The 71,126-nt window shown below is 48.4% G+C and overlaps 1 protein-coding gene and 1 non-coding gene across 4 annotated transcripts; both read left to right on the forward strand.

Annotated features, from left to right (window-relative positions):
- The first annotated feature begins 2,542 nt into the window (after positions 1-2,542).
- On the forward strand, positions 2,543-30,343 carry TMEM114 (transmembrane protein 114). Of its 3 annotated transcripts, XM_027527612.1 has the most exons (4): positions 2,553-3,117; positions 3,431-3,511; positions 15,194-15,331; positions 17,141-18,126. In XM_027527612.1, the coding sequence occupies exons 1-4, from the start codon at positions 2,898-2,900 to the stop codon at positions 17,371-17,373; spliced, it is 672 nt and encodes a 223-aa protein (XP_027383413.1). In that variant the 5' UTR covers positions 2,553-2,897; the 3' UTR covers positions 17,374-18,126. The 3 variants fall into 3 exon arrangements, with proteins under 3 accessions (XP_027383416.1, XP_027383415.1, XP_027383413.1); XM_027527615.1 differs by lacking the exons at positions 15,194-15,331; positions 17,141-18,126 and adding an exon at positions 29,517-30,343 and having other exon boundaries at positions 2,543-3,117; XM_027527614.1 differs by lacking the exon at positions 15,194-15,331 and having other exon boundaries at positions 2,549-3,117.
- A 29,529-nt stretch (positions 30,344-59,872) lies between these two features.
- On the forward strand, positions 59,873-59,945 carry TRNAD-GUC. Its single transcript has one exon. It is a non-coding gene; the product is annotated as a tRNA-Asp (tRNA).
- The last annotated feature ends 11,181 nt before the right edge of the window (positions 59,946-71,126 follow it).

Below are 71,126 nucleotides of genomic sequence, written 5' to 3' on the forward strand. Positions count from 1 at the left end.
TCTCCAGGCAAGAATACTACAGAGTGGGTTGTCATTTCCTCCTCCAGGGCATCTTCCTGACTCCGAGATCGAACCTGCATCTCTTAAGTCTCCTGCATTGGCAGGTGGATTCTTTACCTCTAGTGCCCCTGGGAAGGCCTCAGATGTACCTAACGGGGCACCTTTATTTGCTGCATCTGGCAGCCAGGAGGCCTCTTAACTCAAATGATGACGATGGGACTGATTCACCCTCCCTTGGTTTCAGGAGCAGGGGGGTGACTGATCCAGGCTTGGCCAGGCGGTGCCTTCTACTCCTGTCATTCCTAGAGACTGGGTCAGAGATGGGAATCCTGGAAATCTGATTTGCACCACTGAGAAAGACATTTGTTTTTTTTATTGGGATTGCTAAGTGATGAAAAAAGTAGCTCCTGGGGTTCCAACCAATGAGAATCTGAGTAAGAACGAAGCCAGGAGAGGACAAACAACGGAGAGATGTAGAGGAATGGAGAGAGAAGAATTAAACCTTAAAGACGTTATTAGGGGGTCCTGGGACCCACCTCATTGAATTGTACCTTCAGTTAGGCTCCCAAATGTCAATGGAACAGTTGAGGACTGTTTGGATGATGGTGTAATTGAAGATAACGATAGTAACATGATAGAGTGGAAGGCGAACTCTTTAGTGGGGATGGTTATTTTGCGTGCGTTCATGCTCAATCATGGCCAACTCTGCGACTCCATGGACTGTAGCCCACCAGGTTCCTCTGTCCGTGGGATTTTCCAAGCAAGAATACTGGAGCAGATTGCCACTTCCTTCTCCAGGGGATGCTCCCGACCCAGGGCTCAAACCTGCGTCTCATGCCTCTCCTTCATTGGCAGGTGGATTCTTTACCACTGTGCCACCTGGGATAACTAAGGGGATGGTAACAGGAGATATCAGTCTTACTCAGATGGTGGTTGAAGGGGTCCTAGAGCAGAATGGGGTGGTAAAATCAAGGGGAGCATGTGTTCTTGCTGCTGATGGCTCTGTTCAGGGTGCTGCTGCTGCTGATGGAGATGAGGACGCTAGTGATGAAGAGAAGGATGGTGTTGGTAAGACAGAATTAAACAAGGGAAAGAGTAGTTGTCAGCCTTAGTCTATCACCACATCCTATCAAGTCAACCCCTCTCAGTTAAAAAGATAATCTATTCACTTCTCTACCTACTCCTGGCTGCCACCACCGTGGCCTGACCATCCAAACATCTCTTGTGCTTCTGTTGTTAAGTTGCTCCTAACTGGCTTCCTTGTTTCCTGTGCTGTCTCCCGACAGTCTCTGCTCCACAATAAAATCGGGAGGAAGAGTGAGATTTTAAAAAATGTAAATTACAACATTTCACTTACTCTTTTCAAAACTGACCAGGAGCCTAGACTAGAAACCAGACTTTTATTGATGGACAGTTGATTTACAATGTGGTCTTTTAAAATTTTTATTTATTTCTAATCAGAGTCTAGTCACTTTACAATATTGCATTGGTTCCTACCATACATCAACATGGATTAACCACAGGGACACATATGTCCCCTCCCTCATGAACCTCCCTCCCACCTCCCACCCCATCCCACCCCTCGAGGTTGTCACAGAGCACAGGATTTGAGCTCCCTGCATCACAGAGCAAATTTCCACTGGCTTTCTAATTTTGCATTTGGAAATGTATTAATATATGTTTCCATGCTACTCTCTCAATTCGTCCCACCCTCTCCTTCCCCAGCTGTGTCCAAGTCTGTTCTCTGTGTCTCCACTAAGAGTTAGTCACTCAGTCTGTCCAACTCTTTGCCACCCCCATGGACACTGCTGCCTTGCAAACAGGTTCATCAGAACCATCTTTCTAGAGTCCATATGTATGCATTAATGTACGATATTTGTTTTTCTCCCTGACTTACTTCACTCTGTATTATAGGCTCTAGGTTCATCCACCTCATTAGAACTGACTCAAATGCATTCCTTTTCATGACTAAGTAATATTCCATTATACATATATATACCAAACTTCTTTATCCATTCACCTGTTGCTTCCACGTACAATGTTTTCTTAATTTCTGCTCTACAGCGAAATGATTCAGTTACACACACACACACACACACACACACATTCTTCTTTAACTATTTTTCATTGTGGTTTATCATAGGATACTGAATATAGTTCCCCTTACTATGCAGTTGGACCTTTTGGTTATCCGTTAAAGAATTTTTATATTAAAAAACTGATCTTTTTTCTCTGTAGCGAGACTAGAAAAATCTACTGAAAGGGAAGATTTTGGAGAAAGGGTGGTTGAAGCTGGAGGGAGAGGCTATTGAGGATGACCTGGAAACAGGACAGGTGCCAGCTGTCCTTCCTAATCCCCCCGCCCCTACCCCACCCCCTCACCCCCTCTGTGGGAAGACCGCCCTCTGCCCCGCACCACCCTGCCCTTTTCTCTGTGCGGGGCGCCTGGGCGCTGTGCACAGAGGAGGAGCACGCGTCCACTGAGCCCAGAGCTGCGGGAAGGGCGTCGGAGGGCAGACTCCCTGAGTTGGGGGTGGGCGGTGGGGTCGCGGGGCAGGGCTGGGAGGAACGCAGAGGCCCGGCAGAGCGGGGAACAGCTGGGATGCGTGGGGAGTGCAGGAGCGGATAGGTGGGAGGAGGGTCTGCGAGCAGTTGAGGAGCGGGAGCGAAAGGGTGCGCTGGGCTGCAAGTGTTAATCGAGGTGGGGTTTTAGATCGTGATGGGGTCTGAGCGGGGAGGCGGTGCAGGTCCCAGCCTGCAGGTGAGGGGCTGAGGGGCGGAGCCAGTGGCGGAGGGAGGGATCGAGGTCCCGAGGACCAGTTCTGGCTCCTAGAACCCGGGCGCGCGAGCTTCTGGCGCTGGGAACTGTGGGCGGCGGCCGGGGTCGCGGCTCGGCGATGCGGGTGCACCTGGGCGCGCTGGCCGGCGCGGCGGCGCTGACCGGGGCGCTCAGCTTCGTGCTCCTGGCGGTGGCCATCGGCACCGACTTCTGGTACATCATCGACACCGAGCGCCTGGAGCGGGGCGGCCCAGGGGCGCGGGGCCCGGTGGGAGCCAACAACCGCAGCCAGCTCGAGCCTCTGAGCTCGCACTCCGGCCTCTGGCGGACCTGCCGGGGTAAGGGGGCACCCGGGGAGCCCGGGCTGTGGCCGGACCTGTTGCTTGGCGCGCACTCGGCTTTCAAGCCCCGGAGCCCGCGAAACGCGAGGTCCGGGGTCGGACGGGAGGTGGCCCAGGGTCCTGGGGCTGCCATCACCCCTATAAAGAGGTGCCCGGCTCAGCCCACCGCTGCTCCGCGACCCTACACCCCCCGGGTGGGACATCCAGGAGGGACGTGGGGACGAAGGCGCGGGCTGGGTCTGAACCCCCGGGGACCCCCCCCCCCGCCCCCCGCAGCCCCTACGCCCACCGATTCCTCTGCCCCACCCAGTCCAGAGCCCGTGCGCGCCGCTGATGAACCCCTTCTGGCAGGAGAACGTGACCGTCAGCGACTCGAGCCGGCAACTTCTCAGTGAGTCCGGGGAGGGTGAGATGGGGGGCGGAACCCGGGGCTGGACGCCAGTTTGGGAGCTTTTATTCAAACTGGGGGTGGGGGCCCTGCAGAGGAGAGGGCCACCGAGGTGGCCTCTGACACGGGCAGGAGCAGGGGAAGGGGTATAGGAGAAGGAGGTGGGACCCTCTGGCTCCACGGGTGAAGTGTGGTTGGGGATTCATTCGACAAACGTTGGCTGCAGGCTTTCGGTGCGCGGGGCAGCGGGGTGCTGAGCTCCAAGCCCCAGGCCAAGCCCTCGGGGCGCAGAGGCTAGCTGGCGACACCGAGGGGGAAGTGCGCAGTTCCATTTCAGAGTGGCAAGCAGCACGGGGGAGGGTGACTCGGAGCCCGAGGAGACACCTTAACCAGCCTGGGGAGCTGACTGGCACACCCCATGGTCAGCCGTCGCTGCATCCTCGCTGTTGAGGACAAGCGCTTGGCAGCACCAAGGATGCAGTAAATATTGGCTGAACGATCCAAGAGAGGAAAACCAGGAGGCAAAGGACAGCTCCCCATCCCCAGGGGCCTTGTGTCTGTTGTTCCTGGCTGACTTCCCAGTGCCTGGCACGGTGCTCCGAAGTCAGAAAAGCCGGCAGGATTTGAGGATAGAATTTGGGAAAGCAAAGGGGCTGAATAAACACTGGAGGGAAGAGGGAAAATCAGAGCCATAGTTCAGTTCACCAGCGGCCAGACCTGGAGCTGAACTCCATTTCAGCCTTCATTTAATCCTCACAGCCTTCCTGCAAAGTTCTTGTCGTCTCCATCTTAATCTTTACTTTTCCAAAGAGGAAACACTCCTAGAGAGAGAGGTGCCATACAAAGGAAATGATGAGGAAATGAGAGCTGAGTTCCATAGACCTTGACAAGTATGGGCAGCTTTTGATAGTCTTACTGAGGGTTGGGGATGGGACTCTTAGAATAAAGACAAGTCCCTGGCATGGCCCACTAGGGCTGCCAGGGCCCCTCTTCAGCTCCACTCTCCCCTTTGCTCTTTCCTCTCCGGCTGTGTTGGCACCAGTTCCTGGAAGGTGGCACATTTCCTCCCGCCACAGGGACTTTGCACACGCCATTGCCTCCACTCGGAGTCTCCCTGCTCCCATCCTGCCAGCTTGACTTAGTCAGTTCCTACTCACAGTACAGGGTGTGTGACATTTTTAGAGTTAAAAGCTGACCCCCTCACTAAACAAGCTCCATGCCAGCAGGGACCATGTCTCTCTTGCCACAGCTGGAATTTAGCACAGAATATTTAGTATTTAGCACAGAGCCTGGGCTTCCCAGGTGGTGCTAGCAGTAAAGAACCTGCTTGCCAATGCAGGAGATGCAGGTTTGATCCCTGGGTGGGGAAGATCCCCTGGAGGAGGGCATGACAACCCACTCCAGTACTCTTGGCTGGAGAATCTCATGGACAGAGGAGCTGGGTGGGCTACAGTCCATAGGGTTGCAGAGTCGGACATGACTGAAGTGATTTAGCACACACAGCATTGGCACAGAGTAGCCCATGAGCCAAGGTTGGCTGAGCAGGTATGAGAGTGAATGTAAACTATTTTTTAGAGGTGGAACTCAATCCATGTTTGTTGAATGAATAAATAAGTACATGAGTGAACCAGACTCTTCTCTGAAGTCCACTGGTGTGCTGGAAAATGCTTAATAATTGGCTCTCTGGGGGAGGGGAGCATCTTGATTTGTGGCATTTGCCAACCTCTGTGGAATAAATATTCCCACTGCAGTCAATTTCAAGCTGTCAACATGACGTCCACTGGTTCCGCATATTCCTGAAAACTTAACAGTTGACTGATTCAGTGGACGTGAATTGGAGCAAACTCTGGGAGATAGTGGAGGACAGAGGAGCCTGGTGTGCTCCAGACCCTGGGGTCACAAAGAGTAGGACAAGACTTAGCGATAGAACAACTCTGATATAATCCAACTCCAGCACCCCACAGGCTGCCCTTGTAGCCCAGTTGGTAAAGAACGTGCCTGTAATGCGGGAGACCCAGGTTCGCTTCCTGGGTCGGGAAGATGCCCTGGAGAAGGAAATGGCGGCCCACTCCAGTATTCTTGCCTGGAGAATTCCATGGACAGAAGAGCCTGGCAGGCTACGGTCCACGCAGTCACAAGAGTCAGACATGACTTAGCGACTAAACCACCACCTGCACACTACTGTGTGAAGTCCCACTGAAGGGAATATCCGCTAGGTGCTTGGAAAGTGAGGTGGGTGGGCATGGAGGAAAGGAAGGGATCTCACGAACTCTGTCCTCAGCTCCAAGTTGCACCAGGAGGACCTCTGGGTATTCTCAGAGCATTTCAAGCATCATCAGGAATTCCCATTCCAAAACTCCTGTTACGTGTTAGCTAGCAGGCTTCTGAATGGATCGCTCTGGTCCACAGAGAAGGCTGGAGAATGTAACCAGGAGATGCTGTATCAGTTACTACAGCCTTAAAACAAAGTTGGGTGTCCCTTTGCATGTGAAAATTGTGCCTATGCAACTTATTTATTTATTTAAAACTTAAAAATGTATTTATTTGGCTGCGCCTGGTCTTAGTCGCGACACCCAGGATCTTGGGTCTTTGTTGTGGCATGAGGGATCTTTTTAGTTGTGGCTTGTGGGATCTAGTTCCATGGGATCTAACCCTGGATCTAACCAGGGATTGAACACCGGCCCCCTGCATTGAGAGTGCAGAGTCTTAGCCTCTGGACCAGCAGGGAAGCCCCAGCTTATTTATGTTTATTTGTTTAATCAAGTAAACAAGAGGGCTTTCCCATGGTGGTGGGGGGGAGAGAATAATCTAGAATTTTTGCCCATAAACTGAGGGCTGGAAGTCAAAGCCCAGCTTAGACCTTTCCCAGGACCCCTCTGTGATCCCGGGGTTGGTGTCTTAACCTCTCTGAGCCTCAGCTTCCATATTTATCCAAACAAGATAACAAAACCCGAAAGGGGTGTGGGGTCAGGATTCCACGAACTAGCTGATTGAAAAGATGGACCTGACCTGGCACCCGGCTTAGTGCCTGTTGTTGTGTGATCTCCCTGTTGCATCAAAGAATGACTTGATGTAAACGTGCTAGACACGCACTAAGTGGTCAGTAAACACTAGTCCTCTGTACCGTTCCTTCCCGCCTCTTTTAGACGCAGTCACATCTGTGGCCCTTTGCTGGGCTGCATGCTGGCCTTCAGCCTACTTATCACATCAGTGGGTACACTGGATGGCTAACCAGTCAGCACTGGTCTGGCCTCTTCGTGAAGCTTGATAATGCAGCAGCCCTGCGTGGTCCAGGGTTTTGAGAAACAGGCAAAACCCACGTCCACAGTCTGCGCCTCTGTTCACCCTCTGCCCCAGGTCTAAGCCCCGGCTTCACCGCCAGCCAGGCATGTTGTTGCTGTTTGGTCGCTCAGTCATGTTGACTGTTTGTGACTTCATGGCCTGCACCACGCCAGGCTTCCCTGTCCTTCGGTATCTCCCAGAGTTTGCTCAAACTCATGTCCATTGACTTGGGGATGCCATCTAACCATCTCATTCTCTGTCACCCCTTCTCCTCCTGCCCTCAATCTCTCCCAGCGTCAGGGTCTTTTCCAATGAGTCAGCTCTTCACATCAGGTGGTCAAAGCAGTGGAGCTTCAGCTTCAGCGTCAGTCCTTCCAATGAATAATCAGGGTTGATTTCCTTTAGAATCGCCTGGTTTCATCTCCTTGCTGTCCAAGGGACTCTCAGGAGTCCTCTCCAGCACCACAATTTGAAAGCATCAATTTTTCGGTGCTCAGCCTGCTTTATGGTCCAACTCTCACATCGGTACATGATGGCTTTGGGCAAATTCCTCTACCTCTCTGAGTCTCAGTTCCCTCATAGGCAAATTGAAAATAACTCTCATCTCTCCTCATAAGAACAGTCGAGGGTGAAACGAGAGAGTGTATTTCCAGAGCCTCACGCAGTGTCTGGCCCTGTAAGTGTACCCTGAGTGTTAGCTGCTCTTAGTACTATTGTATCATCAGAGAGGAGGCTGGCCCTTCAGACCTTGTGCTCACTGAAAATCACCCCCAGAGACAGCTTTTTCCCAGAATCTCTTTATCCCCAGAAAGAGTTTTGAATGTTGGCCAAGTTCTTTTAAAAGGAGCCCGTGTTCCTTTCTGGACCTGCAGAAGAGTCACAGAGGACAGAGGCCAAGTGACAAGCTGCATGCTCTGTGAGGCAGCCTTCCAGACAGAGTCCCTCCTGAGGGTGGATGGGAAGAACAATTGATTTTTCCTCCAAGAAAACCCATGCGGGCAGCTTGCTTCTGTACCCAGTAAAACTCCACCTTGCTTGGATATTTTATCTTCTTGATTAGCCCTGGGGATGTCAAGGGTTTGGTTCCCTGGCTAGGGACTGGGATTTTTTTTTTTTTTTGGCAGAGAGGCAGTCTTCAAATTCAGCACAGTTTATTATTATTACTTTTATATTTTAAAAATATTTTCTTGGTCCCGCTGCATGGCATGTGGGATATTAGTTCCCTGACCAGGGATTGAACCTTCGCCCTTTGCATTGGAGGCTCAGTGTCTCAACCACTGGACTGCCAGGAAAGTCCCAGCACAGTTTAGATAAAAGAGCCACAGTTTAGAGCCACCCAGGCTAGCTGTATCAGCCTTTTGAAAGTGATGGAAACTCAAATCATACTGTGCGTGCATGCTAAGTCGCTTCAGTTGTGTCTGACTCTTTGTGATCCTATGTATTGTACCCCACCAGGCTCCTCTGTCCATGGGATTCTCCAGGCAAGAATACTGGAGGGGGTTGCCATGCCCTCCTCCAGGGATCTTCCCCACCCAGGGATCGAACTCGCATCTCCTGCAGCTCCTGTGTTGCAGGCAGATTCTTTATCTCTGAGCCACCGGGAAAGCCCCCAAATCATACTAGTTAAAACAAAACACGGAATTCCTGGTCCATGGAGCTGAAAAGCTCAAGCCCCCCAGGACCTAAAGAGTTAAGCACAATTTCTTTCTTCTTCTCTCTGGGCTTTGCCTCTAGATTCTGCTTTCAACTAAATCCTCTCCAGTCTCAGCAACCAAAATAGGAGACTGTTGCCCAATCATTCTGCAACTCCTGGTAGGTCTCTCTTTGGCTCAGATCGGATCACATGCCTAGGACTGAGCCAATCAGTATGGCCGAGGGCAAGGAGTGTGCTGATTGGTCAGGCTGAGTCATGTGCCTCTCTCAACAAGATGGGGCGGGGTCCACCTCATCATAGATAAGGTCCCCCTGACCAGTTCTGTAACTTCTGGCTAGTCATCTGCTTCAATAAATGGGCTGTTTTATAAACAACAAGGTTCTGCTGTATAGCACAGGGAACTATATTCCATATCCTGTGATAAACTATAATGGAAAAGAATATGAAAAAGAACATATATATATGATAACTGAGTCACTTTCCTGTACAGCAGTAATTAATGTTACATGGTAACCCACTCCAGTACTCTTGCTTGGAGAATTCCATGGACTGAGGAGCCTGGTGGGCTACAGTCCATGGACTCGCAAAGAGTCGGACACAACTGAGTGACTTCACTTTTCACTTACAATGAAAAATAAATTTAAAAAATAAATGGGCTGCTTTGAGATGAAATGAGGTCATATAAGCAAAACTTCCAGCATAGTTGTTTTAGTCGCTAGGAGATGGTAAAGCATCCAGCTTAGGTTACCCAAAACAGGAGGGGAGTTGTGGTCTCCTTCTCCTGCGTTAAGTCATGTTACCTCCCTGAGCCTCAGGCTTCTCATCTGTAAAATGGGGCGTTGTTGTTCAGTTGCAAAGTCGTGTTAGACTCTTGTGACCCCCTGGACTGCAGCACGCCAGGCTTCCCTGTTCCTTCACTATCTCCCAGAGTTTGCTCAAGCTCATGTCCATTGAGTCCATGATGCCATCCAACCAGCTCATCCTCTGTCCTCCCCTTTTCCTCCTGCCCTAAAATGGGGCTAATTATTGCAAACTCCTTTTTTTTTTTTTTTTTTACTTAATGCGGGGGATAAAACATGGTGAGATTGTGGGGTGCTTGCCACCTACAGCTTACTGTCTAGTGCAGGAGGCAGATAATAAACACCTGGTGAGCAGTGAATAAATAAACATAAAATGGTTTCAAATAGTAGTAGCTGTAACAAAGGAAATAAAACAGGGGCATGGAGTAAAGGGAGGTGGGGCCCCTTTCTGTGGAGTGGTTGAAGAGCAGTAAAAATAACAGTCAGTGCTTACAGAGCAGGTGCTGTGTGCCAGACCCTGTCCTGAGGTCTTCACGTGTCTCCATCCATTTAAACTCCACAACAGTCCCATGAGGCAGTTACTGTGATTTATCCTCCTCACTTTTCAAATGAGGAAACCAAGGCACAGAGAGGTTGGGTAAGTGACCAAAGTTTGGACAGTAACTGGTTGATCTGGGATTTGAATACAGGCAGTTTCTACTCTTTTAGAATGATGCTACACCGAGGATAATTTCAGTATAATGTGAGTGTTCTGAGACCGGAAGAAAAATTCCTAGCCTGTTTTTTTTGGGTTCGGAGCCCCGTTCTTCTCCACTGCCCGCAGTAGGAGCTCACTTAAGTACTAAGATTACCATGTAGAATTAATAATACTAATAATGTTGACAGGTCATTTTTTTCGTCAAGAGCAAATAGGTACCCAGGTGCAAGAGATTTTTTTGATTCAGAAATGCTTTGTTGCAAAGGAAAAGCAAACCCAGAGAAAAGCCAAGATGTTCATGCCAAGAATAACTGCGTGAATGATTCATTATCGCACTGTTCAAAGAATAGCTTGATGGGCAGAGCAGGCTTCCGGAATGCTTGTGAGGTCAGAAAGCCCCACGAAGGTAACGAAGTAATAGTCTTTCTGTTACAGAGAGCAGAGAGGTGCGTGTGTGCTCAGTCATGTCCGACTCTTTGTGACCTAAGGACTATAGCCCACCAGGCTGCTCTATCCATGGGATTCTCCAGGCAAGATTACTGGAGTGGGTTGCCATGCCCTTCTCCAGGGAATTTTCCGAACCCAAGGATCTAGCCTGCATCTCCTGCATTGCAGGCAGATTTTCTTTTTTTAAACCACTGAGCCATCAGAGAAGCTAAAAGAGCAGAGCGGTATCATTCTCCAACAACATCAGAGTGCTAGCAAAAGAAGAAAGTCTCAGGAACCATTTCCCAAAGGGGAAAACATCGCTATCTTTAGTTTCAAACCTTGTCAGTATGACTTGGAGACTCCACGAGATCCTCAGAGACATTCAATCCTATTATACCTGGTAAGGAAGTGGATTTTTATATTTTTTGTGAATTTTCGAATCTGTTGTCACCAGAACGTGGCTCCTTGTAGGACCGGGACTGCACCTTCATCGTCTTCCTGATCGCCAACACGATTACTAGTATTATTTTAAATACTTGTATTTATTTATGGCTCTTCTGGGTCTTCAGTGCTGCCTCAGGGCTTTGCTCTAGTTTCGGCACGAGGGCTTCTCGTTGCGGAGGCTTCTCTTGTTGTGGAGCACAGGCTCTAGGGTTCTCGGGCTTCAGTAGTTGAGGCTCCCGGGCTGTAGCTGGTCCATGGCACGTGGGATCTTCCTGGTCCAGGGATCATGTCTGTGTCTCCTGCATTGGCAGGTAGACTCTACCATTGAGTCACCAGGAAAGCCCATGATTAATTCTAGATGGTAATCTTAGCTCTCCTGGGTTGTGCTCCTACTGTAAACCCTGTATTGGATTGGGTTCATTGATTCTTTTGTTTTTGCCACGCAGCACGTGGAATCTTATTTCCTAGGCCAGGGATCAAACTCAGGCTCCTGCGTTGGAAGTGCAGGGTCTTAGCCACTGGACTGCCGGGGAAGTCCCAACGCTGTAGTGGATTGAAGGGTATCACCCTCCAGAAAAATGTGACCATGTCCTCACAGATCCTAGTACCTGGGAATGGGACCTCATTTGGAAAAAAATATCTTAGGCAATTTAGTTAAGGCTCTCAAGATCACTGTGGACTAACTTACGTCCTATGACAAGTGTCCTTGTAAGAAAAGGAGATTGCAGAGGAGAGACAAGAAGGTCATAGGAAGATGGAGGTGGACATCAGAGGGATGCTGCCACCAGCCAAGGAATGCCAAGCCTTGCCAGCAACCACCAGAGGTTGGAAGAGGCAGGAAGGAGTCTTCCCTGGAGCCTCTGCAGGGACCAAGTTCCTGCTGACCCTTTGATGTGAGAGAATAAATTCCTCCTGCTTTTAAGACATCTGCTGTTGTCGCTCAGTTGCTAAGTCAAGTCTGACTCTTTTTGACCCCATGGACTGTAGCACGCCAGGCTCCTCTGTCCTTCACTATCTCCCGGAGTTTGCTCAAACTCATAGCCAGTGAGTCGGTGATGCTATCTAACCATCTCATCTCCTGCTGCCCCCTTCTCCTTTTGCCTTCAAGCTTTCCCAGCATCAGGGTCTGTTCCAACGAATCAGCTCTTTGCATCAGGTGGCCAAAGCATTGGATCTTCAGCTTCAGCTTCAATCCTTCCAATGAATATTCAGGGTTGATTTCCCTTAGGATTGACTGGTTGGATCTCCTTGCTGTCCAAGGGACTCTCAAGAGTTTTCTCCAGTACCCCAGTTTGAAAGCATCAATTCTTCAGTGCTCAGTTTTCTTTATGGTCCAACTCTCACATCCATACCTGACCCCTAGTTTGTAGTAATTTATGATGTCAGCTTTAGGAAATTAAAACAGCCATCTCAGCTATAAAAGTGGCCACCTTGTTTTTTTCCACATCATCACTCTCATGTCCTTTGTGACACTCGGTCTGTAATCATCCCCTTTATTTTCCTGAGAGTCTGTCTCCTTCCTGGACTGTGATCTCCGGGAGGCCAGAGACCTTGTCCCCTGCTGATGCCCAGGCTCTATGGGGCCCTTAGACATTCGTTTCTGAATGAGATGTACCTGGAGTTGGGGACCTTTCCAAGTAGAACAGAACTCAGAATCAATATTTATGTCCCCAGACAGCAGTCATGAAAATAAAAAACTAACAAAAGACCAAGGCACATTAAAAAAAAAAGTACTAAACCAAATTTCAGCAGGAAATGTTACAACTCTCCCAGGGGGAGCACTGTTCTCGTCCAGATATTTAATTGAACATGTACAGGAACTCAGCCGGCAGCGTGTCTGGGGAGCTCACACGTGGGGCTGCAGGGACGAACCAACTCTGGGAAACCTCATTAATTTCTAAATGAGAAATGATTTCAGGCCTCAGCCAGTGTCTGGAGGCAATGCTGTGCAACCGACAGATCTTAACAGAACCCGGTTTTCACACCAGCTGTTGTGCTTCCTTGCCCAAGATCTTTCCTTGAGAAAGAAAGGAAGGAAAAGAGGGAGGGAGCAAAGGAGGAAAGACCCCAGGTCCCCGTCCCCTGGAATCACGTTTTGTCCTGTGACAGCCCCAGGAAGGAGATGAGCCTTGTCTCCTTGACTTGCCAAGGCTGCTGGCATTTAGGGGCTTGCAGACCAAGGGGTGTGATCACAGGGGAAGGCAGACCGGATGATTACCTTCATCATCTTTATGGTTGGTGGGGTCATGGTTGATTTAATCCGGGCTCTATGGGCCTCTCCATTTCCTCCACACACATTGTCCTTATGGTAACACAGCGAACCGGATCTCATGACCTCCAGGTCAGAGACGTGAAAACGAGCTTCTGAGGAATGAAGCGACTCACAAAAGACAGGGAGTTTGGGGACAGAAGGGGGAGGGGATGGATGCTGGTGGCACTTTTCTGAGTGGTTCTTTCTCTGGCTTCCCCCTCCTCTCTCCTGCTCAACCAGCCTGCAGTGGCTGGGAAGGGAGTGGGGCCATGGCTGGGGTGAACTCCTGCATCTTCTCTGGCGGTGTTCCCTGCTGGTCCAACCCTCAAATCCGTACATGACTACTGGAAAAACCATAGCCTTGACTAGACGGGCCTTTGTCAGCAAAGTGATGTCTCTGCTTTTTAATACGCTGTCTAGGTTGGTCATAGCTTTTCCTCCAAGGAGCTAGTGTCTTAAGTTCATGGCTGCAGTCACCGTCTGCAGTGATTTTGGAGCCCAAGAAAAGAAGTCTGGACGTGAACTTGGAAGCCTTCTTTCAGCCCACTACACCCCTCTGCTGGCCACTCGCAATATAGCGACCAGAGCGACCTGTAGAAAGTGAAGTTAAAGCCCGTGTCCCTCGTGCCTCAAGACAGTCTGGTGGCCTCCGTCTTAATTAGGGCTGCGCTTAGTCACTCAGTCCTGTCCGGCTTGCTGTGGCCCCATGGACTGCAGCCCGCCAGGCTTCTCTGTCCGTGGGGATTTTCCAGGCAAGAATACTGGAGTGGGTGGCCACGCTCTCCTCCAGGGGATCTTCCCAACCCAGGGATCGAACCCAGGTCTTGAACCTAGGTCTCCCGTGTTGCAGGCAGATTCTTTACCATCTGAGCCACCAGGGAAGCCCTCTCATTCAGAGAGAAATGAAAAATCTTCCTGATGGCTCCGGAGCCCCGAGCCCCACGCGAGCTGCTGTGAACGATCTCCCCTCCCCACGTCCTCACTCTCCCTCCCCGCAGCCACCCTCGCTGGCTCTCCCAGAGGAAGCCCCACCGGGCACAACCCCTCCCATCTCTGACTCCCCCCTGCTCCATCCTTCCCTGTCGTCCCTCAGTTCTTGCCCCTCCTGCACGGCTGCCTCCCTCACCTCCTTCAGGTCTTTGCTCTGATGTCACTTCCTCAGTAAAGCCACTGCCCTGCCCGCTTCTCAGCGTTGTTCACGCCCTTCCCCGTGCATTTGTCACCATTTCTCAACTTCATCACTTACTTGTTCACTGCTGACCCCGCATGGCAGGAGCCTTGGTGAATTTGCCTATGCATCTGCCAATCTAGGCACAGAGCCTGGCACCCAGCATGTACTCGATACACATGTGCTGAGTGAATAAGCGAACGAACAAGGACAATACTTACTTATAGGGTGCATGGGATTTAAACGAGATGGTACTTACGCAGCACAAAGCCTGGCATAACTGAGCTTCGATAACCGTGGCTATTAATCATATCAATGGCTTCCCAGATGGTGCTAGTGGTAAAGAACCCGCCTGTCAGTACAGGAGACATAAGAGATGCAGGTTCGATCCTTGGGTCAGGAGATGCCATGGAGGAGGGCACGGCAACCCACTCCAGTATTTTTGCCTGGAGAATCCCATGGACAGAGGAGCCTGGCGGGCTACAGTTCATAGGGTCAGACATGACTGAAGTGACTTAGTACAGCACATTAATCATATTATTATCATGGCTATTTTTTATAATTTTGTTTATTTATTTAGGCTGTGCTGGGTTTGTTGCTGCTCGGACTTTTCTCTAGTGGTGGTTCCAGGGCTTCTCTTGTTTCAGAGCACGGGCTTCAGTAGTTGCAGCTCCTGGGCTCCAGAGCACAGGCTCAATAGTTGTAGTGCATGGGCTTAGTTGCTCTGTGGCATGTGGGATCTTCCCAGATCAGGGATCAAACCTGGGTCTCCCGTGTTAGCAGGCAGATTCTTTACCCCTGAGCCACCAGGAAGCCCAGATCATCATCATTATCGGGCAGTAGTAGTGGCAACTTCCCCCCTCCCCCCAGCGTTTGGGTGCAGGTCACAGGAAGTGCTCAGTAGGTGTTTGTTGATTGACTGAAGGATGTTAGTAACTGCCTCCTTCTGTCTCCCCTAAGCCATGCATGGGACATTTGTGATTCTGCTGCCGCTCAGCCTGATCCTTATGGTTTTCGGGGGCATGACGGGCTTTCTGAGCTTCCTCCTGCGAGCCTCCTGCCTCCTTCTGCTCACGGGGACCCTCTTCCTCTTTGGAGGTAGGTGCCCGCCTGGCATGGAGCCCCAGGTACCGAGAGGGTCTGTGCATGGTCCCCCAGAAGGAAGGAGGGTGGAGGAGACTGCATTGCCTCTGGGGCTCGGTTTGCCCCGCTGTGATCTCCTAGCTGGAAGGGGTGAACAGATTTCCTGCCCAGGGTCCCTGGGTCTGTGGTCCCAGGAGAGAAGCCTGAGGGTGAGAGCAGGTTCTGAGAATCATCTTCATTGTTTCATAAAAGAAGCCGAGTCCCGAGAGCTTCAGGGTCAGGGTCACGGGCTGGCGGGAGACCCTCGCTGTCTCATGCACACCTGCCATCCTGACACATTGCTTTGCTTTGATTGATTAAAATCAGGCAAGTCAGGCAATAGCTGGGTTTCAAAGATGGGATCTAGCACTTGCTGCTGCTGCTGCTGAGTTGCTTCAGTTGTGTCCGACTCTGTGAGACCCCACCAGGCTCCCCCATCCCTGGGATTCTCCAGGCAAGAACACTGGAGTGGGTCGCCATTTCCTTCTCCAATGCATGAAAGTGAACAGTGAAAGTGAAGTTGCTCAGTCGTGTCCGACCCTTAGCGACCCCATGGACTGCAGCCCACCAGGCTCCCCCCGTCCATGGGATTCTCCAGGCAGGAGTACTGGGGTGGGGTGCCACTGCCTTCTCCGGTAGTTTTATAGCCTCCTGCTTATTTACTTATTTACTGGCCGCGCTGCATGGCTTTTGGGGTCTTAGTTCCCCGACGAAGGATTGAATCTGAGCCCTTGGCAGTGAAGGTGTGGAGTCCTAACCACTGGGCCACTGGGGAATTTTCCTGGGTCATTTGAAATGGCCCTTAAAAAAGAACAAGAACAGGGACTTCCCTGGTGGTCCAGCGGCTAAGACTTCATGCTCTCCACGCAGGGGACCCGCCCTCTTTCCCTGCTCAGGGAACTAGACCCCACATGCTGCAGCTAAACTCCCTGCACAGTCACAGAAGCAACACAAAACAAGAGCAGGGATGACACTCGGAGTCCATGGAGGGAACGGCAAAGTGGCGCCTGGAGGTGCGAACACCATCCACTGTAATATTGTTAAGAATATCGGCATTAACAGTTTGCCCAGTGATGAATTCTCCAAACGGCGCCTCCCCAGGAGAAGTCTCCATCCCTGATTTGCCATGAGACCAGGCAATGAGCACTTGACACGAGGCAGATGCCAACATGGAGCTGAGATGTAGACTGAGGTTAATGTGTTTACATAGCCACCCAGGACCGTCAACTGGACAGCGGGCCCTAATCACACAGGGACAGGGACCAGCCGTGTGCAGGGTGCTGTTCTGGGTGCTGGGGAATCCAGGGCGGACCCCTTGGGACTCACACTGCGGCAGACGGACATTAACTGGTTCACAAATAGTTGCAAAATTCCAGTTCTGACCTGGGTAGTGATGGAGCGCTGTGAGACGCTGTGAAACCATGGGAGGGGGTGGTTTGGCCAGCTCTGCAGTGGGAGGGAGGGCATCCAGGAATCGACACGAGCTGAGATAGATGGGGGCTTCCCAGGGGGCTCAGTGGTAAAGAATCCGCCTGCCAATTTGGGGGAGATGCAGGTTCTATCCCTGGGTCGGGAAGACCCCTGGAGGAGGACATGGCAACCCATTCCAGGATTCTTGCCTGGAGAATCCCCTGGACAGAGGGGACACGAGCGCGTGCGTGAAAGATGGATGGGGAAGAGCTACCAGGGGCAGGAGGGGGTGGGACAGAGGACGGGCAGCAGAGGGAAGGAGGGGTGGTGCTGGGTGTGTGTGGGGGTCCACCAGCTCTCCTCTGTCCACTGCAGCCCTGGTGACCCTCGCCGGCATCAGCGTCTACATCGCCTACTCAGCCGCTGCCTTCCAGGAGGCGCTGTGTCTTCTGCAGGAGAAGACACTGCTGGACCAGGTGGACATCCGCTTCGGCTGGTCCCTGGCCCTGGGCTGGGTCAGCTGCGTTGCCGAGCTGCTCACCGGGGCCACCTTCCTGGTGGCAGCCCGTGTGCTCAGCCTGAGACGGCGGCAGGACCAGGCCATCTGAACGCGGGCGGGCTCCAGCTCGAGGGTGGCAGGAGCGGCTTAGACTGGAGGTGCTGGTGCTCAGGGACACCATCCTGGTGGGCTGCGGCTTCCCCTTGGTCTGAGGCCACCACCAGAGAGCCACTGTGGGCTGAACTCGGGGCCTGGCGGTCATGTTAGCGCTGCCTGGCGTGGGGGATGCTGTGTCCAGGCACCTGTGTGTCTGTGGCCTGGAGGAGCCCGAACCCATGAGACCACAAAAAGCGCCCCCTGCGTCACTGCAGCCTCTGTGCACTTCCTCTGGCTTCACTGCATCCTCACACCTGCCCTTTGGATGAGCCTCTCTGTTAAGGAAATGGAGGACCAGAGAGGTTAGGTAAGTGTTGGAAAAAGACACAGCAAGATAGAGGCATATTCTCCGACATCGAAGCTTCTCCGGGTGGTTCCGGCTGACTGGCTGCGACCTGGATCCTGCGTGTGGAGGCGGCTGCATCTCAGACATTGGGCTTCAGGCTTCCCCGTGACCTGGGGCCAGGCAGGAGGTCCCGTGGGGAACCAGGGGGAAGACCGCAGAGACGTGGGCTCCTCGACAGCCAGGTGGTGGATGTGTCCTGCCTCACCTGCCCCAGCCAGGCTCATGCTCACCTAGTCCCATCCTGAGCCTTCAGCAGAACAGGCTTCGTTGGTACGATGATTCTCCTGCCTGCAATTCGGGAGACCTGGGTTCCACCCCTGAGTCAGGAAGATCCCCTGGAGGAGGGCATGGCAACCTGCTCCAGTGTTCTAGCCTGGAGAATCCCATGGCCAGAGGAGCCTGGCGGGCTGCAGTCCGTGGGTTTGCAGAGTCGGACACGACTGAAGTGATTAAACACACACGCACACACTGTGTACACACACGGTCTCCTCTGGAGCAGTGGGGGTTGTGAGCTGCTTCTGCAAACACTGGAGGTCTGCTGTCACAGGCCAGGTCGTGGGGACATATGACAGCTCTTCTGTGAAAAAACAACACCCCATCGCAGTTCTGTGACTGGAGGTGGAAGGTGTTTCCTTGGTGTGGCCCCAGTGGGTCTGCCTGGGGACTTCTGCCCACCTCCGTGGCCCCATTGGCACTGAACACTCTTCAGAGAAGACTCGGTTCCTTTGGGGTGAAAATCACTGTAGTTTGGCTTTTTCTCGTGTGGCAGGGAGGTTCAGTCTAGAATAGGGAGTTGGGAGGTCCCCGAGGAGTTGGTCAATGGCTAGGGCGATCTCTGGGGACTAATCATAACTCTTCCTCCCTGCTCCAGAAAATTCCATCCCTCTCTCCTCCTGATATTCTGGCCAGTGGGGATGGGGGTCCCCAGAGTGGCTGTGTGTCTGAACTCCCCTGGGGCAGTGCTGCTCACATGTCAGTCCACCGGGAGTCCAGACCCACTTACCATGCCCTCCTTCAGGGGGTCTTCCTGACTCAGGGGGTCTCTGAGTCGGTGGGTCTGGGTGGGGCTCATTTCTAAGCAGTTTCCAGGTGCTGCAGACACTCCTGGGCTGGGACCACCCTTTGTATCACACTGAACTGGGGAGTTTGTTAAGTGTCAGGGCTGGCTGTCGCCTTGCTGCCCATTAGAATCACAAGGCCTGATGCCGGGGCTGAACATCTGCTCTGATGGTCTCCAGGGGGGCAGCCTAGGCGCTGATAATTGTTAAGACCTCTTCTGATGACTCAACATCAGCTAAGCTTGAGAACCTGCTCCTGTAAGATTCTGAGTCATGAGATGTGTGGAGGGCCGGGGAGCTGCAGGTTTAAGAAACTCCCCAGGAGGGACTTCCCTGGTAGTCCAGTGATTAAGACTCTGTGCTTCCAATGCAGGGGGTGCAGGTTTGATCCCTGGTCTCGGAACTAAAATCCCACCCGCTGCATCGCGTGGCTAAAAACAAAATAAAATACCTGTTAAAGAAACTCCTCAGGAAGGGCTGATGGTTCAGATTTGGGGACCACTGGTGTGGATGTAAGATGCGAACATTAAGATCAACTGCATAATGTCATCATCCTCACCATGACATCACTCTACCATGACATCACTCTACCATGACATCACTACTTTTGCCACAACGTCACTGCCTTCACTATGATGTCCTCCCCTCACCTTCGTGAAGAAGGGCATCCTGAGTAGGGCATGGTCATCGTCACGGCTGACACCCACTGAGTCATTGCTTACTCTGCCCCTGCATCGTCCAGTGAACCCATCCATCAGTCGTTCGACAAACCTCTGAGGGCCGGCCGTTTATGCTAGGAACCAGGGGCAGTGACCCCACCAGAGCGAGCCCTTGCTCCCTGAGTTGCCACGTGGTTGAGGACAGAGGCAGGTGAAATATATGGCTGATGGTGATGACTATGGAGATGCGCAAAGTGCGTACAGGTCAGAACTGAGGTACACATGGACTAAGCTAGGAGAGAGTGACGGTCACTCAGTCGTGTCCGACTCGTCGTGACCGCATGGACTATACAGTCCATGGAACTCTCCAGGCCAGAATACTGGAGTGGGTCACCTTTCCCTCCTCCAGGGGATCCTCCCAATCCAGGAATCGAACTGGTGTCTCCTGCGTTGCAGGTGGATTATTTGCCAGCTGAACTTCCGGGGAAGCCCAAGCTAAGGAGAGAAAGGGGTACAATTGGGACTGAAATTCACATCTACCTGATTCCAGCTCACTTCTGGGTTCAAATCATTGCTGCTGCTTCCCTTTCTGTCTAATCTGGAAAAGTGCAAATAAAGTGGATTGGTCACAACACCTCGTGGCAGTGGGTGAGTGCTTTCCCCAAAGTCAGTTTCTAGTCTGGGGAGAAAGATGAAAAAGTTTTCACAAAGCGAGAGCAAACTGTGATGGTAAGAGGGCGGTCTCTGCTGCCACCTTCTGGTCACATGGGGGAACTGCACCAGAGTCTGGTTTTGATGTTCAAATCAGACCAAGGCCATTTGTTCTCAGCCTTTCAGTGGGTTAAACACTCAGGGCAGGGGTTCTTCACTGGGGGAGATTCGCCGCTCCCTCTCCACTTGGGGCGTTTGGGGTTATCTGGAGACATTTCTGGTTGTCGTTACTGGGGACGGGTGCTACTGGCCTCCGGTTGGTGGAGGTCAGGGCCGCTGATCAACTTCCACAGGGCATGGGATGCCCCCCCTGCCCCCCAAAAAGAAAGATCTAGTCCCACCTGTCAAAGCACCAAGTGTGAGAAACCCGGCTGTGGAAACGAAAAGAAATAATTACAAAGAGAGAGCACCTGTGTTTTCAAAGAACTGACCGCTGCTGCTGCTAAGTCACTTCAGTCGTGTCCGACTCTGTGCGACCCCATAGACGGCAGCCCACCAGGCTCCCCGTCCCCGGGATTCACCAGGCAAGAACACTGGAGTGGGTTGCCATTTCCTTCTCCAATGCATGAAAGTGAAAAGTCAAAGTGAAGTCTCTCAGTCGTGTCTGACTCTTAGCGACCCCATGGACTGCAGCCCACCAGGCTCTTCCGTCCATGGGATTTTCCAGGCAGGAGTACTGGAGTGGGGTGCCATTGACACAATTGTAAAGAATTTCATTCATTCAGTAAATACTTACCAAACACCTGTTATATGCTGAAAACCGTGCTGAGGTCTGAGAACACATCCGTGGGCATGGATGACAAGATCCCTGGCGTTACATGGAAACCGACGGCGCACGTTCGAACCAGTATGAGAAACTCGCATGGTGAAGAAAACAGGGACATGAGATGGAAGGTGCTGGGAGGGGCTGCTCTCGGAAGGACAGTCAGGAAGGGCCTCTGGGAGGAGGTGGCATTCATGCAAAGACTCAGATGAGGAGCCCTTCATATGTGAAACAGCCGACCAGGCAGGTGTCAGCACGTGCAAAGGCCCTGAGGTGGGAAACAGGCTTAGGTGTTTGAGGGAGGGAAGGAAGGCGTGTTGGGGGATGGCGGTAGGAGGTGAAAAGGTGAGGAGGAGGCATAGGAACAGGGCTAGGGGTTCCCTCTGGTCCATGGTAAGGAGGTTCTTCATGGTTGAGCTGTGTTTGGGATTCAGTCCTATCACACCCCATTCCATTTTATTCCGTCCCTATTTTGAATATATTTTCAATGTTTTGGCCACACAGTGCAGCATGCAAGGTCTTAGTTCCCTGACCAGGGATCAAGCCTGTGCCCCCTGCAGGGGAAGTGCAGAGTCTTAACCGCTGGACCACCAGGGAAGTCCCTCCATTGCTGTCTGGGCGGCAGAGGTGCGTCGGCTCTAACCCAGTGGTTCTCACTACAGGCTTCACATTAGCATCATTCAGGGGCTTTAAAATAAAACCAAACTTCTAACAACTGAGCCCAAAGGAATCCAAACTTCGAAAGTGGGCCCAGGCACTGGTATTTAAAAAAAAGAGTTCCCCAGGTGACTGTGCTGAGCAGGGGTGGGGTGAGAACCCCTACAGAAGCTCCTTTGGTCTTGGGGGTGGAGAGCAGATGGAGGAGGGGCTTCTCCCATCATCTGGGGGGATGAGGGTGTTTGGACCAGGGGGACTTGGACTCAGGGGTTTGGACTCAGGGTGGGCTTTGGGGGTTGAGGGGAGTGGGCTTTTACTCTCAGAAAAGTAAATAGGACAAGAAGGGGAGGAAACACTTGCCTCCCCTTTGCAGAGGGAGCTCTGCCTGGACCTGTGTCCTTCGGTCCAGACCTGGCTGGACCCTCTGATGTGGATGGTCCATGGAACTGACCCACTCCCTACTCAGGATGGCTCTGCCTGGTGAGAAAGTTCATTCATTCATTCGTCCGCTCATTCGTTGACTCACTGTCCACCCTCCATCCAGCCATTCACAGATATGTTCATCATTTATCAATATGTAGTGATTCACTCATATTCTTCATTCACTTCTTCACTCACTTATGAAGTGAAAGTGTTAGTTGCTCAGCTGTGTTCAAGTCTGTAGCCCGGGCTATGGACTGTAGCCCGCCAGGCTCCTCCGTCCATGGGATTCTCCAGGCAAGAATACTGGAGTGGGTTGCCATGCCCTCCTCCAGGGGATCTTCCCGACCCAGGGATCGAACCTGCACCTCTCATATCTCCTGCGTTGGCAGGCAGGTTCTTTACCACTAGTGCCACCCGGGAAGCCTGCGCTTTCCCAAATATTTACAACTGGGGACCCCCCAACCCCCACTCCTGGAGCATCTGGAGGATAGGGGAAGGGAGAGGGAGAGAGGACAGAATGACAGAGGGACACGTACGCACAGACACAAGAGGCTCAGAGAAACATAGCAACACCTTTATAGAGATAAAGACAGAGGTAGTGGCAGAGAGGGGCCTTCCTAGGTGGTGCAGCGGTAAAGAGCCTGCCTGCCGATGCAGGAGGCGTAAGAGAGGAAGCTTCATCCCCGGGTTGGAAGATCCCCTGGAGAAGGCAATGGCAACCCACTCCAGTATTCTTGCCTGGGGAATCCCAAGGACAGAGGAGCCTGGAGGGCTGCAGTCCATGGGGTCGCAGAGTCAGACACAACTGAACATGCAGGCGTGGAGAGAGAGACAGAGAGGAGTGGACTGAAGGCAGAGACAGACAGAGAATGAAGGAGCCAAGTCCAGAGAGAAAGAAGAGGGAAAGACAGGAAGAGGCTGAGGGAGGTTCAGGAAGCCCAGCTGAGACTGGGGAGCTGTGAAATGTCAGGTCTGAGAAAGGCCAGGAACAGCCGATGCACCTCTTCCAGCTCAGGGGCGTGGTTTTGGGGAAGTCCCTGGCTCCCTCTGGGCCTCAGTCTTCTTGTCTGTAAAATGGGCACACGGATCATCCTCCTCAAGCCCATTTCATCCAGTTCAATCCCACAAGTTTCTCCTGAGAGCCGTTTCATGCCAAGTCCTCAGCCAGGCACTGGGAACACACCAGTCAGCCAAACAGGTTGTCACAAGGTCCTGCGAAACCCTAGGTGTGGATGTGACTTTTGGGTCGAGGAAGTCCCGCCTAGGGGAATGGCGTCCCCTGTTCTACTGGCTCTCTGGCGGCCGTTACCCCGTCACCCTCTCTCATAAGCAGGGGTCCAGCCAGGGGACAAGAGACTCTGTAAGTGGGGCTGAGGCTGGTGGGGAGAAAGCATGATTCAGGCAGCGAGAGGCTTCGGGCTGTGCCTGGGCCGCCGTGCTCCTGGGAACGCGCTCTTTTGCTTCCTGGACAGATGACTTGGGAAAGTCCCTTCTCGTGTTCGGGTCTCGATTTCTCACCTCCCCGGCAGGTCTGAGCTTTTCTCGGGAGGACTGGCTGGTGGAGAGGGAGCACATCACCTCCCGGCTGCTTAGATGTCCCCGATTGTCCGTAGGAGGCGTCCCTGCTGGGCCCAATCACGGGTCATCTGCTCTGGCCTCTTCTGGAAGCTTCCTGGGAGCACCATTGAAGGTGGGTCACCCAGCAGACGTGACTGACTTACACCTGGGAGCATTTGAGAGTTTCCTAAATTCCTGGCTCCCATCTGACCCCTGCCACTGTCCTGCAAGGGGCAGGGGGGTGCGTCCTCTGTGGTTCCCACCATCAGATGCACACGAGCAGAGGCTCAGCGAGGCCAAGGACGCTCCAAGGTCATGGGCCGGGACCGAGACCCAAAACTGCTGCTCTGATCACTCAACTGAGCCACGGGCTTCTGCCTCCGCCTCCACCCTCCTTGGGGTCTGAGGATCCCCCTGCCCCAGGGCACCTGATGCAGCTGTCCCTGGAGATCCTGCCCTTTCAACAGCAACCAGGTTAAGTTGCCTGTATTCCAACCACAGCTTGGGGAGCGGACCTCTCCCCGTCAGGAGGATATGGGGATTTTCTCAGAACATTGGCATTTGTTCCGTGTTCCTTTCTATTTCCTCAATTAGAAATGCTTAATTTAATGGAATACTCAGAGCCCCAGAGGAGGAACAAGCCTGGGATGACTAATACAATATTTATGCGCTGGGAGAGCTGAGTTCCCGCGTCCCCTGCCTCCCCGCTCCTTTGTGGGGCTCGCTCCTTCCTGCGCCTCCCTGGGTGGTTGAGTCCTTGCCTGGAAGCAGCAGCCTGGGGGAGCCCGAGTGGCGAGCTGAGGCCTCACCTGTGATGCCTGGAGCCAGCTGTCGGTTTTCCTCCTCACCGAGGACATGGTCCTGATTCTGCACCACGGAACCACAGCTGGCGTCAGTCCTAGACGGCCTGATGTCCACACCTGACCTTCACCTTTCACCCGTGAGGCCCTGAGAGGGGACGTGTGTGTTCAGGTAGTCGCCTTCTTGCAAAGGGACTGCTGTGGGTTCAAGGGCTTTCCAAGTGGCTCGGTAGTAAAGAGCCTGCCCACCAATGCAGGAGATGCAGGTTTGATCCCTGGGTCGGGAAGATCCCCTGGAGGAGAAAATGGCAACCCACTCCAGTTTTCTTGCTTGGGCAATCCCATGGACCGAGGAACCTGGTGGGCTATGGTCCATGAGGTCAAAAAAGAGTGGGAGGTGAACAGGCACGTGTGTGCATACACACAGGTGGGCTCAGGGGTATACTCCAAAACTCGTAACTCGGTACCTGTGAACACGACCTCATCTGGAAAGAGAATCTTCGGAGGTGTAATTAGTTAAGACGAGGTCACACTGTACCAGGGTAAATCCAGTAACTGGTGTCTTTATAAGAAGCCATGTGTGCGTGTGCTGAGTCACTTCAGTCATCTCCGACTCTATGCGACCCTGTGGACTGTAGCCCACCAGGTCCATGGGATTCTCCAGGCAAGTATACTGGAGTGGGTTGCCATTTCCTCCTCCAGCGGATCTTCCCAACCTGGGGGTCAAACCCAAGTCTGTTTTGTCTCCTGCACTGGCAGGCATAAGAAGCCAGAGGAAGCCACCGACACACAGAGAGGGGACCCGGCTTACAGAGCTATGCTGCCGTAAGCCAAGGCATACCTGGAGCCTCCGGAGACAGGAAGAAGGATCCTGCCCTGGAGTCTTCAGATGGAGCGTGGCCCTCCTGACCTTTGATCTTATTATTTTTTTTTTTCATAAAAAAATTTTTTTTTGGCCATGCTACTCAGCTTGCGGGATCTTAGTTCCCCGATCAGGGACTGAGGCTGGGCCCTGGCAGTGAAAGTTGGGCAGCCAGAGAAGTCCCCTGGTACCTTGGTCTTAGACTTCTGGCCTCTAGAATTGTGAGAGAATAAGTTTCTATTGTTTTTAGGTGCCCAGTTTCGGGTCCTTTGTCATGGTGGTCTTGGGAAATGAATACAGGCCCTATAACCAGGGTTGTTCTGGAAAATCAGAATAGGGACTTCCCTAGTGGTCAGTGGCTAAGACTCTGCACTTCCAATGCAAGGGGGCTGGGGCTCCATCTCGGGTTGGGGACTAGATCCCACGTGCTGCAACCAGAGATTTACACGCTGCAGCTAAGGCCTGGTGTAGCCAAATCTGTACTTTAAAAAACACATCAGAATAGTAACCGCAGCTACATAGTAAGTGCTTGTCACGTGCTGAGCGTACTCTCTCTTCTTCTGTCTGAAGACACCTGTGAGGCACGTGCTGTTTTTCTCTCCTCCATGACGAGCAGACTGAGGCTAAAGTGAAGTCACTCAGTAGTGTCCGACTCTTTGTGACCCCATGGACTGTAGCCCACCAGGCTCCTCTGTCCATGGGATTCTCCAGGCAAGAATACTGGAGTGGGTAGCCATTTCCTTCTCCAGGGGATCTTCCTGACCCAGGGATCGAACCCAGGTCTTCCGCGTTGCAGCAGATTCTTTACCATCTGAGCCACTAGGGAAGTTAGACTGAGGCTTCCAGAGGGGAAATGATGGCCCAAGCACACACCTCTGGTGAGAGGTGGGTCTGGGACACGGGTTGAGGCTGGCTGACCAGCTGCCTGTTTCTTTGTTGCTTCATAACACATCACCCCAAAAGCAGCATCTAAAACCAGCAGCCATCATTTTTTTTTCCTCTCTTGTGGTCTTTGAGCAGAGGCTACGCTCTAGTCTCAGGCTTACTTGCCCTTTGGCCTGTGGGATCTTCCTGGACCAAGGATCAAACCTGTGTTCCCTGCATCAGCAGGTGAATTCTTAACTGCTGGGCTCCCAGGGAAGTTTCTACTTTTTTTTTAATTAATTTTTTTTCATTTACTTTATTATCATTTTTTGGCTGCACTACACCACTTGTGCAATCTTAGTGCCCTGACTGGGAATTGAACCTGGGCCCTCAGCAGTGGAAACACGAAGTGCTAACCACTGGACCACCAGGGAAGCCTAATTTGCTTTCTTAATCTCACTGCTTCACTATTTCCGCTCGCAAGATCTCAGGCATGTCTACTTCCCCCCCGCGCCCTGCTCCAGTCCCCAGCAAAGCCCAGTGACTGATCTGAGTCCTTAGCAAGACTAGAGGGAGAGGCAGAGCCCAGATTGTGGAAGCCACAGAGAGGAGCCCAGAGGTCAAGGGGGCAGTTTTTAAGAAATTGTGGTCCAATATCCACAGAGTAAAGTTTAAACATTTTAAAACACACAATTCAGGGGCGTTTAGCACCTTTACAGTGTTAAACAAGCATCACCATCTCGTTCTAGAACACTATCCTCACTCTAGAAGGAAATGCTGTACTAAATGGGGGTTTTTCTGGAGGAGGTGATGCTTTTATTTTCTATATTTCAGTTGAGTCGTGGGGCACATGGGAATTCTGTTCCCCCACCAGGGATTGAACCCGTGCTCCCTGCATTGGAAATGTAGAGTCTTCACCCTTGAATCTCCGGGGAAGTCCCAGAGGCGACACTTCCAGGCTTGAGAAGGATCTCTCTGCTCATTGCGTGGGTGATGGGCCAGAGTGGGTGGTGGTGAAGCTGCAGGGATCAAGGCCAGCAGAGAGGCTGGTCGGTGCAGGGAGCGTGGGGGCTCAGGTAGGGTGGAGGTGATGGGAAGGCAAGAAGAATTCAGAGCTGGCGTTTAGGTGATGGGGTTACGGAAGTGGGTGGGTGCCTGACGTGCCCAGGTGATAGCAGTTTCCCAGGTGGGAGAGTAATGCGAGTGGAACTGGCGTTTCCAGAGCTGGAAAATGCTGGAAGGCTGGCCGACTGGTGGTGCTGGAGGAGGGGTGCAAACTGTGACTCCGCTCTGGAGGACACGAGACCCCGGGGGATGTCCAAGCGGACCCACCCAGGTGGCAGCTGGGAATCCTTTTTTTTTTTTTTTTTTTAAATTATGCTTTGCTTTGAAAGGGCTTCCCAGGTGGTGTAGTATAAGGAATCCACCCTCCAGGACTTCCTTGGCTGGTGCAGTAGCTAAGACACTGAGCTCCCAAAGCTAGGGGGCCCAGGTTCAACCCCTGGTCAGGAAACTAGATCCCACATGCCACAAGGAAGAGTTTGCATGACACAGCTAAAGATCCCGTGTGCCACAAGTAGGACCTGGAGCAGCCAAATAAATAATAAATGTTTTTTTAAAAAAGAGCCCACCTGCCAATGCAGGAGATGCAAGAGATGCAGATTCCATCCTTGAGTCAGGAAGATCCCCTAGTAACCCACTCCAGCATTCTTGCCTGGAGATTCCCATGGACAGAGAAGCCTGGCGGGCTACAGTCCATGGGGTCGCAGAGAGTCAGACACGACAGCACACGTACGTGCACATTGCTTTCCAGGTTATTATTATTTTTGGCTGTCTTGTGCTGCCTGTGGAATCTTTGTTCCCCGACCAGGGACTACCGTGCTCCCTGCACTGGGAGTGCAGAGTCCCAACCACTGGATTGCCAGGGAATTCCTGGGAATACTTCTCAGCACAGAGGGTCAGATTGGCTGGGACTTCCCAGCCTCAGCCCTAGTGAAGTCTGAGGTCAGATCACTGTGTGTTGTGGGGGCCACCCTGTGCACTGATGGGGTGCCCAATCTCTGGACTCTACCCAGTTCAGTTCAGTTGCTCAGTCGTGTCCGACTCTTTGCGACCCCATGAATCGTAGCACACCAGGCTTCCATGTCCATCACCAACTCCCGGAGTTTACTCAAACTCATGTCCATTGAGTCGGTGATGCTATCTAAACATCTCATCCTCTGTGGTCCCCTTCTCCTCCTACCTTCAATCTTTCCCAGCATCAGGGTCTTTTCAAAAAGTTCTTCACATCAGGTGCCCAAAGTATTGGAGTTTCAGCTTCAACATCAGTCCTTCCAATGAATATTCAGTACTGATTTCGTTTAGGATGGACTGGTTGGATCTCCTTGCAGTCCAAGGGACTCTCAAGAGTCTTCTCCAACACCACAGTTCAAAAGTATCAATTCTTTGGCACTCAGCTTTCTTTATAGTCCAACTCTCACATCCATACATGACTACTGGAAAAACCATACCTTTGACTAGATGGACTTTTGTTGGCAAAGTAATGTCTCTGCTTTTAAATATGCTGTCTAGGACTCTACCCAGGAGATGTCAATTACATCCCTTTCTCAGGCATGAAGATCACAAATGTCTCCAGACATTGCCAGATGTCCCCTGGGGGTGGGGGGCACAGTTGCTCCGGATGAGAACTACTCGGTCCAGTGCTTTGGAGAATCTGTATCTAGAGGGTGATGTAAACCTCTGGACTCCTTGAGATGCTCAGAGGGTCAGTGTGGTGTGAGAGCGGAGAGGCCTGCTTTGTCTGTGCCCCAGCTCCAATGGGGCACAACCAGCAGAGACCACCAGACTCATCAAGAAGGAGGGACTGGGGGGAGGAAGGAGGGACAAGCCCAGAAGAAGGCAGATCAGGGTGTGGTCTGCTTCCCCCATCTCCCTCCCTTCACCTGCCATGAGCATCACCTTTCTGCCTGGACTCTGTGGCCGGGGAGGGACCGCAGAGTGCGATGGGCCAACGGCTTAAGCCTCTCATGTCTGCACTTCCTCAGCCCTAAGACAGGCAGGGCTCCCAGCGGCACCTGCCTTCGAGAGAGTTGTGGCGATTACATGCGTCTCCGCCGCACAGAGCTTCGGACCGGGCTTCTCATTTGAAAGTGTAAATCGGGGTTGCTGTTCTTAGTATTCTACTCATTTCCAGACCTCGGACTTTGCCTTAGTTCACGGGTTTAATTAACTCCATGATTCATACATTCAGCAAATATGTCCAGGAGCCTTACTCCATGCTCCCCCTGGGAGAGGAGCAGTGAGCAGGAGGCAGGCAGACCCTGGCCTGTTGAAAGCCTGGGCTTGGGGCGGGGTGGGGAGACAGATATTAATCAAATGTCACACATGTAATTACAGATGGAGACAAGCGCTGTGATGAAGGGCAAGAGAAGCTGGGATGCAGACTCCTTCTTGGTTTAGCTGCCTTCTCGGTTCAGCTGTGGGCAGCTTCCTCAGGCAACTCAGCAACAGCTGTTTGCAGGGCCTGACCCTCCACCAAGGGAGCAAGTCAAGGATGGAAACCCTCTCCAATGCATCTTTCATCATCCTGGAGAAAGGATTCCTGTGAAGCAGTCTTAGGGCCTGCTATTTCTACTGAAGGGGGCTTCAGTCTTTTCAAGCTCAGCTTTGGATTGAAACACCAAGTTCTCAAAATGTGGATGAGAATGTAGAGAAACAGGGGCAGCGTTAAAGCTGTTCCTTAAGCCTCCTGGCTTTTCTGGAGAAAACCACCTGCTTGTTCGGGTTGATTTTAGCATAGATGGTGGGGACAGGGGACACACCCACATACACCCATCTTCCATAAAGCGTCATCCTGGTAGGGGGGATACCACCTGGCATGATGGAAAATACTCCTGGTTAAAGGCTGGGAGGTTTGGACCCTGGTTCAGGCTCGACCTCCAGACCAGAAGGATGACCTGGAGTTCAGGCCATTCCCCTCCTGGACGCTAAACCTCCAATCACTTCTGCTCTAGAGTCCAGGCCTCAGGGTCGAGACCCGGGTGAGGAGAGGGAGGCTGGTGGAGGTGCTGAGTCAGATCCTGTCTTCATTTACAGATGTAGCTATTCTGTTCGCCATGGGTGTTTGGAGGCTTTAAAAAAGCAGTGCATCCAATGTTCATTGCAGCATAGCCAAGACATGGAAGCAACCTAGATGTCCATTGACAGAAGAAAGGATAAAGAAGATATGGTATATACATACAATGGAATATCATTCAGCCATTAAAAAGAATGAAATAATGTCAATTGCAGCAACATAGATATTGTCACAGTAGTGAAGTAAATCAGAGAAGGAGAAATATCATATGACACCCCTTAAAAGTGGACTCTCAAAAGAAATGATACAAATGAATTTACGAAACAGAAAGAGGCTCATAAACAGAGAAGGAACTTACGGAGGAAGTTCGGATGGGGGGAAGGGGTAGTTAGGGAGTTTGGGATGGACGTGTACTCACTGTTACGTTTAAAATGGACAGCCAACAAGGACGCGCTGTATAGCACAGGGAAGTGTGCTCACCGTTCTGTGCTCGTCTGGATGGAAGGGAGCGTGGGGGAGAATGGATACGTGTATGTACGGCTGAGTCCCTTTGCTGTCTACCTGAAACTGTCACAGCGTTGTGAATTGCCTATAGTCCAATACAAAAGAAAAAGTTTAAAGTTGTTTTAAAAAGAGCAGGACACGGCTGTGTTATTTATCCAGGTGAGCGAGTCGTGGAGGTGGTCTTAGATTTTGCACCCAGGGCCAGTGGCTCACTGCCTCACTCTAGTTCTGATTCTCATGGGCCCCTGCTGGACCTACCCTTTTTACTTTGAGGGTATTTGGGTTGAAATGTTCTTCCTATTTGTAGAGCATCTTATGGCTTCCAAAGCTCGCTCACTTCTGAGATCTCTTTTGAGATTTTGGGAGTCCCAAAAAATACCCAAGATGGGGGGTGTTGTTCACCCATTTCACAGATGAAGAAACTAAGATGAAGAAACTTTTCCAGAGAAAAAAGATAGTGTGTTCAGGGTCACAAACTAGGGTCCAGGGTCAGATCCAAGTTCAAGGGGGTTTTTCTGCTCCATTCCCTGGACAGCTTGACAGGTACAGTTGAATGGGTCTTGTCAGATGACTTTAAGAATTTATTATTACTTTTTTCTTCACAACAATAGTATGTGTTCATTATAGAACATTTGAAAAATACACATAAGCAACAGAAAGTGAATAAAAGCCTCCTATAGTTCACCACGCAGTGATGACATCTATTAATATTTTTACATATTTCTTAAAAATCTTTATTAAATTTTTAATAATATTGCTTCTGTCATTTATGTTCTATTTTTTGGTACCTTTGAGTAAATAAATAAAAGATGCCCTCTCCAGATAGGGGTGAATGGTTTAGCACATGGAACCAGAAAACACCCTTTTATGAACCAGCCCAGCAGCAGGGCACAGTCTGATGAGCAGGTGCAACTTGGATTTCTTCCCGACCTTGGTTCCTTGGGGAAGGGGAAGGTGCTTTTGTGCCGTGCTCAACCTGCCCTACCGTAAGTGTTGGCCCTGAGCACAAAAGCATTCTCGAACAACGTACGTATTTCTGAATCATTTCTGAAGAAATCAGCATTAATCAAAAATTCATGCAAATTATAAAACTACTCTTGAGATAAGTACGGCAATGAACCTAAACACTGACTCCAGAATTCTTTTTAAAATCTCTTTTCGAAATGGATTGTCTTTTTCTGTCATCTTGGTATCCAGCAAAATGCTTGACAGAGAGGAAATGCTCTGTGTTTGTAAAACGGAATGGAAGCGTACAGTGTGGTGGCTCTAAAATACGTCTGCAGAGTCTCTGAAAGTGTGAAATCTAATTCCTTTTCTCTTAAAAAAAAAATAAAAAGTTTTGGCTGCTGTGCTGGGTCTTAATTGCAGTGCTCGGGCTCTCTCTAGCTGTGATGTGGGCTTAGCTGCTCTGCAGCAGGTGGGATCTTAGCTTCCAGACCAGGGATCAAGTGTTGATCCGCAACATTGGAAGGTGGATGCTCAACCACTGGCCCACCAGCGAGTGCCCCTCTTCTCTTAAATACGGGCTAGCCTCATGACTTGCTCTCAACCAACAGGCAGGAGAAGTACTGTTGCATGACTTCTGAGTCTCGGTCATAAAAGAATGCAGTTTCTGCCCGGTTTCCCCCTCTCCCGGCTTCTCTGTGCCCTTGAAACTGAGCTGCCACGTTGTGAGGAAGCCCAGGCAGCCAGGTGGAGGGAGCATCTGCAGTGTGCCAGCTCTGGTTCCTGCTTCGGTCCCGGCGACAGCCAGCATCAACCCCTGGATGTGCGATGGAGTGACCATCCAGAGGATTCCAAATCCCATCCTCCAAGCTGTACCACCAGCTGAGGCTGAGTGGAGCAGTGACTGGTCCTCTGCACTGAGCCCTGCCGACTTGTAGATTCATGGGCAAAACAAACGCGTTTGTGGTGATAGATCACTCTGTTTCGGGGTGGTTTTTTAGGCAGCACTAGATATGTAGAACAGTTATGGTCCTGCTCAGTCACTCAGCTGCGTCTGACTCTTTGGGACCCCATGGACTGTAGCCCACCAGGCTCCTCTATTCGTGGGATTGTTCAGGCAAGAATACTGGAGTGGGTTGCCATTTCCTCCTCCAGGGATCTTCCTGATCCAGGGGTCAGACCCACGTCTCCCTTGTCTCCTGCATTGCAGACGGATGCCTCACTGCTGAGCCACTGGGGAGGCCATGTAGATCAGCACTCTGTGGAATATTGTGTTTACAGCAGAGACCATCAGTGCCCACTCGTCTCCTTTTGGCTGTCACCATTTCCTTCTGGACCGATGGTTTTCTGTATCTAGTATCCATGACCCTCTCTTTGTCCTCAGACGTCTGCTTGCCTAATACCTGGGTTAGGCTGTAAGCATAGAGGGATTAGGGTCCCTGGGAACATCTCTCAACCTACAACAGGGTGGAGCTTGTAGATACTCCAGCTTCCTTGCCTTTAGATGGGACATCTTCGGTTTGTCTAATGACAGAAAGACATTGATGGAACCGCCAGTGAGGCAAATGCAAAAAAATGTTCTAAGAAGAGAAAGATAAAACTAGGGTACTAATTTTTATTTTTTATATTTAAATAAATTTGGCTGTGCCAGGTCTTAATTGCAGGACACAGCATGTTGGATCTCTCCCTGTGGCATGTGGGTTCTGGACCACCAAGGAAGTCACTAGAGTAGTAACTTATAAATTTGATTAGCAAAGTGCTGTCCTATTTGCAGATCCCTTTCCCGCCTTTGTCTTATCATCTGCTTGGAGCACATCTATAGGTCCAGAATGAGTTATTTCTGTCTCTAGGAGAGGTAACCACTTGTTGGCAAGTGGTGATGCGACTGTGTGAATCCCCACCTCCTGATTCTTTAAACTCAACAGCCTCTGTAGTGCTCCTGAATGAGTTCTCTGGCCACAAGTACCCACAGAAGGAACCACCTGTCGATGGATTTTCCCAGCACTCCAATTTCAAAGTATTATGAAACGATGCCCATTAAATCATAAGTCTTGGTTGGGAATGCGGAATTCGTGAGCCAAAGTCCCGGGGTCAGCTTAGTGTTCCTCAGGCCAGAGGGAGGCCCCAGCTGTGGTCAGTAGTTCCTCAGTCTCCTGGCATTTTGGTCATGGCCTCTCAGCCCAGCAAAGGGCCAGCAACAAAGGAGATGATGAGAAGATGGAAGAAAACCTAGTGGGAGGCAGGAAGCTTGGCTGGATTAGCAAGTGACCAGAGCGAAGTCATCAAAGGGCCCGGATGAAACGATGGAGATCAGTCAGGGAGCGTGAAACACAGGCAGCGTTAAGTGATGAGAGACGGACAGGGAGGGATCAAAGGCGCTTTGGACTCACAGCGCAGCTGGCTGAGAGCTGTGTCAGCCTTGACTCTGGCTGCAGAAAGGGCAGGGGCTGGTGCCCAGCCAGCGAGGATTCCCCTTCAAGTCTCAGAGTTGGAGAACTCCAGAGAAACCTGAATCAACAGCCATTGTCTTTTGCTGGGGCTTTTACTTTGTATTTTTAAATGATTATAGATTCACAGGAAGTTGCAAAAATAGTGCACAGAGTCCCGTGAACCCCAGGGCTGACACCCTGTTATGGGGGTGCAATGTTAAGCTTGGGAAGTTGACATTGGTGCAATGCAAGAGGGAGTACAGACTTCATTTCTGCACGCGTGCGCGCATGTGTGTGTGTGTGTGAAACTGTTAGTCACGCTGCTGCTGCTGCTAAGTCGCTTCAGTCGTGTCCGGCTCTGTGCGACCCCGTAGACGGCAGCCCACCAGGCTCCCCCGTCCCTGGGATTCTCCAGGCAAGAACACTGGAGTGGGTTGCTATTTCCTTCTCCAATGCAGGAAAGTGAAAAGTGAAAGTGAAGTTGCTCAGTCGTGTCCAACTCTTAGCGACCCCATGGACTGCAGCCTACCTGGCTCCTCCATCCATGGGATTTTCCAGGCAAAAATACTGGAGTGGGTTGCCATTGCCTTCTCCGGTTAGTCACACAGTCCTGTCCAATTCTTTGTGACTCCATGAACTGTAGCCCACCAGGCTCCTCTATCCATGGAATTCTCCAGGTAAGAATACCAGAGTAGGTTGCCATTCCCTTCTCTAAGGGATCTTTCTGATCCAGAGATTGAACCCGGGTCTCCTGCGTAGGAGGCAGATTCTTTACTGTCTGAGCCACCAGGGAAGCCCCTGATGTATAGTTCTATGCAGTTTCCTCCTCCATATAGATTCCTGCACCCCCACTATAATTAAGATGCAGAACTTTCCCCCAGTCATAAACAAACGCCCTTGTGCTACATTTTTCGAGTTGCATATCCACCACTGCCCTATGTTGGTCACATTTTCCGTCACCAGAGTTTTGACATTTAGGGACGATGACATGAGTGGAGTCATACAGTATGTAACTTCTTTTTTAAAAAAATATGTATTAATGTGGCTGTGCTGGGTCTTATTTGTGGCACACGGGATCTTCAGTTGCAGCAAGTGGGATCTCATTTCCAGATCAGGATGGACCCTGGGCCCCCTGCTTTGGAGTCTTAACCTCTGGACCACCAGGGAAGTCCCCATGCAGTCTTAACATGAGCGAAAATGGACATTTTCTAATTTTAAAATTTAGGAGGTGCTTTATTTAACACTGGACCCTCTACTGTGTAAAATGTAAATATTTTACATTGTCATATCTGTTGCAGGAAGGGGGACCCCTTCCAGGGCCCGAAACTGGGCTCTTGTCTAACACTCGGAAATGAATTGTCCGAGGAGACACATGTGCTGACAAAGCAAGAGATTTTATTGGGAAAGGGCACCCAGGTGGAGAGCAGGAGGGTGAGGGAACCCAGGAGAACTGCTCTGCCATGTGGCTCGAAGTCTTGGGTTTTATGGTGATAGGATTAGTTTCCGGGTGGTCTTTGGCCAATCATTCTAATTCAGAGTCTTTCCTGGTGGCGCAGGCATCGCTCAGCCAAGATGGATGCTAGCGAGAAGGATTCTGGGAAGTGGATGGACACGCGGTGTCTCCTTTCGACCTTTCCCGAACTCTTCCGGTTGGTGGTGGCTTATTAGTTCCGTATTCCTTATCAGGATCTCCTGTCATAAAACAACTCATGCAAATAGTTACTATGGTGCCTGGCCAGGGTGGGCGGTTTCAATCAGTGTGCTTCCCCTAACATATCTGTTAATTAAAAGAAAGCTACCATCATCCATACATGCCCGTATATTCTTTGCACATGTATCGATAACAGTGAATCTTTGCTAACTTCCCTCTGACTGGGGAGAAGAATCAAAGATGCATGTAAGATTTCATCTCTGCTGAGAAAAATCGGCTCTTAAAGGTGAAAAAATTCATGGTTTTTGACTCTCCAAAGAACTGTAGTCCATAAATGTACAGCGTATCTGTGCTATTAAAATTTCACAGGTGGGGTAGCAATTAAGAAAAGAAGTCTAAAAGACTCTTTCGGGGAGGTGATGGTGAATAAAAGGTCATGAAGAGCTGCTGTGGATCTTCTTGCGCCCTAGGGGCTGGCATTTGGGAATTGCTGACTTGAACTGCGGGATGCCATAAAGTATCACCTGGAACTTGAGATGTGTGTGTCGTAACTGTCATCAGCATCTGCTGCGGGCCAGGCCACCAAGTCCTTCAGATCCACCATCTCTCTCTGAGAGGCAGATGTTCACGTTGCAACATCTTATAAATGAGGAAGTGGAGGGGTGGAGCGGTGAGGCCCTTGCACCCTCAGGATCTTGCCATTGCTAAGCGCTGAGGCTTGGATCAAACTTGGGGACATCTGACCTTACTGGGAGATCAGGGTTAAAATAGCAACCCACCCCAGTATTGATTCCTGGAGAAACCCATGGACAGAGGAACTTGACGGGCCATGGTCCATGGGGTTGCAGAGTCGGACACGACTGAGCACGCATTCAGATCAGTTATATGCAGGGTTTTCTGGGGGGTCTTGCTTGCAGCATCTCTGAGAGTATGAAGTGTGCATTTCCCATTCTCATGAAATTTAAAAAGTCTCGCCAAATGTTAGGCCAGAGTCTCATTCCTGGGATTCCAATCACCGAGCCTGGAATCACTTCCAGGGCCCCAGCAAGGCAGATGTTGGAAGTCAAAAGAGCAAGCCTCACTCCCATCAAAGGAATGATAGGCATCCCATACCCAGCAATTAAGAGGGGATTCTCAGCTGTGAATATGCCCCTGGCTTCCTGTTGCAAATCTACCCTGCTAATTAAATAACCATGACTGTGGCCTGGGGCTCCATGTAGCTTCACTCAAGACCCTAAGAAGACAATGGGAAAGCCTGGGGAGACAATGACCCCACGCTTTCTGATCAGGAATGAAAGCTTGGCTCTCCAAGGACAATGGGAATGCATGTCAGGACAGGGAAAGGTGCCCTGGATACAGGATTCATCTAGAATTCTAGTTCTGTTTCCTTAAAGAAACCCTGGTTGACTCATCCTATTCTTCCTTATTCTTCATCCTCCACACAGCTAAGATGGTGCTTTCAACTCACCGAACATACATGTCTCAGCTCAAAAATTCCTAGAGGGCTTCCCCTTGCCTACAGTCATGGTTGCCATCCCTGAGGCCACATGATCCTTTAACATAAATTACAAAGAAGGGCCCGAGAACACATGTGCACAGCCACCACTGTATAGTCTGGAAAAATACCCTCATGGATCTTACAAGTCTAACTCTTTTCATGAAATGCTTTTTAGAGACACCACCCCCTATACCCCTAAGGGCTTCCCTGGTGGCTCAGATGTAAAGAATCTTCCTGCAATGCAGGAGACCCAGGTTCCATCCCAGAGTTGGGAAGATTCCTTGCAGAAGAGAATGGCTCCCTGCTCCAGTATTCTTGCCTGGAGAATTCCATGGACAGAGGAGCCTGGCAGGTTACAGTCCATGGGGTCGCAAAGAGTCAGACATGCCTTAGCAACTAACACTTTTCCCCAGGGTTCAGTTGGCTGTGGCTTTCTTTCCTTTGGCTCCTCCAGCTAACAGAGGAAATAAACAAAGACCAGCCAGATGAGAACAAGAAAAGGCTATTTATTCGGAGCTTGACAAAACACAAGTGATGGTGGCTGACTCCCTTGTGTTTTGGCAGAGGCTCGAAGGCAGGCAGAGGAGTGGGAAAGCTTTGTAGGAGAACAAGGGGGAGGCTTCAGATGTGCCCAGGTTGGAGGCTGTTGGCATGGGGAGGTTGGGGATGAGCCACTTGGAAGTGAGGCACTGGGACTTCTCTGGTCTTCCAGCGGCTAAGACTCCAGGCTCCCAATGCAGAGGGCCTGGGGTTCGATTGTTGTAGCCACACGTTCCGGGAAACAAACTCACTTAGAAGGACAATGCAGGTAGTGGAGTGCAGTTTATTACACTGGTGGGCCCAAGGCAGAGTCTCCTCTTAGCCAAGGACCCTGACCAATTTTTGTGAAAACCTTATATACCCTAAGTGTTCGTGTTCAAACCCACCTCCCTAAATTCCCTGAAACTAGTCTGAACAAAGGAAAAGAAAGATACAATCAAAGTTGACCTGTGATTCATATGCCTTAAGCCTAGGCAGTTAACAGTGGACAATTATCAATAGGCCTGTGGTCATACCCCAGTAAGCATAATAGAATTTATGATTCTATTCGGTTACACAGATAATTAGGGTATTCTTTTAGGTGAAGGAGAGTCTAGGTACGAGCCCTGGGGCTCTTCCATGGGGTGGGGGGGGTCTGGTTTTCCAGTTGGTATGTTGTTTCCACAGATACTGGGCATAGAGCTCAAAGTCCACAGTCCAGCCCAAGATGGAGTCCTGCTTTCAAGACGGAGCCTGTTCTGTCTGTTTCCTCCTTCATGATCCCTAGTCAGGGATCTAGATCCCACATGCCCTGACTAAGATCCCCAGTTCTCCAGCTAAGACCTGCAGCGGCCAAATAAATAAATATTTTTAAAAATTCTTAAAAAGTAGGGCATCTTATGTGGATGGCTAGGGGTGTATCTAACTTTCTCTGGTTAGTCCCATGTTTCCAGAATGGACAACAATTAGGGAAGATGTCAGTTATTAATCAACTCCTGATCATTTGAGGCCAGTACAAAGTTTTGATTTTCTGGACTGGCTGCTAGAGATGGTGGTCCAACTTCCTGCAGACTGACCTACAGAATGTATGTACTTATAGAGAGCAGGCTGGCTTCCTAGCCAGATTAGTGTACATAATGGAACGGTTTCCAGGGCTGGTTGCTGTAGACTATGGGTCAGAACTCTATTTATTTTATTTTTAATTTTTATTATAGGGTTTTATTTTATTTATTTATTTTTGGCCCCATTGTTTGGCACGTGGGATCTTAGTACCCTCACCAGGAATTGAACCAGTGCCCCCTGCACTGGGAGCATAGAGTCTTAACCACTGGACCACCGGGAAGTCCTGTTATTGGAGTATATTTGATTTACAATATCGTATTAGTTTTCAGGTATACAGCAAAGTGAATCAGTTATGCATATACATATATCCGCTCTCTTTTTTTAAGATTCTTTTCCCATATAGATCATTACAGAGTGCTGAGTAGAGCACAAATATCTTTTAAATATGGTCTGGTCATTGTTTGTGTATTCATTTTCCCATAATGAATATATAAACAGAATGATAAAAGGAAAAGTTTGGCTCTTAATAGATGTATATGTTTCCATATACTGACTGGAGACAGAGGTAATACAATTATAAGCATTTATTTACCTAGTTTGAAATGAGTTAAGGATTCCTATTGAAGAGGAAAAGTTAAAATTTTACGTAACCCCCTGCTCCTTCTGCCTCTGTAACTCAGCTTGCTCCTTGCAAAGTCTAGATCACGTAGGTCATGTAGTCTCGGAAAGTGGGGACTTACACTAATACTAGGAACTGGAGCTTATCTCATTCACCCTTGTCTTGCTCTTTGCAGTTGCCTGGCCCCTGCAATCCTGCTTAATCATGCCTGTGTAAAGCTCAGGCATCCCCCTCCCCATCTTAACCGCTGTTCCCTCGAGTGAAACCCCTTAGTTTAAACCAGCCTATTAGCAGCTAGTTTTGCCCACTATAGTCTGTCTATAAAAACTCTGTAACCCCTTTGATTGGGGCTCAGAGCTTGGAGTGGTAATTCTTCTGGGCCCGCCAGCATAATAAACCTGAGTTCTCCAACTCTCTGGTGTGGGGCTTGGTTTCTTGGGTGCTGGTTTCTGCAACACTATAATTCTTAGGGATATGTACCATCCATCTAAAACATCAAGCAGATGTAAAACTCTTAAAAGGATTGTATGTACTGCCTGACATTTATTTTTTAACCTGTTTATTTCATATTTTTTGAGTGTTTCCTTAGGAAATCAAGAAGTTGAAAATTTTAAGAAGATAAAACTGTGTAAGAAATCCATGAAACCATAGACAGGCTGATAATAAAGTAGAAGAGAAATAATGTAAATAAATGGCTCCAGGACGGGTGGCATCACTATCACCTGGGAATTTGTTAGAAATGCTTATTTCCAGGTCCCAGTCCACTGATCTAGGAACTCTGGCGTGGGCCCAGCAATCTGTATTTTTAAAAATTAATTAATTAATTTTCTATATTAAATTAAAAACATTTAACTTTTTATCTTGTATTGGGGTGTAGCCGTTTGGGCTTCCCTGGTGGCTCAGTTGGTAAAAGAATCTGCTTCCAATGCAGGAGACCTGGGTTTGATCCCTGGGTTGCAAAAATCCCATGGAGAGGGGAATGACAGCCCACTCCAGTATTCTTGCCTGGAGAACCCCATGGACAGAGGGGCCTGGAGGGCTACAGTCTGTGGGGTCGCAAAGAGTTGGACTCAACTGAGCAACTAACACTTTCATTTTCTTTCTCTTGTTGCAGAGAGTGGGTTCTAGGCCTCGAGGGCTTAAGGTAGCTGTGGTGCATGGGCTTAGCTGGCCCGAGTCTTATGGGATCTTCCTGGGCCAGGGATTGAACCCATGTCCCCTGCATTGGCAGCCAGATTCTTAACCACTGGACCACCAGGGAAGTTTGGGCTCTCTGTGTTTTAACCAGCCCTTTGGGGATGCCAATGAGCAGGAAAGTTGGAGAACCACTGATTTAGATGAACACCTCAGAGTGCAATTTGACAACACATTATCCAGAAAGAACATGAAAGAAAGCAGAAAGCAATTATAAAGAAGAGAAAAGGTGCAGAACAGGCCTAATTACATAAAAGAGAGGAGCATCTGATACAAGCAGTCCGCAAGTGGGTACCACGTAGAAAGACATAACGCAGAGATCGTAGTACTTCAGTGTTGAGCCTCACCATGTAAGATGCTGGGGAGAAGGGTTACTGAGTAGAATAGGCCCAGTCATATTTTATTTATAGCTACGAGGAGAACAGCGTATGTTTTGCTGGGTACAGCTATTTCTCAAACGTCTGTAGATTTGATTGGGCTGATCAAAGTACAAATTAATTTAAATGCATCACTGAGCTTACCATAACTTTTGCTGTGATATGTTTTCTCAGACAATTTGCAATGAAACTACTGCCGTGAAATTTCTGAACATTGAAACAGGATCCCGGTATGCAAAACAGTTATTATAGGCCAGTGGCCCGTAGGATAGAATCTAAACTCAGCAGCAGGGTCTGCCTCTGCGCGTTTCATGATCTAGCCTTCCTTGTCTTAACAGGCTGGTCGTCTACTGACCCCTCCATCTCGTATGTGGTCCCCCTGTAATATCGCTGCACTTTCTTGAAGCAAACTGATGAACTCCTATGTGTCCATTAAGACCCCACTCAACACCACCCCCTGCAAGAAGCCCCTCCCAACTTCCCCAGGAAGCCTCATGTTTTGCTTTCTTTACTCCTATGGTACCCAGGACACGCCTCCATCATGTCAGGTTCCTGCACTGTGCTGTAATCATGACTGCTTCCCAGGAGACAAAGAGTTCCTTCAGTGAGGAGACCTGTGTGTTTTTCCTCTTTATATGCACAGAAAATGAAAATGTTAGTCACTCAGTCCTGTCCTACTCTTTATGACCCCATGGACTGTAGACAGCCAGGCTCCTCTGTCCATGGAATTCTCCAGGCAAGAATACGGGAGTGGGTTGCCATGTCCTTCTCCAGGGGATTTCCCAACCCAGGAATCAAAGCCAGGTCTCCCGCATCGCAGGTGGGTTCTTTACCAGCATATATTGTTGTTGCTGTTTAGTCGCTAAGTCATGTCAGACTCTGCAACCCCATGAACTGTAGCCTGCCAGGCTTCTCTGTCCATGGAATTCTCCAGCCAAGAGTACTGGAGTGGGTTGACGTTTCCTTCTCCAGAGGATCTTCCCAACCCAGGGATCAAACCCATGTCTCCTGCTTTGGCAGGCGGAGTCTTTACCGCTGAGCCAACAGGGAAGCCCTTAGTGGGATATTTCTCAGTCATGAAAAATTAAATAACGCCATTTGCAGCAGCATGGATGGATCTAGAGATGATCATATTAAGTGAAGTACGTTAGACGAAGACTTACACCATGTGACGTCACTTATATGTGGAATCTACCGTACAACACAAACGAACGTTCAAACAGAAACAGACTCATAGGCATAGAGAACAGGTTGTGATCGCCAGGTTGGAGGAGGGTGGGGAGGGGTCAATTAGGTCACAGGCATAGAGAACAGGTTGTGATCGCCAGGTTGGAGGAGGGTGGGGAGGGGTCAGTTAGGAGTTTGGAGTTAGAAGACGCAAGCTATTATTTATAGGATGGATGAACAACAAGGTCCTACTATATAGCACAGGGAACTATATTCAACACCCTGTGATAAACCAGAATGGAAAATAATATGAAAAAGAATGTGTATTTACATATAGCTGAATCCCTTTGATATATATCAGAAATTAACACAACATCACACAACATCACAAATCAACTATCCTTCAATAGAATAATTTAAAAAGATGCAGAAATGCAGGAGGACCCAACTTTACTCTGTAGCTGGCCTCCACCAGCCCTAAATTCCTTTGCTCCAAGGCCAAGCTCTTTGAAAACTCTGAAGCCTGAATTGACATCAATTATGCTGAAAGGGGAGAAAATTAATTAAAAGTTTTCGAAGGGCTCTATTCTGTCTACTCTATTTTCATGTTATCAGCAACACTGCTTTTTCTTCTGCCTGGGAGTTATTACAGTATAACATTTTCATGTTGCTTGTAGGGTAATTATGTCAAATATATGGGAGATGATAAGCGGCAGTTTGTATTATTCTGTGATTAATCTCCATACATTCTGGCATTTCAATCTGGCCTCGGAAGACGAGGTTTGCTCAACTCGGGTGTAGAAGGAGGAAAGAGTCGAGGAAGACTGGAGAGCTGAGACTGAGGTGGTTCTGCTGGGAAATATCCCAGTTTTCCCAAGCACCCACCCCCTGCCCACCCAGGTTTCAGACTTCATGCCCCAGCCAAGGTTTGTTCAGCTTAGTGCTTCTGAAAGCATGGTCTTCAAATGACTTTCATTAGACCCAGTGGAATGCTTGTGTCTAAGGCACACTCCTGGTCCCCACTCCCCCAACCCAGGGAATCGGCATTTATAAGACCTTGGCCCAGGAATCTGCATTTTCAGCTGCCCCGCTTTCCCCAAATCATTCTTGTATACTTAAAGTTTTCCAACAACTAATTCCAGACACAGTGAATTGACTCCATTTGTTGCTTTTCTTTTTAATTGAATTTTTAAAAATTTTATTTATTATTTTATTTCTTTTTGGCTGCTCTGAGTCTTGGTTGCTGCCAGCAGCCTTATTCTAGTTGTGCTGAGTGGAGGCCACTGTTCATTGCATTGTGGTGGCTTCTCTTGTTGCAGCTCACGAACTCTAGAGGGCCTAGAGGGCCAGCTCTGTGATTGTGGTGTACAGGCTTAGTGGCCGGTGGTCACTTCTAAGACCAGGAATTGAACCTGTGTCCCCTGCATTGGTAGGTGGATTCTTAAGCACTGGACCACCAGGGAAGTCCTTGACTCAATTCTTTGTAAACCCCAGATCAAATATGAAGGTTTTCCAAGATGGGGTTGAAGGCAGGAGCCAACTTTCGGATTAAAAGCTAGCTTGGATGGGGACGTCCCTGGTGGTGCAGTGGCTAGGACTCTGCGCTCTCAGTGCAGGGGCTCCAAGTTCTATTCCTGGGGTCAGGGAATTAGATCCCACACACCAGAGCTAGAGATACCAAACTCCACAACTAAAGACCCTCCAAGTGCGTGTTAAGTTGCTTCAGTCGTGTCCAACTCTGCGACTGTATGGACTGTAGCCTGCAAGGCTCCTTTGTTCATGGGATTCTCCAGGCAAGAATACAGGAGTGGGTCGTCATGCCCTCCTCCAGAGGATCTTCCTGACCCAGGGATCGAACCCCTGTCTCCTGTGTCTCCTGCCTTACAGGTGGATTCTTTACTGCTGAGCCACCAGGGAAGCCCAAAGCATGTTTTATAAGACTTCAAAAAAGAGAAGACAAAATATTAGTAGAGGTTCTGGATGAAAACTTGGGGAACAGGTCCTCAAGTTGGAACAGAGTCTGGACCAGGGGCTCCGAGGTGCGGGGGTGGGAGGGGGCCGGCTTCCCATCCTCCCGGGACAAGCGATTCCCAGTCCCCAAGTGGAATCCTGTCAGGTTAACATTAGTAAACTCCAGTAACCCCTACCCTGACAGGCAAGAAATATTGTGGCCCATGTTGGGTTCTCTCTGATCTATGATTTATTGATGGAGAGTATGAAATTTTCATTAAAACAGACTGCTGTTTCTCATTCATTTGTCACATTTTTAATTTATATTTTAAAACATTAATAAAACTGACACAGAATTTTTTTTTTTTGAAATGTCAAGGATATTTCAGAGGTGGGACCAGAGTAGAACAGGGTCTCCTGTTGTAGCAGAGGGAAGAATTGGTTCAAGAAACCATCTTCTGGTGACACCAAGTTTTCTCTCCCTGAACCCCACGCTCAGCTTAATAAAGTCTCTTGTCTCTTACAAGACGGGATTGTTTGCAAAGTCCTTTCATTTTCTTTATCTTGAGATATTTTCTAGTATGGCCTGGGATGGTCTTGGTTTATGTTTGTGTTCTTGGCATTGTTGATAATGATCGCTGTTCCTATTTGGGTGACAAATTATATGGCCTTCTGAGTCCAAGACTGCAAGGACTTTTGCATTAGACATAACCGGTTCAAGTTCTTGGTACACCCCAGCACTTTTTTTCCCCCCACGGAGTGTAAATTTTGCTTAAAAAATTTTTTTTTATTGTTTTAAACTTTTCATTTTGTACTGGACTACAGCCAATGAACAATGCTTTGATAGTTTCAGGTGGACAGCAAAAGGACTCAGCCATTAATATATTATTACATGTATCCATTCTCCCCCCAGACTCACCTCTCATCTAGGCTGCCATATAGCATTGAGCAGAGTTTCCTGTGCTACACAGTAGGACATTATTGATTATCCGTTTGAAATAAAGCTGTGTGTGTGTGTCCATCCCGACCTCCCTAACCAGCCCTTCCTCCTATCCTTCCCCTCCGCAACCGTAAGTTCATTCTCTAAGCCTGTGAGTGTGTTTCTGTTTCATAGCTGGGTTTATCTGTGTCATCTTGTAGATTCCACGTGTGTGTGTCTGTGTGTACATATAAGTGATATCACACAGTATTTGTCTTTCTCTGTTTGACTTACTTCACTCCGTCTGATAATCTCTAAGTCCGTCTGTGTTGCTGCACATCTCATTCTTTTATGTGGCTGAGTAATATTCCATTATATGTTTGTATCCCATCTTTATCCATTCATCTGTCGGTGGACACTTTATGTTCTTTATTCCATGTCTTGGTTATTGTAAAGAGTGCAGCGATGAACACTGGAGCACAATACTTCTCTTTAGCCTGGATTCTCACTGGTAGACAGGAGATAATAGTAACACTGCTTCTATGTTATTAGGAGTTTAGATGAGTGACGTGGCTGGCACAGTGTTTGGCATACAGCAAGTGACTAATATATGATCGCTGCCATCATAACTGTGGTCATTACTGTCATTAGACTCTGCAGAGGCCTGGTCCATACTTATCTCATGGCCTCACCTCCCCACTGCACTCCCCTAGACAGCCTCTCTCCAGCAACTTGGGACTTCTTTCGGTTCTTTGTCGAGTTGCCTCAGGCCACTGGCTGCTTCCCTTTTCCACCTGAATAATTCTTAATTAATGTTCAGCTCTTGGTTCAAACATCACTCCCAGGGAAGCCTTCCCCGACTCCTCCTGTGAGATCAAATCCCCCATTATCAGCTCCTGCAGCCTCGTACACCTCGCTCCTGTAGAACTTGACGCTGGAGTGCTTTTCCATTCAGTTTGCTGATCCTTTGGTTCACGCTCATCTCTCTTGCCAGACTGTCAGCACCAAGGGGGCAGGAGCTGTGTCCCGTCTGCATGTCACTGGTTCCTGGTACCCAGTGCAATGATGAGACATCCCAAGTGGTCAGTAAGAAGTGGGTGAATTTTATACAATGGAATATGACTCAGCCACCAAAAAGAATGAAACAATGCCATTTTCAGGGACGTGAATGGACCTAGAGATTATCACACAAAATGAAGTAAGCCAGCCAAAGAAAGACAAATATGTTATCACTTATTTGTGGAATCTAAATAAAATGATGCAAATGAACTTTACACGCAAAACAGAAATGAAATGTGGTTACCAAAGGGGAAAGGGGAGAAGGATAAATTAGGAGTTTGGGATTAACATATCCACACTACATATATATAAAATAGATACCCAGCAAGGTCCTACTGTACAGCACCCCCAGCCTCATCCCATCCTCTTCCCCAGCCACGCCCCCACCTCCCCTCCCCTCCTCCCCAAGCATCCCACAAGAGAAAAGACTCCTGATTCTTGTGTCTTCCAGATACTGTCCTGGAACCCTGGACTGCCTGAGCAAAAATGGCTCAGGGATCTCAAACATTTGTTCATCCCCCCTATATTGTTCACACAGATGACAGCCAGATGGTGACAAAACCTCCAAGTTTAAAGAGAATGGAAGTAACTGTGGAAAAAATAGCAACTCACAAATATGGTATTTTAGTAATCAATGTATTAATTTATCCAAGGATTAAATTAGTCAATAAAGATTTATTGAGCCCTTCATTATATTCTAGGCACTTGGTTGGGGACTGGGGATACAGTGACTGGGGATATATTTTTAAGTCTCAAATAGATACGGTATAATTTAAATATAGCACAAATTTCTCTATTATATTAAAATGATATACATTGCTGCTTTTACACACTTATTTTGAATAATTATAGTCAACAACACCAGAATCATCTTTTGAAGATGGTAGAAGTTGATGAGAATTTTAAAAAAAGGAGAATAGGTAGAAATAGAAAAAAAAAGTTTATTTTTCTTTTCCATTATGGCTTATTAGAGGGTATTGAATGTAGTTCCCCCCTGGAGAAGGAAATGGCAACCCTCTCCAGTATGCTTTCCTGGGGAATCCCATGGACAGGGGAGCCTGGTGGGCTACAGTCTAGTGGGGTCACAAAGAGCTGGACACGACTGAGCGACTCAGCACAAATGTAGTTCCCTGGGCTATACAATTGGCCCTTGTTGTTTATCCATTCTATATATAATAGTTTGTATCTGCTAATCCTAAACACCCAATCCACCCCTCCCCACACCCCCCCACCCCGGCAACCACAAGTCTTCTCTATGCCCCTGAGTCTATTTCATATTAATAGATAAGCTTATTTGTGTCGTCTAAAATGATATGTTTTTTAAAATATTTATTTTAATTGGAGGCTGTTTACTTTACAATATTGTGGTGGTTTTTTGCCATACATTGACATGAATCAGCCATGGGTGTGCATGTGTTCCCATCCTCACCCTCCCTCCCACCTCCCTCCACATCCCATCCCTCAGGGTCATCCCAGTGCACCAGCCCTGAGCACCCTGTCTAAAATGATACGTTTTTATACACTGAGTGGTCAGTAAGCACTGGGTGGATTTTGTCTGACAGGGAACAATCTTTAAGATCAGTGGTTATGTGTGAAAAACAAGGTTAAAACAGTGTTTACTTTGCTCCCATTTGTGTAAAAATAAAAAGAAAGAAAAAGTAAGGTGGAGTAGGAAGAATACATAAACATATATGCTCTGGAGAACCTAAAGGGCTATAGACAAACATCCAATCTATAGCATTCGTTCCTGGTCCCCCAGATTCACGTCTTTCTCATACTTGGAATACATTCATTATATCCTGCTGCTGCTAAAGTCACTTCAGTCGTGTCCGACTCTGTGTGACCCCATAAACAGCAGCCCACCAGGCTCCTCTGTCCCTGGGATTCTCCAGGCAAGAGTATCGGAGTGGGGTGCCATTGCCCTCTCCGATCATTATATCCTAACAGACCCCAAACCTTAACTCATACACAGTAAAGTGTATAAAACACGAAAAACACAACACACACGTGTCTTGTCTGGGTTAATACAATCACACGGCCCCAAATTTCTGAAGATAGACTCGTGTCTGTAGTGAGTGGTCTCTCTCCAGCCTCAGGTCCCTGCCCACTGGGGCTTCTCCCAGAAACCACCCAGCACCATCCCTTTAGGTTCTCCAGAGCAGGTGTGTTTATATATTCTTCCTACTCCACCTTACTTTTCCTTTCTTTTATTTTTACACAAATTGGAGCAAAGTAAACATTGTTCTAACCTTGCTTTTTACACTTAACAACTGATCGTAAAGATTGTTCCCTGTAAGTACACAAAAAAGCTTTCATATTCTTTTTACTGCTACTTTTTGATAGCCGTGGGGATGTCAATGGTGAATTATTAATAGTAAACCAATACAATGGAAAACTTCTGCAGGGCTTTGCTGTCATGAAAAGAAGTTCCTGGGATAGAAAAGAACTGGTGGAAAAAAACCAGATTATATTTGAGCACCTGTATTACCATGTTTGTGTAAAACATACTGTGTGTTAGTTGCTCAGTCGTGTCCAACTCTTTGTGCAAGGACTGTAATCTGCCAGTTTCCTCTGTTCATGGAATTCTCCAGGCAAGAATACTGGAGTGGATTGCCATTCTGTTTTCCAGAGGATCTTCCCAATCCAGGTCTCCTGTACTGCAGGGAGATATATATATATATATATATATGAAAAAGTGAAAGTGTTAGTCACTCAGTTGTGTCCAACTCTTTGTGATCCCATGGACTGTAGCCCGCCAGGTACTCTGTCCATGGGGATTCTCCAAGCAAGAAAACTGGGCTGGGTTGCCATTCCCTTCTCCAGGGGAAATTCCCAACCCAGGGATTGAACCCCAGTCTCCTGAATTGCAGGCAGATTCTTTACCATCTGAGGCGCACCAGGTGGGTATGAACAACAGACATTTATTTCTCACAGTTCTAGAGGCTGAAAGTCCGAGGTCAAGGTGCCAGCAAATTTGGGGTCTGATGGGGGTCTGCTTCCTGGTTCATGGACAGTTGTCTTCTCTGAGTCCTCCCAAGGCAGAAGGGGACAAGGAGCTCTCTGGGGTCTTTTTTTTTTTTTATCAAAGTACTAATTGCATTCATGAAGGCCACACCCTTGTGACCTAATCACCTTTCAAAGGCCCCACCTCCACACACCATCACCCTGAGAGTTAGAATTTCATCATATGAATTTGTGGTACCCATCAGGACTCAGCGAGTCTCCTGGGCACAAAGCCTTTCTGTGTCCCCTATTTTTTAAAAAAATTTATTATTTTTTAAATTAATTAATATATTTTACTTTACAATATTGTATTGGTTTTGCCATACATTTACTTGAATCCGCCATGAGTGTACATGTGTTCCCCATCCTGAACACCCCTCTCACCTCCTTCCCCATCCCATCCCTCTGGGTCATCCCAGAGCACCAGCCCCGAGCACCCTGTGTCATACATCAAACCTGGACTGGTGATTTGTTTTACATATGATATTTTACATGTTTCAATGCCATTCTCCCAAACCATCCCACCCTCGCTCTCTCCCACAGAGTCCAAAAGACTGTTCTATACATCTGTGTCTTTTTTGCTGTCTCGCATACAGGATTATCATTAGCTTCTTTCTAAATTCCATATATATGTGTTAGTATACCGTATTGGTGTTTTTCTTTCTGGCTTACTTCACTCTGTATAATAGGCTCCAGTTTCATCCACCTCATTAGAACTGATTCAAATGTATTCTTTTTAATGACTGAGCAATATTCCATTGTGTATATGTACCACATTTTCTTATCCATTCGTTTGCTGATGGACATCTAGGTTGCTTCTATGTCCTGGCTATTATAAACAGTGCTGCGATGAACATTGGGGTACACGTGTCTATTTCGATTCTGGTTTCCTCCGTGTGTATGCCCAGAAGTGGGATTGCTGGGTCATATGGCAGTTCCATTTCCATTTTTTAAGGAATCTCCACACTATTCTCCATAGTGGCAGTACTAGTTTGCATTCCCACCAACAGTGTAAGAGGGTTCCCTTTTTTCCACACCCTCTCCAATATTTATTGCTTGTAGACTTTTTGATAGCAGCCGTTCTGACCAGCATGAGATGGTACTTCACTGTGGTTTTGATTTGCATTTCTCTGATAATGAGTGATGTTGAGCATCTTTTCATGTGTTTGTTAGCCATCTGTATGTCTTCTTTGGAGAAATGTCTGTTTAGTTCTTTGGCCCACTTTTTGATTGGGTCTTTTATTTTTCTGGAATTGAGCTGCAGGAGTTGCTTGTATATTTTTGAGATTAATTCTTTGTCCGTTGCTTCATTTGCTAAGCAGCCTTCATTCAGCCTCCATGGCCTTCCTTGAGTTCTACTGGGCAGATTCAAGCAGTTGTTAATTAGGGAAGGGAGGGGATGTGAGACCAGGGAGAAATGGTCAAGAGCAACCTCAGGGCAGGGTCCTGTTTCCCCATCGACTGATACCCATAACAGTATCTTTGAGCTGTTTTGCAGATACTGAAATGCCCTCCAGGTGGGAGAAGTTAAAGATTAATGATGGTATGACTGCCCGCAAGCATGTAGACCCCGGACCAACAATTGGACCTGAAGGTTGATGATGCTGACTCCTACTTACCTCACCACCAACTCATCAGAAGAATGTCCATGACATGATCATGTGCTCTTTGAATCATTACTTTAAAACTTCTCACTATCTTCTCCAAGTTGGGAGACACAATTTTGAGGGCATGAGCCCACCGCGTCCCCTTTTGCCTGGCAAAGTAATAAAGCGCCTCTTTTCTACTTCACCCAAGGCTGTCTCTGAGATTCAATTCCACACTGGTGTACAGAGAAGCTGAGCTTTTGGTATCATTTGTTGGTGGTGGTGGGGGGGGGGGACTATGAACATATAGTCTATGGCATTCCACTCCTGATCCTCCTGATTCATGTCTTTCTCACCTGCAAAACATACTCATTACATCCCAACAACTCCCACATCTTAACTCATCCCAACATCAGCTTTCAAGTCTAAAATCCTAAATCTCATCTAAGCATCACCTCAATCAGAGATGGGAGAGACACCAGGTCTGAGTTATCCTGAGACAAATTGCTCTCTAGCATGAACCATGTGAAATCCAACAAATGAGCTTCTAAAACACAATGGCGGGTGAGTAATATTCCATTGTACATGTGTACCACATCTTCTTTGCTGCTGCCACTGCTAAGTAGCTTCAGTCATGTCCGACTCTGTGCAACCCCATAGATGGCAGCCCACCAGGCTCCCTCGTCCCTGGGATTCTCCAGGCAAGAACACTGGAGTGGGTTGCCATTTCCTTCTCCTTTAGGATATACTAATAACAACAGCAACAACAAGAACCTTAGAAATATCTCAAGTGGCCATTAACAGGAGAATGGTTAAATTATTTTTAGTATAATCATACCGTGGAATACTCTACAGCAATAAAAAAGAACAAATTATTGAGACATGACAGCATGACAAACTTGTATCATTTTATTTACATAAATTACGAGAAGGGGCAAAACTAATCCATGGTGCTAGAACTTGGCAATGCCAAAGAATGTCAGACTACTGCACAATTGCACTCATCTCACACGCTAGCAAAGTAATGCTCAAAATTCTCCAAGCCAGGCTTCAACAGTACATGAACTGAGAACTTCCAGATGTTCAAGCTGAATTTAGAAAAGGCAGAGGAACCAGAGATCAAATAAATTTTCTGTTGGATCATAGAAAAGGCAAGAGAGTTCCAGAAAAACATCTATTTCTGCTTTATTGACAACGCCAAAGCCTTTGACGGTGTGGATCCCAACAAACTGGGAAATTCTTCAAGAGATGGGACTACCAGACCACCTTACCTCCCTCTTGAGAAATCTGTATGCAAGTAAAGAAGCAACAGTTAGAACTGAACATGGAACAACAGACTGGTTCAAAATTAGGAAAGGAGTACATGAAGGCTGTATATTGTCACCCTGCTTATTTAACTTATGTGCAGAGCTCATCATAAGAAATACTGGGACAAGTGTGGGACAGACATTTCTATTCTCAAAGAGAGAAATGGAAAATAAGAAAAAAAGCAAAACCAGATTTCAAGGGAGTCCAAACTATGAGACAAATTCCATGAAATCTTAAGACTGGAGAATAATCCTCTTTGGCTCAAGGCTCTATCCTTTAGGATTACTGGGGCTGTGATCCCACCCTCCAGACCTGGTGTACTGCCTTTTACTATAGGCTGAGGATGGCAACCCTTTAGGCAATGGCACCCCACTCCTGTACTCTTACCTGGAAAATCCCATGGACGGAGGAGCCTGGTGGGCTGCAGTCCATGGGGTCACTAAGAGTCAGACATGACTGAGCGACTTCACTTTCACTTTTCACTTTGATGCGTTGGAGAAGGAAATGGCAACCCACTCCAGTGTTCTTGCCTGGAGAATCTCAGGGACGGGGGAACATGGTAGGCTGCCATCTGTGGGGTCGCACAGATTCGGACATGACTGATGTGACCTAACAGCAGCAGCAGCAGCAGCAGCAGCAGCAGCAGCAGCAGCAGAGGATGGAAGACAGACCAGGAATGGTGGTGGTCCTAGGAACCTCAGCTGTAAGCCCACCTCCTCCCTGGGTGCTGGGCATATCAAAAGTGCCTTAGACATGTAGCAGATAAAAGGTAAAGTGTCTGTACATAAAGAAGCAGGAATGGCTTTGTCAGAGAGATCTTCAAATCTACTCTCATTTGTTTTAGAGCCTCACTTGCAGACATCATCACTTCAGCTGATTGTAGTAATAAATTAGCTGTGACCTCCCCATCGTTAGCCATGGTTCTCCAGTGCTGAGATGCCTCTGCCCAAATCAACCTGCTCACTTGACGGATGAGGATGTATATTCCCTCTACTGCTCCTCCAGCAGAAGACAAGCCTTGGTGAATTGTCACCGTTCAGTTGCTAAGTCATGTCCAACTCTTTGTTACTTCATGTACTGCAGCACGCCAGGCTTCCCTGTCCTTCACCATCTCCTGGAGTTTGCTCAAACTCATGTCCATTGAGTCAATGATGCCACCCAACCATCTCATCTTCTGTGGCCCGCTTCTCCTCCCGCTCCCAATCTTTCCAGCATCAGAGTCTTTTCCAAAGAGTCAGCTCCTCACCTCAAGCGGGCAAAGTAAAATTTGTGAATTGAGTCAAGTTCAAATTAGTATATGAAGAACTTTCAAAACAGGCAGTCCCTGGGCAGGGATGGGGGGTGGGGGTGGGGGGTGTGTGTGTGAAAAATAATAACATGGGTTCTTAGAGACAACAGAGTTGGGATCCAGGATCTTATTACAAGCTGTGTCATTTTAAAATTTGGTCTTATTTTTACTATGCTTGGTCTTCACTGCTGCGTGTGGGTTACTCTCTAGTTGCGGTGCGTGGGCTTCTCCTTGTGGGGGCTTCTCTCCGGGTTGCAGAGCATGGGCTCCAGGGTGCAGGCTCAGTAGTTGTGGTGCACGGGCTTAGTTGCCTCGAGGCCTGCAGGATCTTCCTGGACCAAGGACCAAACCCATGTCCCCTGTGTGGGCAAGTAGATTCTTAATCACTGGATCAGCAGAGAAGTTCCTAACCCCTTTATCCTATTTTTCTGTTTTTGCTTTCCACTTTACATGCTGTTTATCCACTTTTCCAGGAAGACCTGTTTTGGGGGAGGGACTTGTCCAAGAGCAAAGAGCCAGGGCTCTTCCTCTCTCAGGGACTTTCTATGGCACCATAAACAACACCCTCCCCACCACAAGAAGCACATAAAAGATGGCAGGGCTGTCTACGCGAGGAACCTTCTGGATCTTCACCTTGATTTGACTTGATGAGAATTCTGCAGGAAGCCAAATTTGCAGGTGATGTCTCCATGATGAAGGATTCGGTGCCCTGCCGCATTCATCACAGAACTCATAAGAGCAGTGCCTACAGTTTGGAAATCCTTTTTCCTTGACAAATGATATATTTCATTTTTTCCCCATGATCTTCTCGCATTATTTCAATATTATTAATACTCGGCAAATATATTAAAAAAGTAATAAACTGGCAATTATGATTGTGCTATGGACCCCAAACTGCAATTATTCATTACATTTCAATTATTAACTTCACTTCAAATGTCTTTCAGCAAAGATTGCCAAAAGAAAAAAAAAAAGTCCCCATGAAACTTGGTTCCCTGGATTTTGGAAACCTGTGTTTCACTCTGACTTGATGTTGCTCTGATTTATCTGCTATCTCAGGGCTGGAAGAATCAAAATAATAGCAAAAAAAAAAAAACTTCCTCTTTACTTAATAAATAATAACCATCCACACCTTATATTTATAGACAGCTTTTTTTTTTTTAAACCTTTCTAGTGCCTTAGGTGGGCTTTCCTGATGGCTCAGTGGTAAAGAATCCGCCTGCCAATGCAGGAGACACGGCTTTGATCCCTGGGTCAGGAATATCTCCTGGAGAAGGAAATGGTAATACACTCCAGTATTCTTGCCTGGAGAATCCCATGAACAGAGGAGCCTGGTGGGCTACAGTCCAGGGGGTCGCAAAGGGTTGGACACAACTTAGCAACTAAACAACAACAAAGGTCCTTAGTATCCATGCTTGCATTTCGTTTGAAAACAGTGCTAATGAAAATTGTGGGTCCAATATGATTACTGACATATCGACTGGGGACACTGAGGTATGGAGAAGCATAGGGATTAGGGAAAGCAGACACCTGGATGCTGAGTCTTCCGACTGCTTGGTTCCACTCTGATAACATCTGAGCACCAGCCTCAGTTCCAAGATGACTCCTGAATGAGGATGAAGTCAGTCTCTGAAGATGATGAAGATGGTGATAATGATGGGAACAGCTGGAGTTGTATTCGGTCTTAAGTATTGGCATATGTTGCCTTGTCTAATCTTCCCAAGAACTCCGTAGGGAAGAGTCAATTGTAACCCCATTTTATGGGAAGATTAGGAGATTTGCCCAAAGCCTCATAGCTGCTCTCTAGGTAGTATATCCATAATAATGGAGCCCCAACCACTATTGGCTATGATGATGGTTACATGGATCCAGTGTAACCATGACGATGGTTATGTGGATCCAATGAGACCAGGTGCCAAGCACAGTACTCAGCCTGTTGCATGTGCCATCCTGTTCAGTCCTCACCACAACCCCACAGAACAGATTTTCCTCTCACCTCATTTTGATAAATAAGGATCCTGAGACTTAGAGAAGACTAGAGCCTTTGCTCAAGGTCAGTAACAATCAGCATCTTGTGCACCTTGCCCACCAGTGCTTCTTCCTCCAACACCTCCACCAAGGACTTAAACATTTTATTTCACCTCTCCTCGAGGAAAAGTAGTGTTGGATGAACATCTACCAATGTGGATGCCTCTGGAGAGACCCTCTTTGAAGAATTCGGTTCAAGATTTGCCCTCAGAGGAGTCCTACCGTCTCTCACGTTTCCCCTGCAGGATAAGTGATGGCCATAAAGGACATGAGGAATTTCATTTTCTCAAAATAAGCAAATTGCATTAAATTTTAATGGTGGTCATTATAGGCTGGTTTGTCTCTGGCACCTAAGTGAATCCTTCAGTTCCCTTTGAAGAGAGTTCCATTTGTTCAGATTAACTGTCTGCAATTTTGTCCAGCACGTCCTCATCCTGGTCATTGGCACCGTGAAGGTTTGTCCCCTTCTGGGCAGAGCTCAGTGATGTAGCACTTTGGCCTTTAAAATATGCCTAATAAATATTTTAGATTTGCTGATGAATGACTTGGTCTCACGACAAGGCTGTATAGCATGTGCAGAGATGGGAGGATGCGGATGTTGAGTGAATTTTGGAATGAGAGTCACTCCTGGCTTCACACTGAGGAGCTGGGTGCCAGGTGGGTGCAGTGGTTCTCCTGGCCAGATGCCATCATAGCCGGGGTCATGCTGGGTTTCTGAATGTTTGCATCCTTCTCAAGGGTGGGCATCACCCTCCCAGGCTCACAGAGGAGATATTTTGCACCCCCATTCATTCAACCGTTCAATTTTCCATGAAGCATCCCAGTGGTGTCTTTAGAGCTAAGGACCAGATTGTGCCACTAACCTACTTAATACATTCCAGAGTTTCTTGTCACACTTAGGATAAATTCCTAACTCCTGACCAGGGGCCTGGGAGGCCCTACATAATCAATTCCCAGTGCTACTCTGACCGCCTCACCTACTCATTGTCCCTCAGTCACAATACTCCATCCATTTGGGCCTTTGCTCATCTTTTATGAACACACAGAGACATGTTTCTGCCTCAGGACCTTTGCACTTGCTGCACCCTCTTTCCGATGCTTTGCCTCCACATCTTCCTGTCGCTGCCTCTTGTTGGTCCAGATCTCAGCTTAAATGTTCCCTCTACTGTCAGAGAGGATAAGCCTGAGCGCCTAATCTAAATAGCCCATCCCTACCATTCTCCATCTCGTCACCTTATTTTATCAGCTCTTGTTTAGTCCCTCAGTCATGTCCGACTCTTTGAGACCCCATGGATTGTAACCTGCCAGGGTCTTCTGTCCATGGGATTTTCCCACCAAGAACACTGGAACAGGTTGCCATTTCCTCCTCCAGGGGATCTTCCTGACTCAGAGATCAAACGTGCATCTCCTGTGGGAGAACCCGAGTCTCCTGCATTGGCAGGCTGACTCTTTAACACTGGGCCATCCGGGAAGCCCGTTTTATCAGCTCTTATCACTATTCGAGCTTCTTTGCTTGCATTCATTTATGTGAGCTTTACTTGTTTGTTGCCTGTTTGTTCCATTCTAATGGAAACCCCACAGAGGTAGGAACTTGATCTGTGTTGTTCTTCACTGCATCTTCACTGCTTTGGAGGTAGCCCGTCACACTGTCCGTGTTCAGAGCACATCTGCTGAATGAATGGGGGTTATTTCTCAAGCATGTATGATGTGTAGGTTGGGTGCTGGGAATACAGCTTTGAATGACACTCATGTGGTTCCTTTTGGTTGTTATTGTAGTTGCTAAATTGTGTCCCACTCACGATCCTCTGGACTGTAGCCCATCAGGCTCCTCTGTCCACGGAATTCTCCAGGTAAGAATACTGGAGTGGGTTGCCATGCCCTTCTCCAGGGGATCTTCCCAACCCAGGGGTGGAACCTGGGTCTTCTGCATTGCAGGCAGATTCTTTACTATCTGAGCTGGGCAAGTCTCAGATGGGGTTTCTTCAGTTGCGAAGTTGAAACAAGCATGTGCTGAAGAGGCTCTCCTAGCTCTATTTTCTTAGTGTGCCGACTCCTCCAGGGTCCACTCCTTAAGGAAAGCATGGCTGCCCCTGGTGATGATTCTCAGAGCCGTTCCCTACTTGGCCCTAAAAGGCAGTACTTGAGATCTTGGCTGAACCACTTCTTTTCCCAGCGTCCTAAAGAGGGAGTTGGAATGGGATAAGTTATGTGTTGTGGTTTTAGGCATTAATGAATATGAGAAACTAAATTATTGGATTTTGCAATGCAAATTACATTTTGCACACAAATTCTTCATTTCTGAATGCTAAGGACTCATAAAGAATGTCAATGGTTTATGAATTAGACCATTAGCATGCAATTTGTGATTCAAACAGCACACCAGCACCGTGTAATAAGCAACTATATAAAGAGTCGTGTTGTCTACAGTTTCAAAATATTTTACTTGATGCCTTAGAAAGTTCTCAAAGGACTCCAGGGGTCCATCCTTCCTTTCTCCCTTCCCTCTTCCTCTCCCTGCCTCCCTCCCTTCCCTCCTTCCCTTCTTCTTTCCTTCTTCCTCCTTCTCTCCTTTCCTTCCTCCCTCCTCCCATTTTCTGCTTCTCTCCCTCCCTCCCATCCTTCATCTCCATTTGACTCTCCTCCCCTTCCCTCCTTGTCTCTTACCTTCCTTTCCTCCTTCCCTTCTTGTCTCCTTCCTTCTCCTCCACACCTACCCCCATCATTCTCTTTCTATTGGTCATCTACATCAGCCATTATTCCCACCTTTCCCAGATTGGATTGCAGGAGCCGAAGATGAATCTAGATGAACCCTTCCTTGTTTTAAGGTCGGAAACTCTGAAGCCCAGAGAGTGAATGGGTCACATCCAAGATCCTACATGAGTAGAACCAGCTGGTGCCAGGTCACTGACATGTAACACTCACCCCTCCAACAACTCCTTCATGCCAAGGTGCAGTTGACTCATCTCTGACACTTTCCTTGAGAGTGTTTTCATGGAGGGAGAGAGATTAGGACCCTGGCTTCCAGGTAGGATTAGAGGGTGGAAAAGAGGTGAGGGCCCTGAGAGAGGAAATGTAACAAGGAAAAGTGAGTGCAACCTCATCAATTTCAGCAAATGTGAGTTTCATCAACTCTAGAGTTTGTCCATTGAGATGACTGATCTCAAGGCGGTTAGGACCAGCAAGTGGAATTGAGGTGACATTTCAGCTCAGTTGGAGGTATAAGGTCTCACAATCAGACGATCAGTCAAGGGATGAACAACCAGGTAAAGTGGGGAGCGTGCCATTACTTAGAGAAGTTCAAGTTGAATGCAGACATGAATTTAGGGGAATGTAAGAGCCTAAAGTTCCTCTGCTTCCATAGAGGTCAACCTTGGTTGCACCTCAGCTGGGGGCAGCTTTTAAAGCTCTTCACATCCAAACAACACGGAGCATTGATTAAATCAGGATTTCTGAGGGCTGGGATCTGGAGCATCAGTACTTTTTAAAACTTGCCTTTTACAAATTCTAATGTCCAGACACAGTTCTTCAGAAGCTCTAGTGTTCTTCAGAAGCTCTGTAGCTCAGAAGTTCTAAAATTTTAGTGTGCATGAGAACCACTGTAGGAGTTGATTGTAAATGTTGGTTCCTGGGCTTGTCTTCCCAGATATTCTGATTCCATTCCTCCATGGCCCATTGTCCAGCCACCACTTCTCTTCCAGTGACAGGGAGGAGCCAGATCCAAGGTGATGGGTTGACATCCACATAACAGGGTGTTACCTGAAAACTGGGTTCACTTCTTTGTGGATATCGAGTCAAAAGACACAGTCAGCCAAAGATGGGAAAAGGAAAAGATTGACCATTTGCGGCAAGTAAGGAGAACATTGGGGATCTTTCCCAAAGCAGTATCTTCCTGAATGGCAAAATTGGGGAATTTTTAAGCTAAAGGTGCCACCGTGGTAAAGAATCTCTTGCCAATGCAAGAGACGCAGGAGACTCAGGTTTGATCCCTGGGTCAGGAAGATCCCTTGGATAAGGGAATGGCCACTCACTCCAGTATTCTTGCCTATAAAAGTCCCATGGACAGAGGTGCCTGCCAGGTCCATGGGGTCACAAATAGGGGTGGGGTCATGGGGTCATGACTGAAGCAACTGAGCACACACACAGAAGCTAAGGGTACCTGCATATTCATGAAGGGGCTTGGGCAGAGGGAAGTATAGCCTAGAATTAGGGCAAAGGTTGACAGAATCCAAGCTTTAGTTGATTCAAGTCACAAAGATCAGAAAAGGTCAACATCATCAGCACTGAGGTTCTGATCAACCTGGGGTCTCAGCCTGAAGTTACCTCCACCTGGGTAGGGGCCTTAGTTCTTATGGAACCCAAAGATTTGTATTGGATTGTAATGTATTTCCCTTGAGGAGGAACTAGGACTCTGTTTTATCTGGGAACTGTTGTTTCTTAATTGCTTTTTCTTTGTTCCTGAGTCCTTTTGTTCCCTTAAGATCATTAATTACTGAGACCTGTTCAAGGGCAAGCATTGAGACCAGGCTTAGATCACAAAACGGTTTAGGTCAAAACTGGCTTGTCTTGGGGCTTCCCTGGTGGTCCAGTGGTTAGGACTTCCCACTGTCAGTGCTAAGGGCCCAGGTTCAATCCCTGGTTGGGGAACTAAGATCTCATAAACCACATGGCAAAAAAAAAAAAAAAAAAAAAAAAAGAGAAAGAAAGGGTTCTCTTATGTCAAGAAAGCCACATCCGGTTCTCTTTCTTCCTGAACCTCTCCCATCCCATCGGCCTATAAGAGCTCTCACTTGAGTCCCACAGACAAAGATGGCTTTGGGAGTCCTGCTCAGAATCAGTGTGGGACAACATTTAGCTTCAGGGATATGCACAGGACCGTTGCCTTGACTAAGAAGTTAGTGATATAAGAAAACAAAACAGCAGCTACTTATTTCAAGAAGCGTTTCTTCTCTCCCCAGTTTGAAGGAATCTTTGTCCTTGCTTCTCACCCTGGTCATCTTCCAGGTAGCAAAGATGCTGAAGAGGCTGCTCTTTTCCCCTACCTGTTCTCCAAAGTGCTCGTCTAAGTGGCACCCCCGCCTCCCATCTGCCCTGCAGGTTCCCCTTAGCCTTCCAGACATCCTTGCCCGGGTAGACCCTCAAAATTAGCGATCTTTGGCTAGGTCCTAATGAGCGAAGCACCTTTAAGTCTGCTGGGGATGCCTGCAAGCAGCCATTTCCCAGAAAGATGGCAAGCCAAAGCATGATTCCAAGGACCAGAGGCAACATAAACTGCCCACACCCTCCCCCTACTCAACTGATGGCAATGAACTTGATGAAGGAGGGTCTTCAGAAGCTCACACACTTCAAGCCCCCCTTGCTAGCTCCATGAGTGATGGCCACAAGGCAAACAGCTCACCTTGGGAGATAAAATATTTAGAAGCTACCATAGCACCCCCCCTCCTTCTGCTTTATCAAGAAGAAGGTTCATGCATTTTAAAATTATTTTGTAAATCACGTTGAAGGCTGACAATGCAGATTTACCACTTGGGCTGCGATTTAAATACCAGGTTATCCCCTCATTATGTTAACAGAGCCAGGAGCAGCCAAGTCACTCCCCTCTGATCTTCGGAAGTCTGTCCTGCTCCCCTAGAAGCTCATTCTTCTGCTCCGGCTTCCTTCTGAGACACTCCCCATGGTGCAAGAGGTGGGGGAAGCGATGATTGGATGCTTTGGGAGTACTTGTTGGCTTTGGAGGAGCAGGTTAGAAAGGGGCAGCAGGGCCTATTAACTAGATCAGCATGGAGGCGTCTGCAGAGAAGCAGGGGACAGTGGGTGGAAGCCAGGTGCAACTGCCTTATCAGAAATTAAGGATTCCTTCAAGAGAGGTCTTTCCAGGTAGCGCTAGTGGTAAAAACAACAACAAAAAAGCCTGCTGGCCAATGCGGGAAATGTAGTGAGACCTGGGTTTGATTCCTGGGTCGGGAAGATCCCCTGGAAGAGGGCATGGCAACCCGCTCCAGTATTCTTGCCTAGAGAATCCCATGGACAGAGGAGCCTGGCGGGTTTCAGTCCATAGGGTCACAGAGAGTTGGACATGACTGAAGAGACTTAGCACACACGCAGCCAGCAAGACAGAAAATGAGAGTGCGTATATGCGCATGCATTTTTGGTGAGTAAGTTCATACCAGAATCTATCATGAAACAAGCAGCTTGACAGATCTCATGGAGGTGATGGGGAGGGGAAAATAATAACTTGCTAAAAATAAATATCTCACAGAATGCACCCCCGCTACCCTTTATAAGGAAAAGGAAGGGTAATGGGGTGAATTTGGAGTCAGATCCTGCTTATTAGCTGTTTACTGCTGTGTGACTTTAGGCAAGTTCTTTAACCTCTCTGGGCATAGCTTCCTTTTCCTGCAAAGTGGGGCAAAAACAGTACCTCCCTTAATGGTCTCATGTGAGGATTCAAAGACAACACAGGAGAGGGAATTAATGCAGGCTCAGAATAAAGAGCTCAGTGTGGATTGGCTAAAGTCAGAAAAATCTCATGACCGAAAAAGTCTTATCATAGACCAGGCATCTTGTTTGGGATTTACATACATTTTCTCATTTTGTGCTAACAACGAAATCATGGGGAAGTATCCATTGTGTTAGGTGAAGCACCCTGACTGAAAACGCCCACCCTGGCCAGGCACCGTAGTAACCATTTGCGTGAGTTATTTTATGACAGGAGATCCCAGTAAGGAACACGGAACTAACAAGCCACCACCAACCGGCAGAGTTCAGGAAAGGCCAAAAGAAGATGCAAGGTGTCCTACCACCTTCCAGAATCCTTCTTGCTGGCATCCATCTTGGCTGAGCAATGCATGCATTGCCAGTAGGGACCCTGAGTCAGAATGATTGGCCGAAGACAACCCAGAAACTAATCCCATCACCATAAAACCCGAGACTGTGAGCCACGTGGCAGAGAAGTTCTCTTGGTTTCCTTTACCCTCCTGCTCTCCACCTGGGTGACCCTTCCCAATAAAGTCTCTTCGTTTGTCAGCAGGAGAGTCTCCTTGGACAGTTCATTTCCAAGTGTTAGACAAGAGCCAGGTCTGGGGCCCTGGAAGGGGTTCCCCCTTCCTGCAACAATTTCATGCCCATTTCACAGGTGAGGGGACTGAGGCTTGGATAAGGCCTGAATCACAGGCACTGACAGGCAGAGTTGGGATTTGAATTTGGGTCTCCTTGACATCTAAACTTAGCAAGAACAGAGTAGCCAATGACACAGACTCCTTATCAAGCCATTTGGTAAGAGGTCTCCACTTTATGCCAGGTCCCGAGCATACAGATGGAAAGAAGACCTTTGCTGCTTTTGGTTTCATGGGTTTGAAAGCTGCAAAAACCTTTGAGATGAACAGTGAGTGATGAATATTTATTAAATATCATTTGTGTACCTGCTATGAGTTAAACAGGGATTCCCTGGTAGCTCAGATGGTAGAGAGTCTGTCCGCAGTGCTGGAGACCCAGGTTTGATCTCTGGGTGGGGAAGATCCCCTGGAGAAGGCAATGGCACCCCACTCCAGCACTCTTGCCTGGACAATCCCATGGATGGAGGAACCTGACGGGCTACAGTCCATGGGGTCGCAAAGAGTCGGACACAACTGAGCGACTTCAGTTCACTTCACTTCAGAGTTAAACGCAGTGCTGGCTTTTGTACTGTGCCATTTGTATCATGCAAGGTGAGATGGTTCGGCCTCAGGGCCCTTGCACTTGCCAGAATGCTCTTCCCCATGATCTGGACACCCCAGCTCTGTTTCACCTTCAGATCTCACCCTTTCATGTCACCTCCTCCGAGAAGCTACCCTAGTAAAAGCAGTGCTCCTGTCTCTCTCCTTCCTTCCCCAAGTTGGCACAATCTGTAATCATTGTGTTCAGTGATTTATCTCCTGCTTCTTGTCTCTTTTCCTCTGGGAGAATGTAAACTACTCTGTCTTTTCTCTGCTGCAGCCACAGCCCTGGAGACATTGTCTGGCATGAGGCAGGTGCTCAATAAATATTGTTGAATGGATTGAATGGATGATTGAAGGAATCGATAAAGCTCTTTCATCTTCCGGAGTCCCGGTTTCCTTCTCCATAGAATGGAGGTGGCTATACCTGCATCACAGGGTCGATTTGGGGACACGGAAGGCTGAGATGTAATGCATTCTCATGATATTGAAAGGAAAGGAAAACTGCACCCCAAGGTCATGCATGGAAAGGCACCCCGGCTGGTGAGAGCTCAGTAAGCCCTGCCATCTTCTCCTGTTCCCACCTCCGACCCAGCTTTGCCTTAGAAGAGGGAGAGGACAGACATTCTGTGTTCCTGCTTCACCAGGGCCCTGCAAGCAGTCTGGAAAACACGAGCTGACGTTGGAGGGCTAGGGTCCTTGCTCAAGGGCTGGGTTTTGAGCATCTCATTCAAGCAGGAGCAGGAAGGTGAGAGCTCTCTGACTGCCGTGTCTGGACTAGGGCTGCCCTGATCTCTCTTGCGGGCACCAGTCTGTTTCTCCGAGCAAGCTTCTTCCCCAGACTTTCTCTATCCCTCAGAGAGAGCCCCAACCTCCTCCCCTCCTGCTTCCCAACTCATCTTCCCTCTTCTTTTCCTCTACCTCAATTCTCTTCTCCCTTCAACTCAATGATTTCCTCCTTTTTTAAGGAAATGAACAAATATTTACTGAAGCCCTGAGTATGTGCCAAGTACAGCGCTAGGCACTTTACATGGATTATCTAGTTTCATCCTCCCAATTGTTGCCAAATCATTTCTATTTTACTTTCCAGGGGAGTGAGGCTGAAGGAGGTAAAGTGACCTGCCCCAAATGCACGGCTGGTAAGCAAAGGAGCTGGGACTTGAACCCAGCCAGTGGGACTTCAGAATTCACACTCTTAACCACCACCCAATACTGTGGCCACCTGATGCGAAGAGCTGACTCATTAGAAAAGACTCTGATGCTGGGAAAGATTGAAGGCAGGAGGAGAAGGGGACCATAGAAGATAAGATGGTTGGATGGCATCACTTACTCAATGGACATGAGTTTGAGCAAGCTCCAGGAGTTGGTGATGGACAGGGAAGCTTGGCGTGCTGCAGTCCATGGGGTTGCAAAAAGTCGGACATGATTGAACGACTGAACTGAACTGAACTACCACCCTTATCAACTCTGACTTTCCCTAAAAGTTAACTCCAACAGTTATCTCCCACTCTTAAGAGCCTAAGAAGCTTCCCTGGTGGCTCAATGGTAAAGAATTCGCTTGCAATGCAGGAGACGCAGGTTCGATCCCTGGGTTGGGAATATCCCCTGGAGAAGGAAATGGCAATCCGCTCCAGTATTCTTGCCTGGGAAATCCCGTGGACAGAGGAGCCTGCTAATATACTGTACATGGGGTTGCAAGACTACCACCACCCTAAGAGCCTAAATCCAACCCTTTCTTTCTTCTACTTTTTTCTTCCTTCTTCTTTTCCATTTTTCACTATTTTCCTAATTTTAAAAATTGGGATATAATTCAGATATCATCAAATTCACCCTGTTAAAGTGACTTCCCAACAGTCCGGTGGTTAAGCTTTTATTGCAGGGAGTGTGGATTCAATCTCTGGTCCGGGAACTAAGATCCCACAGGCTGCGTGTTACCACCAAAAAAAAAAAAAAAAAAAAATTCACTCCTTTAAAGCATGCACTTCTGTGGTTTTTAGTACATTCACACAGTTGTCCAACCATCATCACTATCTAATTCCAGAACATTTTTATCACCCCAGAAAGAAGCCCATTCCCTCCTCCCTCCAGCACTGGCAACCTCAATTCTATTTTCTGTGTCTACAGACATTTCATACAAATAGGATCATATGCTTGTTCCTTTGTGTCTGGTTTCTCTCACATAATGTCTTCATGTCCCAAGTTTAAAATATCGATGGAAGAATGTTCATGTGTTCTAACTTAACCCACACCCATTAACTTTCCTTGCGTACCAGGGAACTGGGAGTATTGCTTTCATGTGGCTGAATTCCAGGGTATGGTGGAAGTTGGAGAGATGGGGAGGCTAGACATGTAGGTTTCAGGTGGTCATAGATGGCTCTGAACGTGTGTAGTGATTTGAGTTTCATTACCTGAGCTCTTCTTTCTGCTTTTGGTTCCTGCTCGAAGGTGCCCAGATGTCTTTCTAAAGGGACATGCCAGTGGTTAGGGGAACATGTCAGCTTCCTCAGTATGGATCATGCTATTCTCTGGAGGACTAACCTTTCTAAGAGGGGCGGTCTGTTAGATACCATTTTCCTGCACCTTTAAACAACAAATGCAATCACTTTGCTGTACACCAGAAACATTGTAAATCAACTATACTTCAATTAAAAGACATTAGCCCCAAGAGCTTAGCAGTTTTATCCCCATTTGACAGATGAAGAAATTGAGGCACAGAGACATGAGGGAACTGACTCTAATATTCAGCCAACAGGCAGTCGAACTAGAATCAAACCTGGGTCTGATTTGAAAGCCCAGACTCTTTTGCACTCACCATATAAACAGTGTGGAAATATTGGCCATATTGCTCAGTCCAGTTTGTTTATACCTTCTCTGTATTTACTGTATTAAAGCTATTTGGTTTATAATCAACAGAAATGAGCTGTAGCAAACAGTTAAAAAAGAGGGGTTTTATTGAGGAGGAACTAGGTGATAACATAAGGAACCCCAGAAAGTAGTAGATAACAAAGAATCAATAAAGGCAAGAACTGGGAATTCTCTGGTGGTTCAGAGTTTGGGACTTGGTGCTTTCACTGCTGGGGGCCCAGGTTCAATCCCTGATTCAGAAACTAAACTCACACAAGCCAACCAGGTGTGCCACATGACCTAAGCTCAAGATTCCATGATGCTTCTCTTAGAGTGCCGTAAGTGAGTGAGTGAAAGTCGCTCGGCTGTATCCGAGTCTTTGTGATGCCATGGACTATACAGTCCATGGAATTCTCCAGGCCAGAATACTGGAGTGGGTAGCCATTCCCTTCTCCAGGAGATCTTCCCAACCCAGGGATCAAACCCAGGTCTCCCACATTGCAGGCAGATTCTTTACCAATTGAGCCACCAGGGAAGCCCAAGAACACTGGAGTGGGTAGCCTATCCCTTCTTCAGCAGATTTTCCCAACCCAGAAATTGAACTGGGGTCTCCTGCATTGCAGGTGGATTCTTTACCAGCTGAGCTACCAGGGAAGCCCGGAGTGCCATGACTCAGCTTCAGAGATGTACAGCCCCTACTAAGCCTTCCAAGTAGCAAAGTCCTAGAAGGGAACCAAAGGGCCCAGCTTTGCTCAGGTGCTCATGCCTGGTGTCTTTCAGTCATGGCTAACTTGGAGAAGGAAATGGCAACCCACTCCACTGTTCTTGCCTGGAGAATCCCAGGGACGGGGAGCCTGGTGGGCTGTCGTCTATGGGGTCACACAGAGTCGGACACGACTGAAGTGACTTAGCAGCAGCAAGTTGGCAGAAGGGGAGGTCACAGAGTCGCACCTCTTTCCAGAGGGTGCATTATTGTGAGCCAGGAAGACATCCCAAGAGGTCTCAGCAAGCTAGTGTTGGAATGTTGGAATGCTTCATCTGACTGCTGTTTTTCCTTCTCCGTTCCCAGCAAAGACCAACTAGCTTTGATTCAAATCAACACATAAGCCAGAGGTTTTCCTGGTGGTTCCGTGGTAAAGAATCTGCCTACCATTGCAGGGGACACGGGTTCGATCCCTGATCCAGGAAGATCCCAAATATCACGGATCAACAAAGCCTGTGTGCCACAACTATCAAGCCTGTGCCCTAGAGCCCAGGAACCACAACTACTGAGCCCATGAGCTGTAGCTACTGAGCCATCACGCCCTGGAGCCTGTGCTCTGCAAAAGAGAAGCCAGTGCAGTGAGAAGCCTGCACAGCAAAGACGATCCAACACAGCTAAAATAAATAAATTAGTTAAAAACAATTAAAATTATGTTTAATTAAAATTAAAACATAAACCAGAAACCAGGAGCTAGGAGAAAGGACCACATTGGGCTGACTTATCTTTTAGGGTACCTTGATCTTGCCTGCTAACAAAGTTGGCTCAGAAGTGGATCCATAAGATAAAAAGAGGGAAGAGAAGCAAAGAATAGGGCGTGAGAAGGGAGTGAGGAGCAGGGCAAAAAAGTTTAAATGATAGTCTGCTCTGAAAGTATGACCCACGGGGTGGAGGGAGGAGAAACCACGCTCAGCTTGTTTGGAATGACTCCGTTCCCATCCTGACTGTCACACAAAATGGATATCGGGCGTATCACCACCATGGCGCTCTCTTGTTTTCATCAGTCACAACATGGTAAGCTCAGCCCCCACGTCAGTGTGTTAGACGGCAGAATCTGTGATCAGCAAAGCGAAGCCCCATTAGCGGACAAGACAATTTCATCAAACAAAATTTCACAAATAATATATTGCTGTTTGTCATCGAGACACTTAATACACCAGGGGCTGCTCCCAAAGCTTCCATAATCAGTTTCTGCTAACTTGCCCATTCTCTGGCTATGTGAGGGTGCTGGTAATTTCATATTTTACACACCCACGGAGGTTACGGTAATGGATTCAATTCTGGAAAGTGCTGTAATGACTTTGAATGAACTTGAAAGGTTTTTGCATTTGTTTTCAGAGAGAGTGATTCAACCTCTGCCACACGGGCCTGATCCGTAAAGACTGGACGAGAAAACGGTGGACTAGCTTTCCTTAGAGACAGCTGTCTTCTCGTTATAACCTCCCTGCTCACGAGGCAGGCCGGGCTCTGCACTGAGACACTTGACTTCCTTTTTATCTGGATCTTGATGGTGGCGGAGATCACCTCTGAACATTTGAAGGAAAAAAAGGCAATTATTGAAAAATTCTCCTAGAGTGATTTGGCTTTCCTAACTCTATCCTTTTTTGAAACAAACACCCAAAAAGTTAAGCTGGCAGAGGTGAGACATAGACATTTTCCTCTTGACTCTGGCCCTTCTGAAACCATCTCTGTATATTCAGCTTTCTTTGGTTTCTGAGCTGCCTGTCTCCTTTAAGCTGGTCGGGAATGACCGTGGAAGGCAACAGGGGAAAAGAAGCCTTTAACTCTGTTGCAGTAGCCCCAGGAGCATGGCATTTGTGATACAATGATCAGAGAGGGTTTCCTGACTCCCTGACATTGACTGAGTGCTTTGTATAAGGAGAACATTTATTTTATTTTTTAAAACTTTTTATTTTGTATTAGGGTATAGCTGATTAACAATGTCGTGATGGTTTCAGGTGGACTCAGTGAAGGGACTCAGCCATACATATACAGGCATCCATTCTCTCCTAAGCTCCCCTCCCAGATACATAACTCTGAGTTACATACATAACTCTGCTCACATAACACTGAGCAGAGTTCTATGCGCTACACAGTGAGTACTTGTTGGTTGTCCATTTTAAATGTAGCACTGTCTACATGCTGATCCCAAACTCCCCAACTATCCCATCCCCCCGTGCTTCCCCTCAGCAATCGTAAGTTCATTCTCTGAGTCTGTGAATCTGTTTCTATTTTGTAGATAAGTTCATTTGTATCATTTCTTTTTTGATTCCACATTTAAGGAATGTCATGTGATATTTCTCCTTCTCTGTCTGATTTATTTCACTCTGCGACAGTCTCTAGATCCATCTGTGTTGCCACACATGGCATTATTTCATTCTTTTTAATGGCTGAGTAATATTCCATGGTTTATATCTTTTTTATCCACTTCTCAGTTGATGGACATTAAGAGTTCTTCCATGTCTCGTACAAGGAGAACATTTAATCTGTTGAATTCCTTTAAAGTGACCCAATCCTTTTTACAGATTATAAAATCAAGGCTCAGTAAGGTTAAATAACATACTCGGGTTTCCCAGTCTGTCTGGTTACAACCCCTGTGATCTTAACCACTCTGCCATGCTACCACCGGTGTGCTGGCAAACTTTAGCAACCAGCTTCTTGCAAAAAACAAAACCAAAAACCAAAACAAAACTAATCAAAATTCTGATTTGTAGAGGTTGTAGTTACTGTGGTGTATATACTCCCAGCATGACTGATCTCAGGCTGCCAAGGTGAGGTTGTGGAGTAACACGGAGCAACATGGCGAGTAATGGGTACTGCTCCCCGCCTAAATACCTCTCAGAGCTGTTCATGTGACCCACCGTGGACTCTGGTTTCTGTTGTTTCCCCAGTAATCCAGCTCAGACTGCTTTGGTTTGGAGCTCACTTTGATCTCAGATGAACTGGTGGATACATCACTTTGGTTCTGTCTTCTGATTTTCCCTATGATTCAGACTCACTTCCAGGGAAAACACTTCATTCATCTCTCGTTTGACACCGCTGCTGAGATGACCTTCCCATTGAAACTTGGATCTGCATAGAACCCATTTTTTTCTGAAATTTGTTAATGTCTCAGCCAGTTGCAGTGCGTGAGGATGGTGAGGTGTCCTCTCGCGAGAGTACGTGGGTGTTCTGGTTGGTTGAGAGATGGGCTGCAAACTCACTCAAACATGCCATGTTGGAGCCAACACGAATGGGTTGACAAAGCACAATGGGCTCTTCAAGTGGGAGAGAGTTTGGAGGATCTGCCTCTTCTGGAGTGGACAAGGAGTCCTTCTCCAGACTCTACAGGAGCAGGGACTCTGGAAGAAATCTATGAGTTACTTGTTGATGTTCAGTCGCTCAGTTGTGTCTGACTCTGTGACCCCACGGACTGCAGCATGCCAGGCCTCCCTGTCCATCACCATCTCCCAGAGTTTTCGCAAACTCCTATCCATTGAGTCAGTGATGCCATCCAACCATCTTATCCTCTGTCGTCCCCTTCTCCTCCTGCCCTCAATCTTTCCCAGCATCAGGATCTTTTCCAATGACGAGTTACTTACCACTCCTCAGTAAGGAGCAAGCCAGTGATCAGACTCCACGCTGGCTCCCCAGGGTGCAATTAGGCCATTTTGATGATGTTCTCATCTTTAAACCAGAGGGGCCTCTGGGCATGCTGTCCGGTAGAGGGTGGCAGAGCTGGGTTTAATAAGGAAGAAGTGAACCAATGAGAAAGAAGGATCTCTGAATCTCAAAGAGCCCCATGAGTTTGGTGGGAGATGGATGGTGGCTGAGACTGGGATGTGGATGGTGCCTTGGGACACCCAGGGAGGATGTGTAGGCTGCTGAGAGGAGAGAGAACACCAAGGAACAAACCTCTCTGGCTTTCTGGAGGGTTATGGAAGGTTTCCTGTACCCACTGCTGAAACGGGGGGTGGCAATAGCTTTTGCCTCCTGCGGTAGCACCTGGGAAAGGCCCAACACAGCGTCTGGTGCCTTGTAAGCACAGAGTGATGTTAGTATTGTTCTAACAGGGACCTGTTAGGGTCCCTGGTGCATCACCTGTCGGGGGGCTTCAGTAGGAGCTGGGAGGCAATACGGAAGTTTGGCCAAGAACTGGTGGCAGGTGGCAGGGCTCAGGGCAGGGGAGAGAAATCTCACTGAGGGATCCAGGAAGAGCCTGGGGGTTCCTGTGGTTTGGGCTGGGTGCTGGGACAAAGAAGGCATCTTAAGAGTGGCTCAATCAGGGGATTCCCTGGTGGCCCAGAGGCTAAGATTCTACGTTCCCAGTGCAGGGGGTCAGGGTTCGATCCCTGGTCAGGGAACTAGGAGGCTCAGTGGTAAAGAATCTGCCCGTCAATGCAGGAGACACAGGAAATATGGGTTCAACCCCTGGGCCGGGAAGATTCCCTGGAGTAGGGCCTTGGAGTAGGAAATGGCAACTGACTCCAGTATTCTTCTGTGGGGAATCCCATGGACAGAGGGGCCTGGTGGGCTACAGTCCATTGGGTT

Source organism: Bos indicus x Bos taurus, chromosome 25 (assembly GCF_003369695.1).
Source record: "Bos indicus x Bos taurus breed Angus x Brahman F1 hybrid chromosome 25, Bos_hybrid_MaternalHap_v2.0, whole genome shotgun sequence".
Taxonomy (NCBI): domain Eukaryota; kingdom Metazoa; phylum Chordata; class Mammalia; order Artiodactyla; family Bovidae; genus Bos; species Bos indicus x Bos taurus.

Excerpts from the sequence above, each read along its gene's own strand:
- TMEM114 (XM_027527612.1), top strand. The coding sequence starts at position 2,898 with ATGCGGGTGCACCTGGGCGCGCTGGCCGGCGCGGCGGCGCTGACCGGG. Across the intron at positions 3,512-15,193 it reads CTCGAGCCGGCAACTTCTCA|CCATGCATGGGACATTTGTG; the intron begins GTGAGTCCGGGG and ends GTCTCCCCTAAG. Across the intron at positions 15,332-17,140 it reads GACCCTCTTCCTCTTTGGAG|CCCTGGTGACCCTCGCCGGC; the intron begins GTAGGTGCCCGC and ends TGTCCACTGCAG.